The sequence below is a fragment of the Eurosta solidaginis genome, chromosome 5 (assembly GCF_040869045.1).
Source record: "Eurosta solidaginis isolate ZX-2024a chromosome 5, ASM4086904v1, whole genome shotgun sequence".
In the NCBI taxonomy this organism is placed as follows: domain Eukaryota; kingdom Metazoa; phylum Arthropoda; class Insecta; order Diptera; family Tephritidae; genus Eurosta; species Eurosta solidaginis.
The window spans coordinates 270,401,448-270,462,987 of NC_090323.1; the positions used below are offsets into that span (position 1 = coordinate 270,401,448).

Sequence of the window (61,540 nt, forward strand, 5' to 3'; positions counted from 1 at the left end):
CGGGCAGTTTTTGTTAAATTGCCAAAAACCGGGACACCCTAGCAAACAACTGCGTGATTTACCCCGCCCCCCCTCCAAGAGGGTGGAGGGAACAACTTCATAATCACGGTGAAGAGATCCGTATGATGAGATACGGCACCTGCCATCACAGCAGTTTGAGCCAGGGGGTAGATGCACAAAGTAGGGTTCGCACTTACTGAATACAACCCTTTGCTAGGACGCACCCGGTGAACCCTATTATAATTATATAATATCCTGCTCTTTCAGAAGGGGCAAGCACACTGCCAAGGTAGACACGAGTCACCCTGACCCAACTTCGTTCTGGATTCTGTAACAGGGTCTTACTTGTCCAGAATCAACCTCGACATACGTAATGTAATGTGTCCCCACGACACTAGACTTCTGTTAGAGGACTTTGGTGACAATTTGTGAGTGGTCGCACCAATTGAATGGAGCAAAGCACTGTTAACAGAACAACAACAACAACGGCAGGAAGCGCTGTCTTACGCCACTTAGCGCCGGGTAGTTGCAGATGAGGTGCGCCTTTTCCACATCTGCATTCTCCTTGCAACGACTATCAGATGTTCCTAACTTTCTGCATGCCTACTTATTTATTTGTTTATTATTACGGCTTTTTAAGCCAAAAACCTAAAATACTCCAGTGAATAATTCTATTTAAAAGAAATAATATTAATGCTAATATTTGAGCTGTCGTAACGCAGGAGGTTCTGAACAGCACAGAAATCGGCAGCTCCAAAGGATGAGGCTAGGAATGAACTTATTGAGAGGTTGGAACGTGTTTCCAATCCTGCACAACTTCTTGACTTAACCAACATAGTTTTACCACATATGCTGTAGGAAAGCCCATAAATTCGAATAAACATAACGACTGCAATCGCGAAATGCATCATCTAAAGTTTCTGAAGTTCAAAGTTACATTTAGTGTAAAGTTGTGCTATTATTGTTGTCGGAATGGATTTAATTCTGATCAAAATGGCGACTGTCAGTACAAGGCGACTTTTTGAACACTAATCCAAACGGAAGGTGTGAAAGCATTAGTCTCAAATCCTTCATTTTACAATACAGTGTTCATATTTGGCATATAAGGATGTGCCGTGTTAGTACTAGAATCATGGAGATTTTATCCCTGCTTAAGCGCGGTATACAGATCACACGAAAACGCCAAAAAAAATTATTTTCCTCTTGTAAGCCAAACTTGAAAATTTTAATCTGTAAATATATATTTTCCTATTTAAAAAAATACTCTACGTTTTCTAGACCACATATACAACACTCAGAGAATGCACTACTTACACAAGAAATTCCTTCAAAAGTTATATCTATATATATAAAAATGAATTGCTGTTCGTTAGTCTCGCTAAAACTCGAGAACGGCTGAACGGATTTATCTTATCTTGGTCTTGAATTATTCGTGGAGGTCTAGGGAAGGTTTAAAAGGTGAGAAAAATTCGAATACTTGCCGGGAAAATACTCAAAACAGCATATTTCCTCTAGATATAGGCCAAAACGTGGACCCGGGTACCCCTAGAGTGTGTTTATAGAATATGGATATCATATGAAAGCTGTTGATGAGTGCTTTAGTAGAGGGTAATTTTCATACCCCTGGGTGACTAGGGTCTCGAGATATAGGCCAAAACGTGGACCCGGGTACCAATAGGGTGTGTTTATAGAATACGGATATCAAATAAAAGCTGTTGGTGAGTGCTTTAGTAGAGGGTAATTTTCATACCCCTGGGTGACTAGGGTCTCGAGATATAGGCCAAACCGTGGACCCGGGTACCCCAAGGGTGTGTTTATAGAATATGGATATCAAATAAAAGCTGTTGATGAGTGCTTTAGTAGAGGGTAATTTTCATACCCCTGGGTGACTAGGGTCTCGAGATATAGGCCAAAACGTGGACCCGGGTACCAATAGGGTGTTTATAGAATATGGATATCAAATAAAAGCTGTTGGTGAGTGCTTTAGTAGAGGGTAATTTTCATACACCTGGGTGACTAGGGTCCCGAGATATAGGCCAAAACGAGGACCCTGGTACCCCTAGAATATGCATATCAAATGAAAGCTCTTGATGAGTGCTTTAGTAGAGGGTAATTTTCATACCCCTGGGTGACTCGGGTCTCGAGATATAGGCCAAAACGTGGACCTGGGTACCCCTAGAATGTGTGTATAGAATATGGCTATCAGATGAAAGCTGTTGACGAGTGCTTTAGTAGGGGGTAATTTTCATACCCCTGGGTGACTAGGGTCTCGAGCTATAGGCCAAAAAGTGGACCCGGGTACCCCTAGAATCTGTTTATAGAATATTGATATCAGATTAAAGCTGTTAATGAATGCTTTAGTAGAGGGTAATTTTCATACCCCTGGGTAACTAGGGTCTCGATATATAGGCCAAAACGTGGACCCCGGTACCCCTAGAATGTGTTTATAGAATGTGGATATCAAATGAAAGCTGTTGATGAGTGCTTTATTAGAGGGTAATTTTCATATCCCTGGGTGACTAGGGTCTCGAGATATAGGCCAAAAAGTGGACCCGGGTACCCCTAGAATCTGTTTATAGAATATTGATATCAGATTAAAGCTGTTGATGAGTGCTTTAGTAGAGGGTAATTTTCATACCCTTGGGTGACGTCTCGAGCTATATGCCAAAAAGTGGACCCGGGTACACCTAGAATGTGTTTATAGAATATTGATATCGAATGAAAGCTGTTGATGAGAGCTTTAGTAGAGGGTAATTTTCATACCCCTGGGTGACTAGGGTCTCGAGATATAGGCGAAAACGAGGACCCGGGTACCCCTAAAATGTGTTTATAAAATGTGGATATCAAATGTCAGCTGTTGATGAGTGCTTTATTAGAGGGTAATTTTCATACCCCTGGGTGACTATGGTCTCGGGATATAGGCCAAAATGTGGTCAGACGGAAAAAGCTTATTAAAATGTATGCAGATTGGCCAAATTTAGGGCAGGACAACGTCTGCCGGGTCTTCTAGTATAAAATATTTATTTCAGCATTCTAAAGGCTTAGAAAACTGCCACCCACATTCTTATCAAATTTATGAATCTCCTTTTTAGATATACATACAGGGGTTCGAGAATAGAAACTGTAAAAACTGTACAAAATTTTTCACAAATGTATTTTGTTTTTGCGTGTAGAACGTTTGACACTAAAATAGAGAACTTTCTACGTTTCCTATGGTTTCTAGACAGAGCGAGTACCCCTATTTTCTTTATAAAATTGCTTCTGAGATGAGTTCTGTAAACATAAATTTAAGCGTGGAAGTACCTACTTTCAAATAAAACAACTTCAACTGTGGCTTACAAGAGGAAAAAAATTTCTTCAGCATTTTCTTATGATGTGGATACTGCGCTTTAGGGTGTAAACGTTTTGTAAAACGTTATCATTCCCAAATTAAAGGAATTTTGAGTAACAGCGCTTGACATTTGAGAAGTATGTTTTTTCTTACTCGTATATTTCTTGTAGCAGAATCTTCTTCTTCTTTATTCTCAACTTGGGCTCTAAGGTGGCACAAGCCTGAATGTTTATCGGGTTTTTTGCAAATGCCATAACCAGAGATGTGTTCAAGGCTTTTTGTTGTTGTTGTGTTAACAGTGCTTCTGCAAGGCTTCTTCAGCGATTCCGGAAAAGTAGCGAAAACAGAGGAATGAGTTATCCCTGATTGCCCCAGCGGGTTAGGGGGTCAGAATATACCCGCGGTAGGTATGCCTGTCGTAAGAGGCGACTAAAATACCAGATTCAAGGGGCTGTGTAGCGCAACCCTTCAGGTTGCCAGCGCAATATATAGCTTCTCCAAACCCAATTGTCAACCTCACCTATCCGCGGCGAATCCTGTTTCACTAACAGACGAGACTCTGGCGACCCCAAGCTCCTCATGGAACTTGGGATGGGGAGGGAGGGGATGGCCTGAAGGTTTAATGTGGCCACATAAATCGTTCCCGAGATGGTCGGGCTAGCACCTTAATGGTGCTATGGTACCGGAGCGTACCGGATCTGTATCCGGCAAAGGACCATCACATCGATAACACTCCCCAAACCCTTCGGGGAGCAACCTTATCGCTACAACAACAACATCCCTGATTACTCACAGACACTCCCTAATTTTGCCCCGCACTGCTGCTGTAGGGCTTGCAATTTTCCAGCGAATAGATTTACAATATCCTGATCGTTAGACTTAAAAAACCATCTTTGATTTTTAAATCAACTACCTACTCAGCATTTAGGTGATTAAATTTTGAATATCCCTACAAATCAATACAATTTGATTACTTTTATTCTTTACGAATAAAATATCGAGAGAGGTATCAAACGACGCGTCTTGACATCAGTATTAATAATCCGAATAAAAGTTTTAACTCGTTTAAAAGATATTAACGAAAAACCGAAAAAATACCCGCGGGTACCTCCAAATCCGGGGGTGGTATCCATAGTATTTTTGCGCAGGACACCTTTTTGCGTTGGCGGCCTTCGGCCGCGCTTATAATAAATTACCCTGGGTGGGTCCAACACCGGTTTGGAGACCAAAATTATATCCGCACAAAACACTTATGTTCACAATTTTTTTTCTGGGTACACAACATTACAACAACTACATGAAAATCGCCAACTTCAACTGCAAATATCTCCGGACAGAGATAAACATTTTTTTTCCGCCTTCGGATTATTGTTGTCGAGATTAATACGCGTCTCTCAAAATTTTTTGACGCGTATTAGTTGTGTCATGCTGTCGTAAATAATTACCCAAATAACTTTTAAACTATAAGTTTGCGCACTTTAAAATATATATATTTGTGATCGGGAGAACTCCCTCTTTAATTTGATATCAAGTTCAACCCAGAAATCGGGGGGTGCTAAACTAAAGCGCTGCCATCTTGGGGTATGATATTTAAATATTTTTTGATCAAAATTTTCAAAAAATGCTGGCTGGGTAAGCTTTCTATGTCGGTAGCAACACAAATTGAAGATACGTGTGATATAACAAGCAACCTATCTTCCCATCTAAACGAACTATAATTAACAGCTGACAGTTGTCATCTTCAGTTTAACAAAATATTTTTGGACGTGTAAACAAATATAATCCAGAATAAGTATTTCGATTACTTTCGAAAAAAATATAAAACAAAAAACGATGGATCCAGCTCTGTTAAGAGAACGCGAAGCCTTCAAAAAAAGGGCGATGGCCACTCCTACGTATGTATTCCATAAAATTTGTCAATGCTTTCTTACAAAGTAAAATTTTATATCTAGTGTGGAGAAGAAGCCCAAGATTGAAACCACACAAGGCCCACCAAAGGATGAGGCGAAAAGGAAAATGCGCCCACCGAGTGCACCTAAATTGGATGCCAGCACGTATGCTTACATTATAATATGAAATTAATATCTCTTGATAATATTACTTTTCAATTGCTTAGGTATAAGACCATGTCTGGAAGCTCCCAATATCGCTTTGGTGTATTAGCAAAAATTGTAAAGCATATGCGCACACGACACCAAGATGGCGATGATCATCCTTTAACAATTGAGGAAATATTAGACGAAACAAATCAATTGGATATTGGACAATCTGTTAAAAATGTATACATTTTCTTACTAAAGTTATCAAGAGTGTATTTCATAATATTGCGTTTGCTTATCTTTAGTGGCTAGCCTCGGAAGCGCTCATTAATAATCCCAAAATCGAAGCAACTCCAGATGGACAGCGATTTAGCTTTAAACCAGTATACAAAATAAAAGATGGCAAAAGTCTTTTACGACTACTCAAGCAACACGATTTAAAAGGCCTAGGCGGTGTATTGCTTGACGATGTTCAAGAATCATTGCCACATTGTGAAAAAGTACTCAAAAACCGTGCTTCTGAAATAATATTCATAATTCGACCAATTGACAAGAAGAAAATTCTATTTTACAACGATAGAACAGCCAATTTTATGGTAAGAAAGGCGTGTGCAAGTACTGTTTCTCTTAAAACCTTAAGATTGATGGAAATTGCAGGTGGATGAGGAATTTCAAAAATTGTGGCGTTCAGCAACTGTGGATGCAATGGATGATGCTAAAATTGATGAATATCTTGAGAAACAAGGTAATAAACATGTGGCCAACAGACTTTGTAATCAATAACAAATTTCGTTTTTAATACAGGTATACGTTCTATGCAAGATCATGGACTCAAGAAACCAGTTCCAAAACGTAAGAAGACTGCAAGCAAAAAACGACAATTCAAGAAACCCAGAGATAACGAGCATTTGGCTGACGTGTTGGAAACTTACGAGGATAATACTTTAACGCAAAAAGGTGTAAATCCCACATAGTTTTTAAAAATTTATAATAGCTTTGCAATTATCAAAGGCTGATCAGTTAGTTTTACGTGCAACTAAATAATTTTGTAATTAGTTTCACATCTGAATATTTAAGAATGCTCCCGATCAGGATAATAAATTTTATCCCGATTGCATTTCAAATTACTACTAAACACAGAGACCATACATATCATACAGATTACATTCAGATTACCATACATATCTTTCAATTATGTTGCCTCAATTTTTCTATAGGAAGCTTGTAGGACTCATTCCAACGAGCGTATAGATGTGGAATTTTTTTTTTTAAATTTTTACTAAGAACTTATTAAGCCCCTCTACACTTCTTAGGAATTGCAATGCGTGAGTAATCAGTTCTAATTAATGGCACGTCCCGTGAACAAGGTAAAACACGATCTACCGCAGCCAATTGCATGAGCTGTTCTCTGTAATAGCAAAAGTAACCAAATAAAATTCGCGGATAAACAAAACTCTTCTCCCATCGTATAAAGGTCCAATGGCACCACTAGCTAGAAGATATTCTTCTCCATCTTTGGAAGCAGAGGATTGGCGCCCGCCATTACCGCTATCAAGGGATGACTGACGTATTTGATAAGAAGTGATTAAGCTCAAATTAAAATAGTCGTCATGGCGCACCAGTGTTCGACATGTAAATGTTCATCTCTTGATCCCAATGACGTCTGTATATGGTCACTCAAGTCTACGGTCTAGACTTGATATTGGGGGGTATTATTAGTTTATAAATTAACTAGTAGGCAATTAACTTTACTTAGCTTCACATTAATAGGTAGGTAAGTAATCTTCGATCGGAATATTTTTGTGCTGCTTCAGCGATCGTCCGCAAATGTACTTGTATGTGTCAGTGAGCACATACGTATATGTAGGTATGTATGTTTATACCAGATAAGCTGATTAACGCTTGCGCTATAGCTTGCTTTACAGCAAAAAAAAAAGAAAACAATAAACTAACATTGAATATGCGAGAGGTTGGGGCGAATAGCCAACAATGAGCCGAGCAAAACAAATTGCAAATTCCGAGTACGTAACGTATTTAATTTGCTTAGCTTTTCAATTGCGATAGATAATTGTGGGTACCTACTTCATTCCTTGTTATGCACTTGTCAAGTTTGTGTGAATGTTTGACTTTTTTATTGGTAAGTTCTGTTGTATTTTGTTGTATTAAAAACTGGTATATTTGTATTGAAATTAGTTCGCTCATTTGTAGTCATTTCGTAAGTGAAAGTCGTGGTGTTTGGTTATCGAAGCAAACCATTTACATTGAAAATGACGCCGTTCACATTAATATTGGTGTTACTTGGGCTAGGAGCAAGCCAAACCTTCGCTGGAAGCGATGAGTAGGAATAATTATTAACTCTTTTCCACATATGTACGTACATATTTATTTAATTTCAGCCTAATTTACGGTTACGAATGTCAACAGAGCAAATGTGTTAAGGTTGAGTTGAATGCGGAGAACTTTAAAAGGGCTATTAGCCAATCGGTTTGTCGCATCTTTTGTAGCGGCAGTGTTCCCGGCACAGTATGGCCTCGCCCAAGTGGTGTTGTGAATTTCGAGAGCTATATGCAAACAGTCGATCCGGAATACATTAAATTTGCACTACCCACTTTAAGCAAACAAACACATCTTTGGTCCGCTATACAGGAGCGGTTTTTACAACAGCTTTACTCAAACGTACCGAATAGGAACGTACTGCGTAAAGGTGGTGGTCAACTAATGATTACAGTGGAATTAAAGTCAGTGGTGGACAATGTAGTGCCTAGGCTTACTTTTGACACCGATGAAAGCTATAGTCTGCAAATTATCTCTGCTAACAGTAGTTCAGTAGCTGCGACGATTAACGCCAGCAGCTATTTTGGTGCACGCCATGGAATAGAGACGTTATCACAGTTGTTGATTTACGATGATATTAGACGGGAATTGCAGATTTTGGCACGCGTTTTGATAGAAGATGCACCGGCATTCAAGTGGCGCGGCTTACTTTTGGATACATCACGCAATTTCTTTACTGTGAAATCCATTAAGCGAACACTTGGTATGTAGTTTCAATTTATATATTTAATGCGTTGTTTGAGTTGGTTACCCTTTTTCTAGATGCTATGGCCATGGTTAAGTTGAATACATTCCATTGGCATATAACAGATTCGCACAGTTTTCCATTTGAACTGAAATCTCAGCCTGATATGTATAAATTGGGGGCATATTCACAACGCAAGGTTTATAGTCATGAGGATATTGCAGAGATTGTGGAACATGGGCGTGTACGCGGCATACGTGTTATGCCGGAGTTTGATGCACCTGCCCATGTTGGTGAAGGATGGCAACACAAGGATATGGTAGCTTGTTTCAATGCACAACCATGGTCAGATTTTTGTGTAGAGCCACCTTGCGGTCAACTAGATCCCACTGTCCCCGCACTGTATCCTATATTGGAAGATATTTATCGCGAAATGTTTGATCTTTTCGATCCCGATGTTTTTCATATGGGTGGCGATGAAGTTTCTGTTGCATGCTGGAATAGTAGTGCACGCATACAAAACTGGTTGGTCGAAAAGGGTTGGAGTTTAAATGAATCTAGTTTTATGCGTCTTTGGGGTCATTTTCAAAATGAAGCTTTAAATCGTGTTGATGCAATTGCTCAATCCCAACGAATTCCGATTACACTTTGGACCAGTAAACTCACGGATGAGCCTTACCTTGGTGAATATTTAAATAAAGAACGTTATATCATACAAATATGGACAACTGGCAGCGATTCAAAGATAAAAGATATTTTGAAACGTGGTTATCGCATTATCATATCAAATTACGATGCTCTCTACTTTGATTGTGGAGGCCCAGGCTGGGTTCAAGCTGGCAATAATTGGTGTTCACCTTATATTGGTTGGCAAAAGGTTTATGACAATAACTTAAATAACATTGCCGGTGAATATATTTCTCAAGTAATGGGTGCAGAGGCAGCTATTTGGTCAGAACAAATTGATGAGTTCACATTGGATTATCGGTTTTGGCCACGCGCTAGTGCTTTGGCAGAGCGTTTGTGGTCGAATACAAACGAATCGTGGCAAGCAGCAGAGGCTCGTATGTTATACCACCGACAACGGCTGACTGAAAATGGTATCGGCGCTGAATCCCTGCAACCAGAATGGTGCTTACAGAACGAGGGTGAATGTCACGCTATGAAGAATTTTTAGCTGTCAGTATCAAAATCGTAGTAATATTAGTACTTCTTTTCTTACTATATTATATATCTAAAATGTTTACAATGCTCATGCATCAGCAAAGGCTCCTTGTAAATGCGAAAACAGCTACCTATGTACATTAAATATGATTAAAACTTTATTCTTTTAGTTATAAAAAAGAATAGCATTCCGTAAGATATAGTTTATTATTTATTGGACTAACATTTAAATTAATTGGGAGCAGTGGGCGTGTTGCTTGGATAACCATCTGATAATTTACTCATTCCAGTCCTCTTCATTTCGACCAAATTTGAAAACTAGGCTCCCAAGGAGAATCAAAAGATTCTGCATGAGAATTGCCACACCGAACCAGCTACTTTTGTTGTCTACAAAAATGGAAAACGCAGTCAGTAAAATTATACCAAATGAAACTGAAATAAGGTTTTAATTGAAAGCTTCATTTTGGTAATCAGATACTTTTTTAAAAATATTTTTTTTGGCACCGATAGGTATTGAAATTCTGAATTGCAACACCATTACGATATTATTTCCATTTCAATACGCTACTTACTATTGTTGAGAAAGACATCTATCATCACCCAAGCTGCTGCAATTATCGAAGCAAATCCCATTACAAAGCCTATGAGGAGCCAGATTTTTGCCAGATGTGCACCTGATGCAGAAGTATTCTCTTCGGAAATCTTTTAACAAAAAACAGAAAACTTTCACAGTTCATTCACCCCAAAATATTAACACAACTTACGTGAGAATTCTTTACAACGTTTACCATAGCAGCGGCAACAGTGCCAAACACTCCTATGAAAACATGTCCCGTGGTTATCTCATGCAAATTATCGACGGACATAGCATCAATCAAGACCCACCAACCTGCAAAAAACTGCAACGAGACGAATAAAGCTTTTGTAGATACATACATACATACATATGAGTTGCTTTGTTTATGTTGTACATTTATCCGTTAACCAATTGTACGTACCAGGAACCCAGCAACTAATGATGCGTTTTTATTACGTGAGGACTCCGAAGTGAAAAACTCGCGTATGTTTTCCAATATCGACATTTTTGTTCGGCTAAAGTTTATTTTGCTATGATTCAATTTATTTCCTCGACTAAACGTAGGACTGGTTAAGATATATCGACTTTTAGAAAAATCGATTGGTCATGCAAAATCAATATTTCGTAATCGTCGCTAGTGTAAGACCACGTTTCCACGCCTTAATCTACAATAAATCGTCATAAGATAATCGACGCATTTACATATGTTCCATACCGGGGAACTAGTTTATTTTCCGTCGAATTATCACGCTTCCGTTTAATTTTGTGCTTTCAACTAGAGATTAGGGGAATATTCTGAATAAGATGCCAGGATTTTCCAACTTTTTTTTTCGAGGGGTGGCGGGGGTCCTAAAAATTACAAAATTATCATCCGCAATTATAGGAAACTCTTAGTTTATGAAATATAAGCTTTTTAATTTCCAAATTTAGTAAAATTTCAACTTAAGTCCTGCACTTAAAATTCGGGTCGCACATATCGATAGCGGTATCAGACGACGCGTATTTTCGTCAAGATTCAGAATACGAAAGCAGAAGTTATATTTTTTATCTCGTTTAAATTTTATTCGCGGAAAACCCGTCGGTACTATTGTCGCTTTTTTCGTTGTTGCAATTAAACAAACGAAAACATATGAAGGTGGTGAATAGTGTTGCCAGCTCCGCAAAAATATCTTTTTATCTTGGTAGAACATTATAAGGTGGTTGCACGTCGACATAAATTCAAACAAACATACACTATCAATGTATTTTGTTTTTGTAATTCTCTGAATAATTTGAAATTAATGTATTTAATTGGAACAAGTGCAGAATACATACATTTGTCAAAAAAAATAAAAAAAATCGGACTTTATAGAGATTTGTATGCTGATTCCAAAGGTATATTTCTTTTTTGGAGCAAATTAAAGTTTTTGGGGTAATTCCATGTCAAAAGGCGAAATTATGAATTTTTCAAATCAAAATATCTCCGAAACTAGTGGATGGATTTCAAAAAAATAACTTATAAAAATACCTTTGATCTGATGATCTTTAACTTTTCTAGTCTTTATTTACCAAAAATTTTAAAAAGCTCTTTTTTGCATTCGTGAACGAGCTGATATTACCTTATAACTCTTATGTTTATTGTTATGTTAGCCGATCCAACACCGGCTGCGCCATGCACAGTAATTCTGCGTAGAACACCTTTCTGCATAGGCGGCCTTCGGCCGCGCTTATAAAAAATAACCTTAAAAAAAAAATCCCAATTAGCAGACAAAATTATTCCTAGCCGACTAACGGACCACATTCCGGAAAAATAAAACCCCAATTACAAAAAAAACTGAGTGCGTGCAGCACTGCCTCATCGGGTGAATACAAAAATCCGAAGGACTTGACGTAAAGTCCGTGGCTCCTTCGGCCACTGCCCCCGATGACCAGCCCGGACAACCTGATCCGTCCAACCATCCCACCGCAACGTAGATGGCAGCTCCTGTGGCTGCTCACTCGGACTGGTGGGATGGTCAACTTCACAGGTTGACCCGACTGACCCTCGCGGCCAGCGCCTCAGGCGCCCTCAGCAACTGTCATCGATGATCATTCTGGACAACTTCATCCGTCCAACCATCCCACCGCAACGCAGGTGGCTCCTCCTGCGGCTGCACACCTCGGACTGATGGGATGGTCAACTTCACAAGTTGACCAAAATGACCAGCACGACAGCGCCTCGGGCACCAAATCCCGTTGGGCGCCATCTGTTGTGGATTCGCATTTACAGTGGAAGCAGTAAGGAAGGCGGTCGGCATGATGTTGTGGTGCACAGTGGCTAGTCATTGTCGGCTGGGGCGGGTCCTTGCCAACCTTACTGTTCCTGCGCCATAATCAGAAAAAAAGGTCATATCATGCCTTTAAAAAAAACTGACAAAAGCGCAGAACTAATTCAAAACGCTCAAATGGACTAAAAAAAAAACTGACGCAAAAAAAACTACCGAACCGGACATGGCCGGTTACTAACGCTGAAAATCAAATTCAAAAAAAAAACTGCTGAAAAATAAAATTGCAAAAAAAAAGCTGAAAATTAAAATGAAAAAGAAACGGGCCGAATATATAGAGGGGCGCCGCGGGTGTTGCTGCGACGCCCGGTGCTTGTCCCACCCTCAAATCCATGGCCACCGACGCACCTATTTTTCGGTGGCCCCTTACCTGATCACCCTACGTGCCTTCTAAATCAATAATGATGCCAGCATTCCCATATTGTTAACAGATTTATTCAAAATTCATTATTGCTAACATAGCTTTTCTTTTTCTTTTCTTACTGCAAGGTTTCTGAATATATTTAAGCTTATAAATAATTTTATAAAAAAAATATAGCAATCGAAAATGCGAGCCTAATTAAAGAGGAACTCTATTCCTGTTTGTAAGTTTTTAGAAAAATTTATTGTGAGCCGCGTTTTGCGACGGTCCATTGAAAGTAATAATAATTGGTTTGTTTTATAATCTACTATACTATGTGTAATAAAAAAATCTTTTTTTTTGTAGGAATTTGGTTAAATGCCCTTTTCTCTTTTTTTTTGTTTTTACAAACCTATCTTAGGGCTGTACAGTTTGTATACAACTTCTGATAATTGGGGCCCCCTTACAAAATTAATAGGTTGTTGTATTAGATTTACTTTGAGTTTAACAGAACATCGATTTGGTATTACACATAGTATAATGACACTAATATGTACTATGTACTAGAAAATTTATTATAAACGCAACTAGGACTAAACTTGGGGTAAATCCTACCCCTCAAAAAAATATTGTTTCACAAATTCAAGTAAAACGTATGGTTTTAAATCCATGGAAAAATTACGGGAGTCATACACCTGTTCAGGTAGAACGTGAACTTTTAAATTTATTGTGAACTCAACGAAATTGTTTTACAGGTTCAGGTAAAGCATGAACCTTTTAAACTTATAGTACAATTAATGAGATCGTTTTACTTGTTCAAGTGAAACGTAATCTGTTTTACAAGTAACAGTCAGGGTTGGTATTGTTTCGGGCTTAGTTCAACTCAGTCAACAAAAAATGTATACAAAAGAAGTTTTTGTTTTGATAATGCAAGCTAATCCGCATTACTTGTTATTTGCGTCTCTTAATATAGATTTAATGCATTTTAGCTGATAATGCAACTGAACCTGAATTACCAATAAAACTTTATTCCTTACCGAAACAATATCAACACTTTTGCTCATTCCAAAATCGTATTCGCAACGATTGCATCAATTAAAAAAAAATGTAATGGTAAAATTCTACCGTAACGCAAAGCAAATTTTTAATACCTGAAACACTTTTTTTTTGTTTCACAGGCAGTATAAATTGCACACCTATGACCATTAAAATATGCTTTGTTTTTTTGTTGGGTAATTTTTTTTTTGTGTATGCAACAATTTTGAACGTACAACAAGAATTGCTTTTTTTTTCTAAACTTTTCATTTCCTTTGGTCATTGTGCATATTGCATTCGTATTCACATTCGCTTTAATTCTACACTAGGGTGATAGCCTTAAACTTGAGTATGTTGGTATATTGACATTATATAATGTTGCGGAGTCAAAAATATAATTTTAAAAGACAAGGTTAAGGCTACAAATACATAATTTTAGTTCAGTATTGGAACGAACTCACCGCTTAACCGCTGATGTTCGTTATCGCAATTGGAATGGCCGCAGGCCTATATTCGCTGCCCTGTGATTGTCATTGTAGCTGGTTTATTGTAGCCCATCTGGTCGTAGCTGATAAGGGTTGCGCTAGTATTGTTATAGCCGGTATGAACGCAGCTAATAAGGATGCGCTAGTAGTATTGGGGTCGGTGGTACCGCCTGGTGGTTGTTGCGCTCGTGGTTCAAGGTGATCGAGTGAACCTGGTGACAATAAAAACTTCGTGTTGACTTTTACGACCTGGATGACTTCGTGCTAATTGGGTGTTCGTTGTATTACGCTGCAGCGTACTGCTGGCCCTGGAGGCGGAGGTGTTGGTTTAAAAGTCTTCTAGTAATTCGCTTGACCCTGTACTACTAAAAGGTTGTTATTTGGATTCGGACTTGTCGATGCTGTCGTATCAGCAAGATTCGTTAAATGTTCCTTAAATGTCCTTTTTGGTCCGCAGGAAATTGCAAAAAAACGGAAGATTCCAAACTGTTCGATACTGGTTAAAAGCTTCGCCACAATTAAATGGCGTAAAATTATTCACAACACTTATTTTACCAATGTGCTGACCGGGTAGTTGGCCGATAAGAATGTGGGACTCAGTTAAACGGCAAGCAGTGTGCAATTAATAGGTTTTTCACTGCCGTCGGCTTTAAATGTCGCTTCTTTTCTTTATTTGTTTCGGTGAATGTAGCTTTTCTAATATTTCTTCGTTTGCGTTGTCGTGAAGCAAAAAGGAAATATGGATGTCTTCTATATTTCTAGCTTCACAAAAATTTTTCCACCTTTATCGTGTTTAAGCCCCGGAAACGCATGCAATTTTTCGCTAGTGATCGCCGGTCTGTCTTTTTCTTGTTTTTCGATATCTTTTTATCGCAACTTTCGCCACATCGCTAGGTGTGTTCGCGTGAACACGCTCCCAAGTGGATCGTAGCCGTAGACCGTAGCAGCAGACCGTAACACGCCACGGTGATTTCCTTCTGCGTACGTTTGACGTGAAATTACCCCTATAGTCATTATTTGCACCAAAAAAAAATATACGGTTGAACTCACCATAAACACCACTACCGATACTCATATAAATTTTTTAATTTGACAAATGTATGTATTCTGCACTTAGGCCCAAAATACATTGATAGTGTATGTTTGTTTGCATTTATGTCGACGTGCCACCACCTTATAATGTCTACCATGATAAAAAGATATTGTTGCGGAGCTGGCAATACTGTTCACCACTTTCATATGTTTTCGTTTGTTTGTCCTTCTTCATTAGAATACATGCAACCTACTTATCATGCATAAGATTGCGCTAAACACATCTATATAAAAAACTGCTTATGTGACGGGGTTTTAAACAAATATGCAATAGATTGATTGCAAAACTTAAAGCTACAGCTAAGGCCACACTGAGCAGCACTACACTGCGCTGCAAAATATTATTCCCATGTATTCTTATAAACAGTTCACACCTAGCGGCAACAGCACTGCGTGGCGCGGCCATGTTAATCAAATAGGCAAAAAAGTGACGCGGAGTATAGTGCATCTGAGTGTGGCCTTAGCTTAAATCGGCTGAAACATATCTAAATATGAACCCACTATAATTTATACTTCAACCGAAAGCTTGGTAACCCTTGCAATCGTCATCACCTCAGCAGTCGAAAAGAAACGGCAAAAAACGAAAAATTTGCAAAAGTAGATTGGTGTTCGGAATCATTGTTTACTATATAGTTTGGCAGCTTAAGTAGAGGTTATGTTGCGAATAGAGTGGAAGGCAGTGGACTAGGCAGTCGAATGTCATATAATGAAGGAATGGTGTTCGGAGATTTTTCAAAGTTAAAAAAAAAAATGATAAAAGCTTTAATATAAATAAAACTATTGTTTTAATAACAACAAAAACGCCTTATATATTCTATGTACATAAATTGGTAAGGATTATCTCACTTTAAAATTTGAGTTAAATAATCTAAAGTTTTGTTATGAAACTGAGTCGAGAACTGTGCGTGTGAATGTGCGAATTTTCACCGATCAGCTGTTAGTTGCGCTACTTGGTAAAATTTACAATGTTCGGAATTGATCTGGAGCTGTAGGCTGCTGATGGAAAAGAAAAATACCTTGTTCTATCAACATTGCTGAACAATTGGTTCTAAAATATTGCTAAATATTAGTAGGATTCTGAAGAGGCCATAAGCTTTTTATTTAAAATCGAAAATTCAAAGAAAGCTGAAGTGAAAAGCAAACCAAAAAAACAGCAAAAGATTGCAGTGCCGAATTTTTCTGATTAGTCAAAAGGTGAAATTCAGGTGAAGTAATAAACTTTAATGGGTGATAAATTAATAGTTCAAAACTTAATAGTCAAAAAAGTAAAAAAAATTGGGTAAAATATGTTGCTTTATTTGTGACCATGGAATGTGCGGGGCGTGAACTCGATTAGTTGGTTGTGTATGCACTCTTACAATATACTTTGAAAAAGGAAGAAGAGAGGTTAGTTACACTGCATTTTCCAATATGTAAATGAAAATGCAAGACTGACTGAAAAATTTTGCTTAAACAACGATGTAACCATATAAAGATAAATATGCATTACAGCTGATAAAATTTATATATAGGGTAAATATTTGTATTGGTAAATTCCTATAGACATGTTCATACATAAGTACAAGTATTTGGTGAAGGTATGGGCCACCGCGATCGCCGGGGTGCCTTTTTGTCTGCGTTTATACATAGATTCAGGGAATACTAAAGAAACAATAAAGACTGTATGTTTAGTTATGCGATTGTGCAGAAAAGTATATACATGTATATAGTATGAAAGTAATTCAGTTAGTTATGTATATGTAGGTGTATATGTATAATATATGTATAATTTGTTCCTTATACATCAAAGAACAGTGATCGGTTCAATCATTTACTATTGATAGAATTTCACATTCGACTCAACCGTAAGAACAATTGGTAAGATGCAATCTAGGGCGTACTGTTCCACACTGAGCTGTATTAAAACTTATTGCGAAAATATGCATATTTGACTTTGCAATAATAAGAAATTTACGTGCACATAGTTTTGTAAAAGACGAATATTTATACATTGCGGTCGATTATTTAGTTCACATAGAGGGTGGAAAACGACGTAATTTGAGTTCACCCTTAGACATAATTTTATTTTATTTATCTTCAAAATATAAACAATTTTAGATTCTAATACGTTTATTAGTTTTTTAAATAGTTTTGCAGATATGGAAAGCCCCTGTGAATCTGAAAGCTCCTTAGATGGTGGCACTATGCTTCCACCCAGTCCAGTGTCTCGCGAGCAGTTGCAAAAACGCATCGAATCGTTGACACAACAAAACAAGTATGAACATTTATTTAAAAAATTACTGTTATTAATTACAATTACTCTGTAAATGTGATATACTGTGATTTCCAGAGTACTCAAGGCTGAACTAGATACCTTTAAGATTAAATGCAAAGTGGTGCAGGAAGAAAATCGGACGTTAAAACAAGCGTCGGTTATAATTGTATGTAGAAATATTATTAACCCAATTGTGTACATATGATAATAAAAAATATGTATTACCAAACACACTTCACCTTAATGTATAGCAAGCAAAAGCGGAACAAGAGGAGGAGTACATATCGAATACACTTTTGAAGAAAATTCAGGCCTTAAAAAAAGAGAAGGAGACCTTAGCGCACCATTATGAGCGTGAAGAGGAGTGTTTAACAAATGACTTGTCACGTAAACTAGATCAGGTAAAGTAATTTTCAATGAATTTTATGAAATATAATAAATCTAACCTGCATAAAACAGCTAAGACAAGAAAAATGCAAACTCGAGCAAACACTTGAGCAGGAACAGGAATGTCTTGTCAATAAACTCATGCGCAAAATTGAAAAACTACAAGCCGAAACTGATAACAAACAAACTAACTTAGAGCAGTTGCGTAGAGAAATGGTTGAGTTAGAAAATACTTTGGAACAAGAACAAGAAGCTTTAGTTAACAAGCTATGGAAGCGTATGGATAAATTAGAAACTGAAAAGCGTTTATTGCAAATTAAATTGGACCAACCCGTTTCCGATCCAACAACTCCACGTGATATAACCAACGCTAATGGTGACACTGCCTCTAATTTAAGCGCTCATATACAAACACTTCGTTCTGAGGTGCTACGGTTGCGTGCTAATTTAGCAGCTGCACAAAAAGAAGCTACTAAAAAATTACAGCAATTTGCACAAGAAGAAAAAACTATACGCGAAGAAAATGCACGTTTGCAGCGCAAACTAAAACTAGAAGTAGAAAGACGTGAAGCACTCTGTCGTCATTTGTCCGAATCGGAATCATCGCTTGAAATGGACGAGGAAAGATTTTATAATGAAAATTTATTAAACACAACGGGCGGCTTGGGTAACGCTGCAGTGGTAAATACACGCCAACGTACTATTAGTAGTCCCGTATCACATAGCCCATCTAATAGTCGTCCACTTAGCCCTGGGACAGCACAACACAATCGCTGTTATGCTTGTGGACAGATCGTGGTACGTACACACATGCTTACACATTAAATTACATGTTAACTAAAATTCATACTATTAAATTTTATTTTAGAATCGTCGTGCCAGTGAGCGTTTTATTAAACCAGCATTACCAACTCCTATGTTAGGACTCAATACTTCAGCTCCAAATGTTCTTAGTGGTGCTGGGGGTATTGTTTCAAACACTACGTTACCTTTCGGAGGAACCAGTAGCGGACCAAGTGTATTTTTGCAAAATATAAATGCCGAACGTTTAAGTATGGCTGGTAGTGCCAGCGGGGGTACGTCCTTATTTTCCGGTAATAATGGCAGCAACGCTATGGGTTTAGGTATGGGTAATACTACGATGAATAACAGCTCGATTGCGGTTCAGCAGGCTTCCACTCCAATGAATATAATTACCCATAATTCGTCCACTAACAACAGCAGTTCATCGATATCGGCATTTACACCCACAAATACAAATTCAACAACTTCATTTGCACAACCAGCCAGTCCTATGGATACTTCCGTTTACAAGGACTAGACGGGAAATTTTTAAACAGAAGACCCGAATTGACTTTTAGTCATCCTAAGTGCGATGACCAGTGGATTTAAGGTGACTTAAACGTTTTGGATTTTTAAGATTTAGTCGGCTTTTTCTGCATTTTACTAAACTTTTAAAAGTAATTCAAAAACTAAATAATGTTAAGGTTTAATACACATACATACATATGTACCACGGAAAATACATGTAATGGTTAAATATAAAAACAAAAATAACTTGAAAAGAGGAATGGGATAAGAATTATAAGGATTACAAGTTCAAGGTAACCACAACGATTTAAGTAAAGAAAAAACATACCAGTACGTACTACATTATAATCAACGCTCACTCACTAATAAACTGAATTATCCTTGTTGTATGCATTTGCCAAGAATATTAGATTGCTTATAAATGCAGCTTTCAAGAATTAATGGATTAATTTAGATTTGCTCTAATTCCAGCAGCATTGAAAAAATCATTAAAGAATTTAGTTACAATTCCACGAGCCATATATATACACCGGCGAAGCCTATATACATCGATTGAACATTTATGAAAAATTGGCTTGAAATTGATTTTAATATTAAAAAAAATATATATATACCATTTTATTATGTAGATGTATTTTATTAGTGTATTTTTATTTTCGGTTGTTACACTTATGAATGTACGTATTTGAAATTAATGCAAAAAAATTATAAATTACATAAAAAAATTTCGAAACTACTTTTGAATTATACACATATATAAATATTATCCTAAAAGAGGAATGCGGAAAGCTAATATATAAAAAAAGACATTCGCAAAACGTGTTGTAGTAGGTGTATTTTATTACAAAAATAAAACACCTGCGTATTTGAATAACGAGTATATGATCAACTTCTAAGTGATCACGAATGTAAGATTAAACAATATATGTATGAATAACTAGGAACCAATTAAATTTTGATTGCGCTTAAATGCAAAACAAGGAAACTAAAAAAATGCAGGAATGAACTTTTGTCCATTTTATAAAAACTAACTCAAATTGCTATGATAAAATGTAATGAATATGAATATAATAGCAAGCGATGTAATGCCTAGGTATAAGTTGAATTCAAAATCGACTAGATTTAGCGGATCGCTACATACGTGAATTAATTATTAATTAACCTTATCTTACAATAATTTTTTATTTTATGTTTGATAAAATTAGCAGCTGAAGTTAGTTTAAAACAATGAACTTCAGAAATTTATGCTTGTCAACTTATGAAAGAAATAAAATTTACATATATACAAAATAACATTTAATGTTGTTGTATTAACGATAAAGACACTCCCCGAAGGTTTTGGGGAGTGTTATCGATGTTGATGGCTCTTTGCCGGATACAGATCCGGTACGTTCCGGTAACAAAGCACAGTAGAGGTACTAGCCCGACCATCGCGGAACGATTAATATGGTCGCATTAAACCTTCTTTTTGGGGCTTTGAATACTCGTTTTGTGAGTATTGATGATGGCACGGATATTTATGTGTCCGCTATAGCGCCAGGTTGTACTTGGGTAGTGATGTATTTCCTTGGTTGTATGTTGATTGCTTTATTGTGATGTTTCTGCCATATTAGGGTGTAGGTGCAAAAAGTAATATATTTTCATTTCATTTATTTATTACGGCAAAAAAGCCTAATTCATAAATTAAATTATATTACAATTTACTATCTTATTGCTAAGGTTTTACAATATTCATAAAGTTTTGCTTTAAAAGCTACGATTTCATTACAACTTTTTATATCTATAGGCAGTTCATTGAAACTGTTTAGACCTTTATAAAAAATATTTTCCTGATCTATTTCAGTTCTGAATAAAGGCAGTTTGAAATTGTGTTTATTCCTTGTATTAATGTTATGTGTTTGCTTAACTAATACTACGTTTTTACTTAGATATTCAGGTACATTTTCACTTTTAATATTAAATATAAACTTCATAGCGTGAAAAAAAATCTTTTGCTTGACACTTAACCAGTTCAAACTTCTCAGCATATCAGCCGTACGAGTATCTCTAGGTTTTTTAAGAATAAATCTCATACATCTGTTTTGCATCTTTTGAAGTTTATCTATTTCTTTGTCTGACACAATGAATAGAATAGATGGGCAGTTTACAAAGTGCGGTTCTATAATGGACTTATATATAATTATTTTGTACTTTTTTTGAATATATTTGGATGTTCTCTGCATAACCCCAATTTTTTTCGCAACTTTCTGGACTGTGTAGTTTATATGTTCTTCAAACTTGAGTTTGTTATCAATTATAATTCCCAAATATTTTATACTGTCAACTTTTTGTATGCTTTCATCATTTATTTTTAAACCAATTATATCCTCATTAAAGTTCCTCCTTGTTCTTATCATAAATTTCGTTTTATTTATATTAAGTTTCAGTCTATTTCCGCACAACCATTTATACAGGTTATTCAGTTCATGTTGTATTTTAGATAATTACAAAACGATATTGTATTTTACAACTTGATAGTTACAATTAAATGAGATTTTTATGGATTTTTTGTTTTGACAATGATATTGATTAAATGTGATGAATCATGAAAGATTAAGTGATGACTAGATAACTAGTGACTTACGTATCTAAAATTACATGAAGGTGTGAAATCTTTTGTTAATGTTTAATATATACATAGGTATATAACCTTTAGTGTTTTTAGTTTAATTTGTTACTACCTGGTAGTATCAGTCTTGTATTGAGATAATGATATGTTAGATCCCATTATTTGTACTTTAGTATATAAGGAACTTGTATAAAATTTTTTTTTTCGAAACCCTTTCTTATTTAGGGTTTCCAGAGCCTCGCCCGCTAAATATGTGTATAATGCATTTATATATGTAACAGGGCCCGTATTACGTGTTACGATCCGTGATCGAATCTCATTTTTTAAATCACAATAACTCTGAAATGGTGTATAAGATTAATGGCATATGCGAGCTAGCGACAAATAGTACTCGTTAGATTGATAACCTATTATAATTTTTAGAAATTGTTTCACAGTTGCATAGTTATCGCTTGAGTGAAAATGGGTTTCAGTCACTGATCGCAACACGGGTAATTCTTTAAGACAGCATGACACGTAATACGGGCCCAGGATTCCCTTCGCGTAGGTGAGGTTGAAAATTGGGTTACGAAAGCTTTGAAGCTTTAAAGCTTCGTATGCGCTTACCAACCCCTTGAAACCCATAGCACAATTAATAAGTATTTGGTGAGCCTCGCAAGTGGAGGTCTGGTTTCGTTGAAACGCAACTAATGCTTCTTTGAAACTTGCCATATCACAACGAAATAAACTTCAATTGCCAAGTCTGAAGTTAGTTTATTGCGCTTGAAACATCTTGGTTTATTGTGGCATGTTACTGGAATGCATAAGATTGCGTTGAACGTATCTATATGAAGAACAGTATTGTGTCTCGGCCATTATGCTTTCCTTGCAACAAAAGCTAGGAGTTTTCATATCAGGTGGCGCCACTGTCGATCATCTACCGTTCTCCTTAAAAATACGTACAATTTACTGATAATGAGTAAAGCCGTGGTTACTCACGAACGTACGTAGAAAAAACGTGTCAGCTGACACGACCTATCTTATGAGTGTGCAATGTAAACGAAAACTCACCGACGTGCAACGCCCGTACGTACGTAGCCCGGAACGTAGAAATCAAAACAAGTTTGATTTTTTCCGTAAGAACGTGTTATGCGGCAGTTACCCACCGACGTGTGCCGTACGTACGGACGTTTGTCGTACGAAGCACGTTTGACCGAATTCTCAAGCCCGTAGGAATCAATGTGTGCGTCTGTGTACATGTACATAACATATTTGTGTGTGTATTGTTTACAACAAAGCACTGTTGCCATTGGCCAGTTTGCATGCATGCTTATGGAAACATCAACTTTTTCCAATTTAATTTTTGATATTGTAAAAGGCCGGAATAAATATTAAATAAGTATAAATAGATTACATTATTATAATCTTCACTTTTACATAATTATTTCGAATTATTTTCACAATTTTTCAAACTTTAATTAGGTGTTTTTGCATAAAAGTGCAAACGGTCAAAAATTAGCGCACAAAAGTTTACTAGGCAACTCTGTCTAGTGAGAGAGCGATCAGCTGACACGTTCTTACGGAAAAAATCAAAATTGTTTTGATTTCTACGTTCCGGGCTACGTACGTACGGGCGTTGCACGTCGGTGAGTTTTCGTTTACATTGCACACTCATAAGATAGGTCGTGTCAGCTGACACGTTTTTGGTACGTACGTTCGTGAGTAACTGCCGCATTAGCTGATCGCTCTCTCACTAGACAGAGTTGCCTAGTAAACTTTTGTGCGCTAATTTTTGACCGTTTGCAATTTTATGCAAAAACGCCTAATTAAAGTTTGAAAAATTGTGAAAATAATTCGAAATAATTATGTAAAAGTGCTGATTATAAATATTTAATCTATTTATACTTATTTAATAGTATTCCGGCCTTTTACAATATCAAAAATTAAATTGGAAAAAGTTGATGTTTCCATAAGCATACATGCAAAATGGTCAATGGCAACAGTGCTTATCTGTAAACAATACACACACAAATATCTTATGTACATGTACACAGACGCACACATTCATTCCTACGGGCTTGAGAGTTCGGTCAAACGTGCTTCGTACGACAAACGTCCTTACGTACGGCACACGTCGGTGGGTAACTGCCGCATAAGCTGCAGACAATGTTGCGTTATCCGTAACCGTATCGGTAACCTTATAACAGCTGATTCGACCAACCTTATGGGAATCAATGCAATCGATTATTGGTGCCGCTAAGGTTGTAACGGTATCGTAGCCAACCACAAATCACCCACAGAAGATTGCGCATTCAAGAGTTCAAAATTGCTTCGTTCTGCGCATCTACGTCACACTTGACTGCTTGAACGAAGGAAAGAAAGAGAAAACACAAGAGCTAAAGGAAAATGACGTAAAAATTGCCCATAAAAAACAGCTGATCTTTTGTTTACATGCGCAATGTGCATTTTTTTTTACTCGCTCAAGCAGTCAAGTGTGACGTAGATGCGCAGAACGAAGCAATTTTGAACTCGTGAATGCTCAATCTTCTCTGTGTGATTTGTGGTAGCCAGCCAATTGGTTTTTGGTTTTCCGCCGTAACGATAAACAGCTGATTACGTTAGGGATACGACTACAGCGATACGACAAACGACACCAACCAATGACATCGCTTTTAAGATTGAGTAAACAACAAATTTTAACAAGTAGAGCAACTAACAGCTGATCGTTCGAAGTTGGCACACACACATGAACATTACTAAAAGCCCCGTCACATAAGCAGTTTTTCATATAGATGTGCTTCACTCAATCTTACGTATTGTTAGCAGATTGCACGTATATTTTATGGAGAACAGCAGATTGAGCGACACTGGCGCCATCTGGCATGAAAAAGTAGCCAGCTCCCAACTTTTGTTGCAAGCAAAGCATAATGGCCGAGACACATGCTTATTTTCCTATAGATGCGTTCAACGCAATCTTATGCATTCCAGTAACATGCCACAATCAACGAAGATGTTACAAGCGCAATAAACTAACTTCAGACTTGGCAATTGAAGTTTATTTTGTTGTGATATGGCAAGTTTCAAACGAGCATTTGTTATGGGCCACTTGTGAGGATTCACATTTCGAACGTACAGGTGGCTAGTGATAGGTGAAAAGGTCAGGATTCACCGTCACTCATGTCTGCCCGGGGTGGTCAAACAAAATTTTCTTTAATTTCGCGTGGGTGGCATCGCCTAAGATTCCAATGGTGTGGGAAAATTCCCATTAAGCTGGAGTCATTGGTGCCGTATGTCGTATCGCTGTATCCGTATCCCTAACGTAATCAGCTGTTTATCGTTACGACGGTAAACCAAACCCCGATTGGTTGGCTACGATACGGTAACGACCTTAGCGGCACCAATAATCGATTGCATTGATTCTCATAAGGTTGGTCGAATCAGCTGTTATAAGGTTACCGATACGGTTACCGATAAAGCACCAATGTCTCCAGCTTTAAGGGCGAATTAATGGTGACTTATAACCATAAAGCCATAACCAGATAAATCAGCTGATCGAACCTACCTTATGGAAAGGAATATAATCGATTAATGGTGCCATACCATAACGCTAACGCCATAGCCAATCAATTGGTTTTTGGTTTCTCGCCATATCCATAACCTAAAAATATTTTAGTTGATGAATTTAATAACTTTTTTTATATTTTCTTCATTGTTTTGGATACGTTATGACTAAGAGACTTATTTTTTGTGGAATATGTTTGTAATTTTTTGTGTTTTCATCATTTTTATGAAATTTTCACGATTTTTAGGTTAAGGCACCATTAATCGATCACATTGAGATTGTTATGGATATGGGTATGGTTACGACTATGGCGTTAGGGTTAAGGAGGTTTAATTTGGCCTTTAACGTCAACCACCATGGCGTAACTATACAAGGTGACAGCGGACTCGCAAGTTTTTATAAGATTTGACACATCAACTTTTGGCGCGGTACGATTTTGACATTAGTCCATCGGTTCACAAAAACAAGGTACATGGAGCCTTTAATGATGGCGTAGGCATGTCACCGTGGCCACCACCTTGTATGGTTCCACCATGGCAACCACAGTTAAATCCATGGCGGAACGATACAAGGTGGCAGCATGGGACAGCTGATTATAAGCTTTTTTATTTCATTTGATACATCAACTTCCAGCGGAGTACGATTTTGACATTTGTCCATCGAATTTACAGAAACAAAGTACATGGAATTTCTATTTATGTTTGTGGGTATGTCACCATGCTGACACCTTGTATCGTTCCGCCATGGTTAAATAATGCCATTTAACACGGTTCTCCATAGCGCAGTCGCAGTAAAGGCCGCGGTACAATGACATTTTTCATATAGATGCGTTTAACACAAGCTTATGCATTCTAATAATATCGCCACAATCAACCAAGATGTTGCGTTTGTAAATATGAAGGAACTTCAGATTTGGCAATTAAAGTTTATTACACCTTGTCCATTCACATACAAAATTTCGCGAAGCGCTGTTGTAAACATTCTCCGTATACAACAAAAATACTTCCTAACATATTTTGTGTCGTATTCGATTGTTAAATTGCAGTCACTGTAATACTGTTTTCACACAGAAACTTAATGATCTCATTTCACCTTTTTTTTCGAGATTTGATTGCATGGAGGAGGACCTTCTTATCTTTGAAAGTCCCAGTTCCAGGTTATTGTCCAATGCATAAAATGATTAATTTCTGGATTAATTTTCCAAAGTATGTAAGTAATTTTGGCTCCACTAGTACACAATAGTAATACCAACTGGCCAGAACCATGTGTAGCAGCTTGCTATTTGTACATAATTATCCGTGCTTTGTAAACTGGTATTTAAAATGGCACAGGTTATTTTCAATTTGGTTCGGTTTTTTCATGGCACCACGCCAGGTTATATTCAATTTGTCCTTAATACTAGGTTCAAACACACACCAAATTGGCAATTTATACTGTTTGGGCAATTTATTACGCAATTTGTCATATAATAAATTGTAATAATAAATTGCCAATTTAAAAAAAGTTGCGTAATAAATTTTTTCAACCTGCAAATTCAACATTGTAAAGTGTGTTTATTGAGTATATTTAAACGTCACTTACGCATTGCTGAACTATATGGTTGGCTCATTTCATCAGCTGATTTTATGTCTTTCATTTCACTGGAGTAGGGACTATCAAAAGAAGATGGCAAAATCAAAATGAAACCAAAACATTGAACACATTTTCTTACAACACACAAAAATTTCAAAGTTTTATGTTTTCATTCCATTCCATTCACCTAATACCAACACGCACATTTTGACAGTCTCAACAGAGATATGTTGTTACTGTAGAGATGAGCCAACCAGCTATCAAATTACTATTGTGTAAGCTAAATAGAGTTGTATGAACACCACTCAATTTAAATCGAAATAGCCTCAATTTATTTTTCTGTTTGAACATTGTATAAGTTGTTAATTATCCATTAAATTATTGTAATTATTTTTGTACATGACTGTACATTAACATATGAGGATATTTTCTATTCCGTTATATGTCCTCGGTGCAGTTATATGTATGTTTGTTATTTATTAAATTTACGTTTATGTCCAATTTAATTTGGTAAAGGTCTTTAATTTGTTGATATTTTTTCAAATCTTCAAATCACAATAGTTTCAATTTTTTTTGTTTTCAATTTAAGTTGGTATTTTTTTCCACTTTCTTTTGTTTAAATTTTCCAATCTCCAATATCACTTTATGGTTGTATGATTCAGTATTACATATATATATATATTTATGTAGAAGTCCCGTTTTTTGTTCCGTTAATCCACAGTGGCGTTATGTATAATCCGGTAATTTGTATTTGTGTATTGAGTTAACTGTATATGTTCCGTTTGTCTTCGGAGACATTATGTATTATGTATTCTATTCCCACAAGGGTATGTATGTATATACATAAAACGATAGCTTTATGTATGTTTAATTTTACACATTTTGTAAATTTATTCTTTCTGTTAAACATTATAGTAATGTTAGAAATTAATTTTTTCGGATATTTGCCCGATAGCACTTGTATGTTTTTTGTAACTGAGATGGTATAAAACGAAAGTTTTATACATGTATGGTAACGCATCTTTGGTGGAAGCAGTAAGGAAGGCGTTCGGCATGATGTGGTGGTGCGCAATGGCTAGTCATTGTCGGCTGGGGCGGGTCCTTGCCAACCCTACTGTTCCTGCGCCATAATCAGAAAAAAGTTCCTATCATGCCTATCAAAACCAAGATCTGTCAAATTCAAAAAAAAAAAACCCACAGAAGCGCAGAGACCGACTCAAAACACTTATAAATTCAAACTAAAACAACATCCGATCGAACCGGATGTCACGGACAGACCGTTAAACATTCAAAAATTGAAATTCAAATTCAAAAAAAAAAAACTAAACGCAAAAAAAATTACCGAAGCGGACATGTCCGGTTACTAACGCTGAAAATTTAAAATAAGAAAAACAAAAAGGCCGAATATAACTAGGGGCGCCGCGGGTGGTGTTGCGACGCCCGGTGCTTTGTCCCACCCTCAAAAACCATGGCCACGGACGCAACTAAATTTCGGTGGCCCCTTACCTGTAGACCCTACGTGCCTTCTAAATAAATGGCGACGTCAGCATTCCCATTATAAATTACACAATTTATTCACAATTCATATTAACGTATGTATGCAACACAATTTACACTATGAAAGAGTGTGTAGTGTATAAAGTGAGAGAAAAAAAAATGATCCAACAGTTCACACTTTATTGGGCCGAAGTCGAAACGAAATCTAATATGAATACTTAAGTCTGGCTGAGCTTGTTCGGTCGGTCCTTTCTCTTACTTTTGCTCGTAATATTTCAAATTATACAATTATTTATGTTTCCTTTTTTTTCGATAATCGTTATAAACGCTGTGTGTGAGAAAACTATGTAATTAAATGTACTTATGTACAGTAAATATACTACTTACAAAGTAAGAATTTGGTTGAATTTTTTGTTTATCCATTCACAAAACATATTTTAAGACTATACAGTTTGGATACAAATTTCGATAATTGGGCTCTCTTACAAAATTATTATGTGGTTGTAGTAGAACTTAATTTTGAGTATAACAAAATGTCAATTTGGTATAATGGATACTAATATGTAATATGTACTAAGAAAATTGGTTACAAAAGAAATAAAAATGAAATTGCGATAGCAATATGTATTACGTGCACGTATATTACTTTCGTCTTGTTGTTCGAAAGATATTGCCCGCAATAGGGATTCATATATATATATATATATATATATATATATATATATATTGTATCTGCATGATATAGGAAAAAAATTTGAAATCCTTTTAGCCAATTTGTGCATAATGGACGAATGGCTGCTGTCGCAAAAAATTTTTTCTTTAAAATTATGGTTGAGCTCCAAAAATGGAACGCTAAAACTTTTCAAATGATACAGACCGCTTTTCTTATGACTAAAAACTTATCGAGCTAATTTCAATCATTTTGAAGCAAGAAAAAATATCATTAAAATGAAAAAAAGGAAATGTATGCTCCTTGTTGTATAGCTAACAATTTCGATTATTCAATAATACAATTTGACAAAAAGGTCGACCCTTGTTAAATAGTTCAACCGGACTGTATAAAACTCTCTAAGTACCACTTGGAAGTTTCTTTAACTACCCTGCAAAAACGCTCTCGTCATTCCACGTCATTTGACTACCTATTATACAGTCATAGGTTATATTCCTAGTCACATTTGCATGGGCGTGGGTAAGTTTTATGACCAAATTTTTTTGTAGGGTAATTATTTTTAAGTTGATACATGGCTGGTACTTACATGGCCGCCAGAGTATGTACTGTGGGCCTCTGCCGGCGTGGTTACTGGTGATGTTGTTGTTGCTGGTGAAGTTGTCGCTGTTGTTGGTTATGGCGCGCGGTCTTGGGCGCGCTATGTTGGTGGTTTTTGCGCTCTGGTCCGAGGTGATCAAGTGAACCTGGTGGCAATAAAACTTCGTGTTGACCTTTACGATCTGGATGACTTGGTGCTAACTTTGGCGTTCGTTGTATTACGCTGCAGTGGACTGCTGGCCCTGGAGGCGGAGGTGGTGTTGGACGCTTATCCAAAGGTGGTGGTGTACGTCGTAAACGTAGAGAAAGGAATTTATCTTCGGATACCAAGGGTTTCTCATCAACAATTTGTTTAGAGCCGTCCGAATCCGAATCGGAATCACTAGAACTTTCCTCACTCGGTGTGACTGTGAAACGCCGACCTACTACTTCAACTGGATATTCTTTACGTTGAGCTTGTGTCCACACAACACAACCGTTGTAAGGTTTATTACCACCCAAAATAGACGAGTAAAAACGAGGTTTGTCGGAATGAACTGGTCGGTACTTTGCGCTATCGACTCTTTCCTAGTTTCTGGGCATTTTCCCGTTTGTTATTTTGGTAGTTGGGTGAAGGAATCGGTTTGCAATTCCTCGTTGCGGTCTTGTGGTTCTTCACAATACTCTATTGAATATGTGCACAGCACGGCGAGGGTGTTTTGCGATGAGTTGATTATAGTCGGGGAAGTGCAGTTGATGTAAGCAATAGTGTTAATGAAGCAGGAGCTGTTCTTGACGTCTTTGCTTCTTTGGTTTATAAAATTTTCCGATTAACTGCGCAAAAGAAAAGCCAACTCTTGCTTTTTCCCGGCCGGAAAAACGTGCTTTCTTTTTGATTTTCTTTTTCTAAATTTTTCCACGTCTTCGTTTTTCTTGCGGCCGGAAACTCATGCTTTTTTTCGCTAGTGATCGCCGGTCTGTTTTTTTCTTCTTTTCCCATAATTTTTATCGCAACTTTCGCCCCATTACTAGGTGTGTTCGCGCGAACACGCTCTCAAGTGGACCGTAACCGTAGACCGTAGCAGCAGACCCTAACAATTATAACACTTCCCGTGAGTGGTTTATTTAATATTTGTTGAAAATGTAGCTTTTTTATTTTTATTTAATATATTTGACCCGAAACACGTTTTACTTACGCGTTAAGCTGTGAAATTCCTTGCGGTTTGGATTTGTGCTCAACCATATGTTATAAAGCCCAAATATTCATATGGTTGAGCTGAAAGGAATTTCAGCGAACCGTTCACGACGAGATTGAAAACGCGAATGAGTCATTTCACCTTCTAATGAAATCGTAAATTTTTTGCTTTCACACAGAAGTAACTGCTCGATTAGTATGAAGGATGAAATGTCAAGCGAATAAAATGACAGTGCTATATGACAGACAATCATGGCGGAACGATACAAGGTGGCAGCATGGTGAAATACCTACAAACAAAAAAAATTCCATGTACTTGTAAATTCAATGGGCAAATGTCAAAATCGTACTGCGCCGATAGTTGATGTATCAAATGAAATAAAAAAGGTTATAATCAGCTGTTCGATGCGGCCACCTTGTATCGTTCCGCCATGCAGACAATGCCCAGTTAGAACGCTACTTGTTATATAATGCATTAAATTATCCGTAGTACTACAAAAACTATGCGTGAGAAATTCAAAAAGTTTACATCAGTTTGTTAAGACAGAGTGACAAATCCTCACGTATATTTTTCTATACATGTGAGCAGCCTTCTCTTTTACGTTCACTAAATTCTGGTATTAAGCTTTCATATATTTTTCACTTTTCAATATGCTATTCATATGCCAGCAACGAATGTCATAAAGCTATGCATTAGCGTTATGGCATAAATAACATATTAGGGGGACTCATGATAGCATATAAACTTATAAGGTGTAAAATTATATCCATTTACACATGCGGTTATATGAACGCACCTAGTAATACTCTTGATAAACTTGATTGTTTTTCAGCTGTATTATTTCCAAAAAAATTTTTTTGATTGTTATACAAATTAAAAAATACCAAGATTAAGTGTAAAATCAAAACTAAAACGCCTTTACTTGCTGATGTTGGAGATTTTTGATGAAAATGCCGTCTATAATGTCTGCAAGGTTGCATTCCTTTGAGTTTACCGCGTTTACACAATGAAATGTGCGCGTAAATTTATACAAATCGTGTAAATGATTTTTCATACAAAATTTGACAGCTCCTGCGTAAACTAGATAAATTTATACGTTTACACACTTTATAAGGCATTTATACGGTTACATGAGTCCCCTATTATCTAGCTGTTGTATTTATCTGATATTCCTAATGCATATATAATGAAGTAAATAACAAATTATCTAGCTCTTATACTTATCCCATAGTCCTAACGCATCTATAACGAAAAAAATAACACTTAATTTTTTTTTTACAAAATTTGTATTAAAATGAATATTTAAAAATTTGGAATACATTATTGGAATACAATTGTGACACAACTAGACCTTTTTGTACAAGCGAACGATTTGATGATATAGCATCAATTTCATCATTAAATAAAACGCTAGGTGCATAAATTGGCGCTTGCTCGAATACATCGCATATACGTTCTTCAGATTCATCCGAGACGCCACCTATTAATTCTGTAGCAGCAACATCTATTAATGGCAAATTTAATTGCTGTTAAGAAAAATGTATTGATTCAAGGTTCGATTCGAGCTCAAGGCCAGAACAATAATTTTTTTCTAATTATTGTTATTTTTTTTTTTTAATTTTTCTAAATTTGAAAAATTGTATTTTGTTTTTGGAATAGTAAGTAGAAAATTTTTCAGACAACCTGCCATAGCTGCGCAGATAGATCCATTTCGAAGGGTGCTAAGCCTTCATCATCAGTACGCTTTAGGCATGCTGCGCTAACCATTTAGCTATACAGCGGTGGTTTGTTTGACTGGCAAATTTGCTACTTCTATTCCTTTTTACTAACTATTTTTATTCAGTGTTGCGCCATCTGGTGCAAATCACTGATCATTCTGGATTTTTGTTTATTGTCAATTACTTTGTTTGACATTCCCAAGTGCTCATGGTTTATTAACAATTGTTTTTGTTTTTATCGGCCTATTGATAAATGATTCAAGGTTCGATTCGAGCTCAAGGCCAGAACAATAATTTTTTTCTAATTATTGTTATTTTTTTAATTTTTCTAAATTTGAAAAATTGTATTTTGTTTTTGGAATAGTAAGTAGAAAATGTTTCAGACAACCTGCCATAGCTGCGCAGATAGATCCATTTCGAAGGGTGCTAAGCCTTCATCATCAGTACGCTTTAGGCATGCTGCGCTAACCATTTAGCTATACAGCGGTGGTTTGTTTGACTGGCAAATTTGCTACTTCTATTCCTTTTTACCAAATAACAATAATTAGAAAAAAATTATTGTTCTGGTCTTGAGCTCGAATCGAACCTTGAATCATTTATCAATAGGCCGATAAAAACAAAAACAATTGAAAAATGTATTGTATTGTCACGGATATTACCACCCCTAAGTTATCCCATCACTAAGGAGATGCTAAGGCCATGCCAAGCAGTATTTACGTTAATAATCAAACCAAGTATACACATATATAAGGCAGCCCAGAGAGATGTCACACACAGATGCATTTACTTATACGGCTATGTGCGCGCGAGAAACTGTAAACTACAAACATTAACATCAATAATTCAATCTTTATGTGTTTACATAACCGAATAAATAATTGCGTCTACACATATGTACGTATACGAGCAGCGGAGCGACAATGCACAAACACATGCATATATCTTATCTCAGTGGTCACAAGAGAGGGCAATAATTTGTGCACGTAGTTGTGGCTGGCGATTTTGTAGCCGAAACAACTAGTAACTTCTGGAAATCGAAGAGCCTAGAAGTATGCAGCGTAAACTATAAAAGCGGTGCAGGCGAGTAAGAAGTAATTCAGTTTGATTTGAGTTGATCAGCAGTTACGACTAATACTAGGTTCAAACACACACCAAATTGGCAATTTATACTATTTGGACAATTTATTACGCAATTTGTCATATAATAAATTGTAATAATAAATTGCCAATTTAAAAAAAATTGCGTAATAAATTGTTTCAAACTGCAAATGCAACTTTGTAAAGTGTGTTTATTGAGTATATTTAAACGTCAGCTACGCACGGCTGAACTATATGGTTGGCTCATCTCATCAGCTGATTTTATGTCTTTCATTTTCACTGGAGTAGGGATTGTCAAAAGAAGATGGCAAACTCAAAATGAAACCAAAACATTGAACACAATTTCTTACAACACACAAAAATTTCAAAGTTTTATGTTTTCATTCCATTTCATTCGCCTAATACCAACACGCACATTTTGACAGTCTGAACAAAGGTATGTTCTTGCTGCAGAGATGAGCCAACCAGCTATCAAATTACTATTGTGTAAGCTAAATCGAGTTGTATGAACAGCACTCAATTCAAATCGAAATTTCCTCAATTTATTTTTCTGTTTGAACATAGTATAAGAAGATATCTAGCGAGCAATACCATATCAGTTTGGTTATTAAGCTATTCGTTGCACAGTTTGAGTGTTATTGTGAAGCATTTTAATAAAGGCCATTTTTCCATTATTCAATATTGGAGTTATTTATTCAACAGTTTAGCGATACGAACCTAGCAAAAGGGGCAAATAAGAGGATTTGCAGCAAATTCGTTACAATTGGTGTCAGAAGAGGAATTGTTGGATAAATTCTAGAGGACAACAAGGACATGGCAAAGTTCAGTGAATTGAGGATCCAGCAGCTGAAGAAGGAGTTGGAGAGCCGTGGATTGAATACAAGCGGCGTTAAACTTGAACTTCAGGCACGGCTACGAGAGGCAATGGAAGCAGAAGGAATTGATGTGGAAGAGTATGTCTTTCATCTTGATGGCGAGGAGACAACGAAAATTGAAGAGAAAAACGAAACATCGCAGACGGTTAGCAGCACAGACTTGAACATGATATTGGCTGCAATATCTGCACAAACATCGACAGTAGCATCAATGTCGTCGCAACTGGCATCTCAACTGGAAGCACAAGAGGCACGTATAACAGAAATGTCATCACAAATATCCACCAACATGTCATCACAACTGGAAGAACAGAAAACGTATATGTCATCACAGATGGAATCCCAGGAGACACGTATCTCAGAAATGTCGTCGCAAATGTCATCTCAACTGGAAGAACAGAAGACATATATGGCATCGCAACTGGAAGAACAGAAGACATATATGATATCTCAGTTGGCTCAGCAGTTGAAAGCGCAAGAGGATCGCATATCATCGCAGTTGGAGGGTTTTAGTGAACGACAAGATAAAATGGAAGCTGAGATGGATGCTTTGAAAGATCGGATTCAGCAGTTACAATTAAATCGTCCAGCAGTTTCAGCGAGTAATCCAAAGGTAAAAACACCATCCTTTGACGGTTCTGTTCCTTTCCAGGTCTTTAAGCTACAGTTTGAGAAGACCGCAGCAGTGAACAACTGGAATGTGGAAGATAAAGTTGCCGCACTCTTCGTAGCATTGAAAGAACCAGCTGCCGAAATCTTACAGACTATTCCAGAGTACGAACGGAACAGTTATGACGCATTGATGGCTGCTGTAGAACGGCGATACGGAAGTGAACACAGGAAACAGATATTTCAAATAGAATTGCAAAACCGCTACCAAAAAGCTAACGAGACTTTGCAGGAGTTTGCTTCGGACATTGAAAGATTGGCTCATCTTGCAAATGCGGATGCACCCGTGGAATACACGGAAAGAGTGAAGATTCAGAGCTTTATAAATGGCATACGGGACGTCGAAACGAAGCGAGCCACATACGCGAACCCAAAGCAAACATTTTCTGAAACGGTATCCCATGCATTGACTCAGGAAATGGCGTCATTATTGAGTAAACCAGCATACAAAGCTCATCGTGTGGAAGTAGAAAGGCCGGAGTGGGTAGATACAATTTTGGAAGCTCTGAAGGGATCACAACAGAAAAATGCCGGAGTTATGAAATGTTTCAAGTGCGGTAACCCAGGTCACATTGCACGTCATTGCAGTAGCAATTCCAATAGTTCCAACAATGTGGGTGGCTGTAAACGCAGAGCTGAAGGAAACGATCAAATCTCCAAATCCACTCAATCGTTAAACTAAAGCGAGTCAGCCGCAAGGGGCGACAGCTGGCTCCCTCAATTGAATGCCCCATAATCTCTATCTCGCAAATTGGAAGAAGGTCAAGCAATCTTACTGTCGGAGGACATGTGGATGGAAAAGAACGTTTACTAACTGTAGATACGGGTGCATCCCATTCCATTATTCGATCAGATTTAGTCAACAAGAAGATAAGACCATTGCTTGGAGCAAGATTACGTACAGCCACGGGAGAGGACACCCAGGTAATTGGAGAAGTAGAATGTGAAGTAGCAATTGGGAACGTCACGGTACTTCACAATTTTATAGTGGCAGGTATTGTTGATGAAATCATAATTGGAGTGGACTTCTTAATCAACCAAGGCATCAAGATCGATATGCAAAGCAAGACGATGCGATATAAGAACATGGATGTGCCACTTAATTTCGGCTACGAGAGAGGCTACAGCAGTAAACGAGTGCTGGTGGAAGAGAGTCAGCAAATACCACCAAAATCAGAAGCAGTCATCTGGGCAAAGGTAGATGGAGATTGTGGGACAAACAAATTGTGGGTTGTCGAAGCAGCAAATAAATCAGCACTGAACATACTTGTAGGAAAAACCCTGGCTATGACAAAACAAGATGGACGTATTCCGGTAAGAGTACTCAATGAGTTCAAGTCACCATTCAATTTGACCAAAGGAGCTATTTTGGGAAGATGCCAAGAGGCCGAAGTAGTTATTAACTGTGAACAGCTCCAGGAATACGTTTCATCTAGTAATACTGATCTTTCAAATGATATCACGGCATGGACGCTTGGGCTAGAGGAAGCCTATCAGAGTAAGGCAAAACAACTGCTCCTAAAGTACGCGAACATATTTGACCAGGATGATTCTAAACCAGGCCGCACCAACGTTGTGAAACACCAAATTGACACTGGAGATGCGAGGCCGATCCGTCAAGCTCCACGTAGTGTTCCACTGGCGAAGCGGGAAGTTGTGAGTCAAATCATTCAAGAAATGAGCGACAGCGGCGTCATCGAACCATCAGCTAGTCCATGGAGCTCACCGGTAGTACTTGTAAAAAAGAAGGATGGAAAAATGAGGTTTTGCGTGGACTACCGGAAGTTGAATGACGTAACGAAAAAGGATAGCTACCCATTGCCAAGAATTGACGACACTCTGGACTCGCTATCTGGTACGAAATGGTTTTCCACGCTGGACTTGAAAAGCGGCTACTGGCAAGTGGAGGTGAAGGAGGAAGATAAAGAGAAAACAGCCTTCAGTGTCGGTGATGGTCTTTGGCAATTTACAGTGATGCCTTTTGGGCTTTGTAATGCACCAGCTACTTTTGAGAGACTCATGGACCAGGTACTGAAAGGACTTCATTGGAAAACATGCTTGGTGTACCTGGACGACATCGTCGTATTGGGCAAGAACTTTGATGAACATCTTAAGAACTTGGAGGAAGTTTTCCAGAGAATAGCTGGCGCTGGTCTGAAGTTAAGTCCCAAAAAGTGTGCGCTGTTTAAAAAGAAGTCTATTATTTGGGTCACAAGGTAACGACAGAGGGCATCTGCACTGCGAACGAAAAAATTGAGGCTGTAAAGACTTGGCCAAGACCACAGAACCTACATGAATTGAGAAGTTTTCTTGGGCTGTGCACATATTACCGCCGATTTGTACCAAATTTTTCCAGCATAGCCCATAGCCTCCATGAGCTTACAAGAAAAAACAAAGCTTTTGAATGGAAGAAGGAGCAAGAAGTGGCTTTCCAAACATTGAAGGAGCGTTTGTGCACTGCCCCAATGTTAGCATATCCGATTCCAGGAGCAACATTTATTCTGGATACAGATGCGAGTGGATATGCTATAGGAGGCGTTTTATCACAACTGGTCGATGGACAGGAGAAGGTAGTTGCATATTACAGCCGTTCGATTGGAAAACCAGAGAGGAACTACTGTGTTACGCGGAGAGAGCTGTTGGCATTGGTAGACTGCGTTAAACATTTTCACAAATACCTCTACGGCCAGCGATTCCGTGTCACGACAGATCACGCAGCGTTGAAATGGCTTCTGCAGTTCCGTAATCCGGAAGGACAATTGGCACGGTGGATCGAGCGACTACAAAGCTACGACTTTTCCATTGAGCATCGAAAAGGTAGTACCCATGGAAATGCTGATGCAATGTCACGAAGACCATGTAGTTTGGAATGCAAGCACTGTTCAAAAGACGAGGCTAAAGAAGACATTATAGATGTCCGGCTAATGAATATAACATGTACAGATGAATGGGACAAGGAACAGCTAAGAAAGTGCCAGCTAGAAGATGCAGATCTGTCACGTGTTATGCAAGGGCTCGAACGAAATGAAAGACCAAACAGAGAAGAGATGTCAGCAGAGAGTCCCATTGCGAAGTCATATTGGGCACAGTGGAACAGTTTAGGATTGATATCCGGTTGCCTTCATCGAGTATGGGAGAGTGAGGATGGTAAATACAAGAATAAACTGATAGTTGTTCCCAGAAAGAGGATTCCTGACGTGCTCAGCGAGCTGCATAATGGTCCAAGCGGAGGTCATCTTGGAATCACGAAGACGCTCGAGAAGATTAAACAGAGATTCTATTGGGTTGGTTGCCGTCAGTCGGTCACTGAGTGGATTGCGAACTGCGAGGTTTGCAGCAGAGCGAAAGGGCCCAGAACACGAAGTCATGGCCAGATGAAGCAATATAACTCAGGTGCGCCGTTTGAAAGGATCGCCATGGATGTCGCAGGTCCATTTCCTACTAGTAACCGCGAAAACAAATACGTACTGGTGGTTATGGATTATTTCAGTAAATGGCCAGAGGTATACCCAATCCCAAACCAAGAAGCAGAAACAGTAGCAGAAGTGGTTAAAAACGAATGGGTTGCAAGGTATGGTGTACCAATGGAGTTACATTCTGACCAAGGCAGGAATTTCGAATCAGCTGTGTTCCAGGAAATGTGTAAGTCATTGGGCATTCGAAAAACACGGACAACTGCATTGCATCCTCAATCCGATGGTATGGTAGAACGATTCAATAGAACATTGGAGGAGCACTTAAGGAAAGTAGTAGACAAATACCATAAAGAATGGGATACCCGCATACCATTATTCTTGATGGCTTACCGATCAGCAGTGCATGAGACAACGGGCCAAACCCCTGCAAAAGTAATTTTTGGCAATGACCGTAGACTGCCAGCTGATTTGAAGTTTGGGATAGATGCCAATGCGGAGAGAAATGTCAGGAAATCCACTAGTGATTTGGAAGAAGAGCTAAGAGAAATACATGATCTGATAAGGCAACGAACAAAGATTATGAGTGACAAGATGAAAGCCAGATACGATAAAGCAATTAATTCATAAGGTTTTCAGGAAGGAGATTTGGTGCTGTTATACAATCCACAACGTAAAAAAGGTTTGTCGCCGAAATTGCAGTGTAATTGGGAAGGCCCATACAAAGTTGTAAAACGGATCAACGATGTAGTGTACCGCATACAAACCATCGGTAAACCACGAACCAAAATGAAAGTGGTCCATTTGGAAAGGCTGGCAACGTTTAGATCGAGAGATTTGTCTGATCGGGACGATCAGACTTAGGTGGAGGGCAGTGTCACGGATATTACCACCCCTAAGTTATCCCATCACTAAGGAGATGCTAAGGCCATGCCAAGCAGTATTTACGTTAATAATCAAATAAAGTATACACATATATAAGGCAGCCCAGAGAGATGTCACACACAGATGCATTTACTTATACGGCTATGTGCGCGCGAGAGACTGTAAACTACAAACATTCACATCAATAATTCAATCTTTATGTGTTTACATAAACGAATAAATAATTGCGTCTACACATATGTACGTATACGAGCAGCGGAGAGGCAATGCACAAACACATGCATATATCTTATCTCAGTGGTCACAAGAGAGGGCAATAATTTGTGCACGTAGTTGTGGCTGGCGATTTTGTAGCCGAAACAACTAGTAACTTCTGGAAATCGAAGAGCCTAGAAGTATGCAGCGTAAACTATAAAAGCGGTGCAGGCGAGTAAGAAGTAATTCAGTTTGATTTGAGTTGATCAGCAGTTACGACTAAGAAGATATCTAGCGAGCAATACCATATCAGTTTGGTTATTAAGCTATTCGTTGCACAGTTTGAGTGTTATTGTGAAGCATTTTAATAAAGGCCATTTTTCCATTATTCAATATTGGAGTTATTTATTCAACAGTTTAGCGATACGAACCTAGCAAAAGGGGCAAATAAGAGGATTTGCAGCAAATTCGTTACAGTATATATAAAATAAAGGTTTACCTTTATAAATTGCACGTATATATACCCCAGCAATTGCATGCGCAAGAAACGTTTTTCCAGATCCAGGCGGTCCGTGCAATAATAAACCACGAGGTGGCATTAAACCCAAAGCAAAATATATATCCGGTGCTTTTATATGTATTAATAATTCGCAAAGTTCTTTTGAAGTTTTCTCCATACCACCAATATCTTGAAAAGTTTCACGCGATTTACGTAGTACTACCTCTTTTTTGAATTTACGTTGCCGATGTTGATTAATTTGATTGGAAGCAACACTTGAAAATGGTCCGGCATCGTTATTTTGTTGTTGTTGCTGATAATTAGATAAACGATTCCAACGTTCATTTTGTTGATGTTGCTGTTGTTGTTGACGGTATTGCTGTGCATGTTGATCATTTCTATCATATGGTTTAGACGAAGCCCTATCGTTCTTTTCTCATGATATTAAGCGTGCATTAAAATTTTCGTTCGTATATTGTGGAGATATACTAATACATACCTCCGTTCAACAGCAACTTATGCTTTTTATTCGGTTATTGTTGGTTTTCTTGATCAGAAGGTTCTGGGAATTCGTGGCGTTTGTGGGCTCCAGTTGCTGCTACAGACCTAGCACTGCCAATTGCATTTGCACTTTACTAGACGATCCCTTGGTAGAGTCAGCATTAATTTTATTTAGTATAACTCCAGAAAGGGATTTTCTACTATTAGAAGCGGTGGCATCTATTTTTTTTTTAATTCAATTGAAGTTTCAGCATTAAATTAATTAAATTTACATACTAGGGGGACTCATGCAACCTTATAAATGCCTTATAAAGTGTGTAAACGTATAAATTTATCTAGTGCGTAAACGAGCTGTCAAATTTTGTATGAAAAATCATTTACACAATTTGTATAAATTTACGCGCACATTTCATTGTGTAAACGCGGTAAACTCAAAGGAATGCAACCTTGAGAACATTACAGCAGGCATTTTCATCAAAAATCTCCAACATCAGCAAGTAAAGACGTTTTAGTTTTGATTTTTCACTTAATCTTGGCATTTTTTAATTTGTATAACAATCAAAAAAATTTTGTTTGGCAATAATACAGCTGATAAACAATCGAGTTTATCAAGAGTATTACTAGGTGCGTTCATATAACAGCGTGTGTAAATGGATATAATTTTACACCTTATAAGTTTATATGCTTTCATGAGTCCCCCTACAATTAATATTTTTGACGCGTGCAATCTGTCAAGAAAGCAAAACAAATGAGTGGGAATGCATACAATAGACAATAATGCAAAAATGATATATCCTCTTCCCTCTCTGACATTCAGCCAGAATCATGGCGATACAAGGTGATAGCATGGTGACATAGCTACAAACATACATAAAAGTTCCACGTAGTTTGTTTTTGTAAATCGATGGACTAATGTCAAAATCGTAATGCGCCGGATGTTGATGTAGCAAATCACATTAAAACAAGTAAGGAAGGTTAAGTTCGGGTGTAACCGAACATTACATACTCAGTTGAGAGCTATGGTGACAACATAAGGGAAAATAACCATGTAGGAAAATGAACCGAGGGAAACCCTGGAATGTGTTTGTATGATATGTGTATCAAATGATAGGCATTTTCTATAGGTGGACGCCATTTAGGGATATAGCCATAAAGGTGGATCAGGGTTGACTCTAGAATGCGTTTGTACGATATGGGTATCAAATGAAAGGTATTAATGAGTATTTTAAAAGGGCGTGGACCTAAGTTCTATAGATGGACGCCTTTTCGAGATATCGCCGTAAAGATGGACCAGGGGTGACTCTAGAATGCGTTTGTACAATATGGGCATCAAACGAAAGGTGTTAATGAGTATTTTAAAAGGGAGTGGGCCTTAGTTCTATAGGTGGACGCCGTTTCGAGATATCGTCATAAAGGTGGACCAGGGGTGACTCTAGAATGCGTTTGTACGATATGGGTATCAAATGAAAGGTGTTAATGGGTATTTTAAAAGGGAGTAATCCTTAGTTCCATAGGTGGACGCCGTTTCGAGATATCGCCATAAAGGTGGACCAGGGGTGACCCTAGAATTTGTTTGTACAATATGGGCATCAAACGAATGGTGCTAATGAGTATTTTAAAAGGGAGTGGGCCTTAGTTCTATAGGTGGTCGCCTTTTCGAAATATCGCCATAAATGTGGACCAGGGGTGACTCTAGAATGCGTTTGTACGATATGGATATCAAATTAAAGGTATTAATGAGTATTTTAAAAGGCAGTAATCCTTAGTTCCATAGGTGGACGCCGTTTCGAGATATCGCCATAAAGGTGGACCAGGGGTGACCCTAGAATTTGTTTGTACAATATGGGTATCAAAAGAAAGGTGTTAATGAGTATTTTAAAAGGGAGTAATCCTTAGTTCCATAGGTGGACGCCGTTTCGAGATATCGCCATAAAGGTGGACCAGGGGTGACCCTAGAATTTGTTTGTACAATATGGGTATCAAAAGAAAGGTGTTAATGAGTATTTTAAAAGGGTGTGGGACTTAGTTCTATAGGTGGACACCTTTTCGGAATATAGCCACAAAGGTGGACCAGGGGTGACTCTAGAATGTGTTTGTACGATATGGGTATCAAATTAAAGGTATTAATGAGGGTTTTAAAAGGAAGTGGTGGTTGTTGTATAGGTGGTCGCATTTTCGAGATATCGCCATAAAGGTGGACCAGGGGTGACTCTAGAATAAGTTTGTACGATATGGGTATCAAATTATAGGTATTAATGAGAGTTTTAAAAGGGAGTGGTGGTAGTTGTATATGTGAAGGCGTTTTCCAGATATCGACCAAAATGTGGACTAGGGTGACCCAAAACATTATCGGTTGGATACCGCTAATTTATTTATATATGTAATACCTGGCAAGATTTTAAGGGTGTTTTATTTCGCCCTGCAGAACTTTTTCATTTTCTTCTACTTAATATGGTAGGTGTCACAACCATTTTATAAAGTTTTTTCTAAAGTTATATTTCGCGTCAATAAAACAATCCGATTACCTTACCATGTTTCATCCCTTTTTTCGTATTTGGTATAGAATTATGGCATTTTTTTCATTTTGCGCAATTTTCGATATCGAAAAAGTGGGCGTGGTCATAGTCGGATTTCGTTCATTTTTCATACCAAGGTAAAGTGGGTTCAGATAAGTACGTGAACTGAGTTTAGTAAAGGTATATCGATTTTTGCTCAAGTTATCGTGTTAACGGCCATGCGGAAGGACAGACGGACGACTGTGTATAAAAACTGGGCGTGGCATCAACCGATTTCGCCCATTTTCACAGAAAACAATTAACCCCATAAAATCTATGCCCCTACCAAATTTCAAAAGGATTGGTTAATTTTTGTTCGATTTATGGCATTAAAAGTATCCTAGACAAATTAAATGAAAAAGGGCGGAGCCACGCCCATTTTTAAATTTTCTTTTATTTTTGTATTTTGTTGCACCATATCATTACTGGAGTTGAATCTTGACATAATTTACTTATATACTGTAAAGATATTAAATTTTTTGTTAAAATTTTACTTTAAAAAAAATTTTTTTTTTAAAATGGGCGTGGTCCTTCTCCGATTTTGCTAATTTTTATTAAGCGTACATACAGTAATAAGAGTAACGTTCCTGCCAAATTTCATCATGATATCTTCAACGACTGCCAAATTACAGCTTGCAAAAGTTTTAAATTACCTTCTTTAAAAAGTGGGCGGTGCCACGCCCATTGTCCAAAATTTTACTAGTTTTATATTTTGCGTCATAAGTTCAACTCATCTACCAAGTTTCGTCGCTTTATCGGTCTTTTGTAATGAATTATCGCACTTTTTCGGTTTTTCAAAATTTTCGATATCGAAAAAGTGGGCGTGGTTATAGTCCGATATCGTTCATTTTAAATAGCGATCTGAGATGAGTGCTCAGGAACCTACATACCAAATTTCATCAAGATACCTCAAAATTTACTCCAGTTATCGTGTTAACGGACGGACGGACGGACGGACGGACGGACGGACGGACGGACATGGCTCAATCAAATTTTTTTTCGATCCTGATTATTTTGATATATGGAAGTCTATATCTATCTCGATTCCTTTATATATGTACAACCAACCGTTATCCAATCAAACTTAATATACTCTGTGAGCTCTGCTCAACTGAGTATAAAAAAGGCAAATCAGTGGTCACCGTGGTACCACCTGGTATAGTTCCGCCATAGCCAGAACAAACTTGTTTTTGTTGTAGAGGAGATGACAGCTGAAGATTTTGCATTTGTATACGTGAATGCGTTAGGCAGTTTTTGCTGGGGCCCTGCAAAAATCGTGTGACCAAAAACGCACACAGCCACACGAATTTTTGACAGGGGTGACGATTTGGAATGAAAAATTCTCCAAATGAAATAGCATGTTGACAAATTTAGCTTTGCCACAATGTATCGTGCTCTCTCGCACATACTATATTCATAGGTATTGTGAAATATGTCATTTTTGTGTGGAAAAAAGTTTTCAGCGAGCCCGCCATTTTTCGCGAATTGAGCTGCAGGCCTGTGCTAATTTTGGATCATTAAATTAAATTAAAGCAACAACAACAACCGAACAATATCTTTATAGCTGGTCAATATGGTGAAACAGCTAAGCCGCCGTCCCAAGCCAATGCGCCAACTTCCATGGATTCGTAATCGCCTCCAGCAACAACACCGCCAGGGAAAGCTGTACCTGGTGGTCCCAATCAGATGACTATAAGTAGGGCAAATATACCTGGCATGCCTCATACTTTGTGTTTAATAAATTTTTTTATTTTTCTAGACTGGTCAACCATCAGTTTCAGCTACACCACCAACATCAAGTGCAGGCGGTGTTGCAGCTCCATACCAGCACACAGGTGAATAGCAAATGCCACCGCAATCGTGTCCAATGCCACGACAGTCTAGTCTAATGCAGTCACAATCCGGTCAAATGCCACCTCAACACCATATGCACCAGCCATTTGGTGGCCATGAGAAACATGGTCCTCCAGGTATGCCGCCCGCATCAACTGGACCAGGTGGGGCAATGACACCACATCCAGTTATACCAAGGTATATACCACAACAGCAACCGGGTTATGCAATGCCACGATAGCAGCAGCAACAACTTCCCCAGGCTGGCTATCTGCCAATGCCACAAAATCCGGGCTATCCACCACAACCTCAACATTCAGGTTATCCTCTACAACAATGATGCCACCAACACAACCTGAACAGACGCCAATGCTCAGTTAACCACCCCAGCCGGGTCAACCCCCAATACCCGGACACGTCCGGACGTCCTGGTTATAATATATGCTAATTTACAAATTTTCTGATGATTATTTTTGTGTTATTTTCTTTAGCAACCACCTGCACCTGTTACTGGTAAATATCAACAGCCGCAACAGTATGATCAAGCCCAACGCCGTTTAGATCCCGATCGGATGCCAAATCCGATAAGCATTATCATTGAAAATCAAAATAGCGCCGGTGGTGCTTTTAATACTAATGAACAGGGTTTATTACCACCATTGGTGACCACAAAATATGTGGTAGAAGATCAGGGTAACTCCTCGCCACGTTACGTTAGGTATCGATAATCGAAATTAATGTTTTGTTTGGCAATTACATTGATCTTTCTTCTTTGCAGGTCATCTTTGTATTGCATACCTGCAACAGCTGATTTATTAAAAACAACAGCTTTGTCCATTACACTTACCGTCTCACCAATGGCACGCACGGTTGAGGGTGAATATGAGCCACCCATTGTAAATTTTGGTGAATTGGGTGCAATTAGATGTAATCGTTGCAAGGCTCATATGCAACTGGTCGCCGTTTCCAATGTCTAATGTGTAAAGTAACAAGCGATGGTAAAAAAAATCTTTCACTTTTACTTGTGTTCATTAATCCATATTTTTTCTCAACAGTGCCAACTGCATATTTCCAACATTTGGGCAACACCGGACAGCGTGTCGATAAATATGAACGTCCTGAACTTGTATTTGGTACAAAAGTATTTGTGTAAAAAATGTTTGGGTACCGAAAGCTCTCAAGGTAAACCTCAACTCATATCCAACATCAATGCCTCGCATTCAATTGTGGACGCTGTACACACTACATTGGGTTCACGTAGTAAGGACAAGCATATTGTTGATTCCAGTGGTAAGGCCACAATTTCAAATGATGGGGCAACCATTATGAAACTATTGGATATTGTGAATCCAGCCGTAAAACTCTAGTAGACATCGCCAAATCTCAAAATGCTGAGGTAAGTTTTTTGTTATATTAGAATGTGTAGAATAAAAATGTTTCTCTTATCAGGTCGGCGATGGCACCACTTCAGTAGTATTTTAAGCATGTGAAATCTTAAAACAAGTTAAGCCATATGTTGAGGAAGGCGTGCATGCACGTATCATCATTAAAGCTATACGTAAAGCATTACAATTATGCATGATAAAATATGACATGGCTGTACATGTCGAAGCGCCAATCAAAGGAACAACAAAGTGCTTTATTGGGGGTAGCATTTTGGCAGGCCTGTATTTTCTTCCAGTGGGTAACCTTTACGCTTGGCGACCATATCGGAGACGCGTACCATGCAAACGTCTATTTATATTTACCCCAAGTACTGCCGATTTCTCGAATTATATTAAATATTTGTTACAGCTCTGGATTTTCATTACAATTGCTAGTGCATGCTCTCCAAAATGTAGATCCTGATCGAAAGTCACATCCAAGATTTTAGGGTGTAAGACAGTCGGTAGGGTAATGTCATATGGTCGACATTTGGCGCGGCCATGTTTTAAATAACGTCACCGATGATTTGGTTGGTGACAATATCTGGTTTCGCGAGGCGACAAAACTGGAGAGATAGCTGTTTATTTTATTACAAAGCTCATCGATGTAGTAAACAATAGCATAGGCGTAGAAGCAATAGTGACTCCTGGTGGTAAAGGTAGCTATTGATAAGTAAAAGTTTGAATATGAGTTTTTTTTAAGTTATTGCAAAAAAGTGTTGAGGATTTTTAACATCTTAAGAGGTACCTTCGTACATGTTTCTAAGAATGAAGAATGAGACTTATTCAAACTCAATTTTCACCACGACAAAGCCGCTGAGACTTCGCTATACTTTAACATACAATACTTTACCCCATTTTAGCACAACTATCATTTATTGATTTCATTATCGAACGCCCAATTGTCTGCCTAACGGATAGTATACATATTCATCAAATCGAAAATATTGCACCAAACGAACTGGCTCTGAATACTGAAACAGTACACATATTCAAAATCGATGAGGCTGTGATGATGGTATAGGGTGAGTTGTTGAATAACATACGAAAAGCACTTTAGCCCATGTATATATTTGCATTACAGCTAAAGCTTTACAAACAGCAAAAATTGCTGGCGCCAAGCACTTCTAAAAGGCAGTGAAGCATTCATCACACTGTACGGATAGTGCAAAGTTAGAAACTGCTGTTGTAACTACTGCCACCGACACAACGGTCATCTCTACTTCGCCGAGTAGCGGCTCGTCCGACTATCTATCGAAGACAGTATAATCATATCTTTTGCCAACACAGGTTAGCGATGTACTTGCACAGGAAAATATTTCATTTGGAAAACAAAAACCAATTAAGAGAGTTTATTTATTATTAAAGTACTTACTTTTCTTTATATCAACTGTATTAATTTAAGTTGCAATTTCATGTGCATATATAATAAGGGATGTGATTTGAAACCAATCAATGCTCCTGCTAAGGGTTGCAGAATTATTGCTTGAATGATTAGATTTAGAACAATAATAAGTCCGACTCAATTACTAGTTGTACATTTTAAAGTTCATCAACTACGACAGCAATCGGATTCCACGACACCTTTGAATATTCTTGATCTGAAAAAAGAGTAAACCTAATTTGAATTTCTACTAAGCTTTAAGTTGTAGATTATTCAAATAATTGGAGTTTTTTCTAAAGCTTAAAATTATTTTCTGCTCGCTTAGAAAAGATTTCAATTGGAAAACAAAAACCAATTAAGCGAGTTTATTTATTATTAAAGTACTTAATACTTTTTGATATGAACTGTATTAATTTATGTTGCAATTTCATGTACATATATAATAAGGGATGTCGTGATACGATTGCTGTCGGAATTATATTTGAAACCAATCAATACTCCTGCTAAGGGTTGCAGAATTATTGCTTGAATGATTAGTGATGGTAGCGTGCTCCGCCTGCCACACCGTATGCCCTGGGTTCGCACCCCGGGCAAAGCAACATCAAAATTTTAGAAATAAGTTTTTTCAATTAGAAGAACTTTTTCTATGCGGGGTCGCCCCTCGGCAGTGTTTGGCAAGCGCTCCGGGTGTATTTCTGCCACGATAAGCTCTCAGTGAAAAGTCATCTGCCTTGCAGATGCCGTTCGGTGTCGGCATAAAACATGTAGGTCCCGTCCGGCCAATTTGTAGGGAAAATCAAGAGGAGCACGACGCAAATTGGAAGAGAAGCTCGGCCTTAGATCTCTTCGGAGGTTATCGCGCCTTACATTTATTTTTTTTTATGATTAGATTTAGAACAATAATAAGTCTGACTCAATTACTAGTACACTTTTAAGTTCATCAATTACGACAGCAATCGGATTCCACGACACCTTTGAATATTCCTGATCTGAAAAAAGAGTAAACCTTATCTGAATTTCTTCTAAGCTTTAAGTTGTAGATTATTCAAATAATTGGAGTTTTTTCTAAAGCTTAAAATTATTTTCTGCTCGCTTAGAAAAGATTTCAATTGGAAAATAAAAACCAATTAAGCGAGTTTATTTTAAAATAACATTTTAACATAACATTTATTTAATTAATTTCATTGTACAACTAAGACTAGTCAGTCTTTTATATGTACATCAGCAATGGGATACATTCTATTATTTAGTATTTATATTTAAAAAAACATTACTTAAAAGATAAAATAAAATATTTGATTCAAGCTTAATACTAATGCAATGGCACTTAACAATTTAAAAGGCAGTAAGTGATATAGATATTAAGTGAAATTTAGAAAATAGAGAGAGACAGAAAATAGAGATTAAGATACTAGCAGCTTATTTGTATTTACGAGGCCAGCGTTATATCAAGGTCACTAAAATATTTGTATATTAGCTTTCTGAAGTTGCTTCTATTTAGTTCTGATTTTAAATTTTCTGGAATCCTGTTCCACATTTTAATTGCACTAATGAAAAACAGCCGGCTAGATGTTAGTGTACTATATTTCGGGATTATTAAGCTGTTTAGTCTTTGAGATCTGGTTAATTGAATCTTGTCATACAGATATTTAGGGGTTTTCCATTCTAGCAACTTAAACATGAAAATACAATTCCTGGCGGCCAAATATTGCATAATACTACAACCCAAAATTTTGTCGTGCCATGGTGATATGTGAGCATAACGACTTATGCCATAAACATACCGTGTAACATTGTTGAAGGCTACATTTACCTTATTTGCTGATAGCGAGTCAAGTTTACTATATACTAATTCCGCGTACGTAAAATGGGGCACAATCAATTGTATCGCGAGTTTTTTACGTGTCTCTTGTGGCGTAAAAGCTGCAGACATTCTCAACCTACGCAGAATAAAATAAACATTGCTTACCAATTTGTTAACATGATCACCACAGCTAAGTTTATTATTTATTAAAAACCCAAGGTTCTTTATTTTGTGAGTGATCTCAAGGGTGGATGTACCGATTACTAAAGGCGGTATATCATCAGGGTCTATTTCAGTTTTACATATGGGTACAACATATGATTTACTTGCATTTAAACACAAAACATTTTTTTGCGCCCAGCACAATATAGCAGACAGATCGTTATTTACTTTGTAACATAAATCTTCTACAAGACCGATACGATTTGAAAGATATAACTGAATATCATCAGCATACGCATGCGCACTAACATGTTTACACACTGAAAATACGTCGTTAATAAACATACTAAACAAGAGCGGGCCAAGTATTGAGCCTTGCGGGACACCTGTTTTGATAGCTTTGAACTGAGATGAGGCATTACCACATATAACACGTTGAACCCTTCCCGTTAAATAACTTAACAACAGTTTCGAAGAGCTATCAGAGAACCCGAAAAAATGCCTTAGCTTCCAGCATAACAGAGAATGGTTGACTGAGTCAAATGCCTTAGAGAAATCTAAGAGGCAAAGTATAGTTATATCTCCTTTATCAAAAGGCGTTCTTATGTCATCTACAATTTTAAGCAGAGCAGTAGCACAACTGTGCCCAGGCCTAAACCCAGACTGCAATGGAGAAAGCAAATTATTCTTTTGAATATGCACCGCAATTTGGTCAGCCATCAAATTTTCACACACTTTGGAAAATGATGGCAGGATACTAATTGGTCTATAGTCACTCGTGTTGGACGCAAGAGGTTTTTTAGGAGTCGGAAAAATAATTGCCTTTTTCCAAGCATCCGGAAAATAGCCACTTGTGAAGATATGGTTAATAATGTGAGTGAGAGCACCTACTATATACGGAAGTAAAATTTTAACAAATTTCAAGTATATACCATCATTTCCAACTGCGTAAGACTTGATCTCCATTACAGCTTTGTACACTTCATTTTCGCTGACGCAGATGAATTCAAAGGGGTTTTGGATTCAAAGTTGTGAGGGCAACTCTGTGTCGTCACTAATACTGACGGAGCTTACATTCTCAGTGAAATAATCGTTTATAACATCAGGGTCAATTTCACATTCCACATTATTCTTTCCATGGATGTGCAGACTTTTCAGATTGCTCCACAGCTTCTTAGATGGGAGAGACGGATTCAATTTTAGTTGACAGTACCATCTTTTTGCTTGCCTAGTAACAACTGTCGCCGAGTTGCGGGCAACTTTATACTCACACCATGATGCATTCGTCTTTAGTCTTCTCCAATTTGCATGCAACTTATTTCGTTTTTGGATTGCAGCACTAACTCTCTTGTTAAACCATGGGCAAGATTTATTTATGACTTTAGCATTACGTAGGGGCACATGTCGATCAAAAAGGAAAGTCAATTGATTATTAAAAAACTCGAGCTTTGAGTCTACCGACTCGTAGTTCCAACACTGATTCCAATAAATGGCGTTACAATCAGAGAACAAAGCACTGGCATCTATAGAACGGAAATCACGGTACGAGAAAGTAACACCAGCAGCAGGACGTTCTAACACTACATCAACAGTACAGAAAAGCAAATCATGGTCCGATATGAAAAATAGTTGGTCAAATTTAAGAACTAAGGCCAGATCAGTGGTAATAAAAAAATCTAGAAGGCTTGGCCTAGCGTTATTAGCGTTTCTTGTAGGTATTTTCTCATTAACAATAGTTAGTCCAGCTGCCGATATTTGATCACGCAGTTTGATACTAATCGAATCTTTGACAAGTAAGTTTATATTAAAATCACCACATATTTGATCACGCAGTTTGATACTAATCGAATCTTTGACAAGTAAGTTTATATTAAAATCACCACATATAACATAACACTCATACTCAATAACATGAACAGATAAATCAGAAAAGTAGCCATCTAATAATAAAAATTTATTCGGGTTGTATACGCATGAAACAAGTATTTTGGTGAAACCATCTGTAACTTCTGAAATAATATATTCAGTACCACAACCTTGAGATTTAACCAGAGTTTTGATTTTAAGCGATTTTCTGCAATATATAGCTACCCCACCCCCTTTTTTGTGCTTTCGATCATTTCGCACAACATTATAGTTGCTAATGCAGCAATGAAGGTCAGTGACATGTTCACCGAACCAGGTCTCAGATATACAAATAATATCTACCAACGAATTATTAAAAATATATCTAACATAGTCCATCTTATCAGAGCACAGGCTCCGTGCCATTGTAAATTTTAGCAAGTAGCGCAACTAACAGCTGATCGGTGAAAATTCGCACATTCACACGCACAGTTCTCGACTCAGTTTCAAAAAAAAACTTTAGATTATTTAATTCAAATTTTAAAGTGAGATAATCCTTACAAATTTATGTATACAGAATATATATGGCGTTTTTGTTGTTATTAAAACAATAGTTTTATTTATATTAAAGCTTTTATCATTTTTTTTTTTAACTTTGAAAAATCTCCGAACACCATTCCTTCATTATATGACATTCGACTGCCTAGTCCACTGCCTTCCACTCTATTCGCAACATAACCTCTGTTTAAGCTGCCAAACTATATAGTAAACAATGCTCCGTGCATTAAAGTGAACTACGTTAAGACCATTCGATTGTTTACACAGTATATCCAACATCACCTTGTGTTTATCATTAGAGCCGAATATTTGTTGAACAGTCACGTTAAATGATACACAACTTCAATGAAAACATTTCTAATCAGCAGTAAAACAAATATGCAAATTTGCCTAGTAATACAAGTAAGGTAAAGATACGCCAACAGAGGGCAAGTGAATAGTACAGGAAAAACAAGTGTAAGAAGAATTGAAGAAGTAAACAGGAAAAAGAGGAAGTGTAAGCAAAAATTAGAGCAAATAAGAATACAGAAAAAAGCAACACCAGAGATTGAAAAAGCAATAAGAGATGTGAGAGAAAAATGCTTAGTGAAACTTAAATTAAACATAACAAATAAATCACTGCATGAGAGAATCATTCTTCCTAATCTATGATGTGCCGACAATTTCATCAATTTCTTGTTTACTATTTACACAAGTCGCCTTCTCCCCGTCTCTTTTACGTACAAACACTTGCCCGCGTATCGAGAAAGCAGCTGCCAGATGTTTTTGGCGTTTGAGCTGGGCTGCATAATGCATTAGCTCACGTTTTGCTCTCGACAAACTTTCGTGCAGGTGAATGTTCGCTGCACCTTCAACAGCAATATCATATAAAGTAAGAGCTCTCTTATTGGCTTTGCAGTAGCTAGCTACCGACATGAAGAGTCTACTGCGAGCGTAAGACGAGTGAGGTTTCACAATTTATTATTCAATAAGCCGTCTGTGTGAAAACAGTATAAAGTGTGCCTGCATCATTAGCCAAAGCAAATGTCAAATTCTTTTTATGATTTGCTTGGAACAAAACTGGGGAGTTGGCTACTTTATTATTAAAGTACTTTTTTATATGAACTGTATTAATATGACCTTTTTCGTATAGATGAGTATAACACAAGCTTATGCATTCCAATAACATCGCCACAATCAACCAAGATGTAGCGTTTGTAAATATGAAGGAACTTCAGAAGTGGAAATGGAAGTTTATCACGCCTTGCCCATTCACATACAAAATTTCGCGAAACTCTGTTAAAAACATTCTCCCTATACAACAAAAGTACTAGCTAACATATTTTGTGTCGTAATCGATTGTTATATTGCAGTTTTTAATTGCGAAAAATGTTAGAAAATTTACCAGCCACCCTACAAGAATACTGACTATCATATGACTATCATCTGATTATCAGCAATGTCAACCTAACGATCAGCGCCTCATACAAACTCTCTTTCACAAACTTAAGGGGACTTGCGCAAATGTGATGTAAACAACTGTATACGTGAGTTTTTGTCTCCTTCTTATACACCAACATGGCCTACTGATTAAGTATATAGCCGTACTGCTCACTCTCATTCCTTTCCTGGATCTGTGCTGACACTCTAACTATCAAAAAGTGTCATAAATGATAGTTTACTGTAGATATCAGGTTTGACTGTTATACTATCATAAATGACCATTGTTATATTCCGCCAAAAATTAAACAATGCTTTTTGCTTTTTATTTACTTTATTTCATTACGTTTTTAATTTTGTATGTGATAAAAGCATACGTGTTTCTTATTTGTTTAAAATAAATAGTTTTATAAGAATTCGAGTTCAGAATGTTCAATTTAAATTCAGTGTTAGCAATAACTGTACCGCGGAATTAAGCATAGATAACTGAACAGATTGAACCGTTTATTAAGAATGATGAAATATGAAAATTACAAGCGCAAAATGATGACACAAAATTGAAAGAAAAATACTGGTACATATATGTATGTGACAGTGCTGCCATACAGTCAAGATAAAATTTCCTTCAGTTGACGGGACGTAACGTTTCATTTGTTTGATGACGTTTGGTAAAACATTCCAAGGAGTAATCCTAAACATCCTGCCCGGTCGAGTCGGCGGACTCGAAATCTTCTTGATCGAAGAGGCGGCACAGTTTCTGGACAGCTCGCTTCATAATTCCACTGGCGGTCTTCAAGGTGACATTGCGTATGGCACCATCGTCGCCAGGATGGACTCCTGTCACACGACCCATGCGCCACTGAGTTGGCGGTAGGTTCTCGCTCTTAACCACCACAATATCACCGATCTTTATATCTGGTTTGCGCCTTTGCCACTTATTGCGCCGTTGCAGTGTGGTCAGGTACTCCTCACTCCATCGCCGCCAGAATTCTTGGTGCACTTGTCTGACCCATTGCCATTGCTTCAAGCGGTTGGTTGGAATATGGCGTACGTCTGGTTCTGGAACACCCAGAAGCGGAGCGCCGATAAGGAAATCGCCGGGTGTTAACGCAAGTTTGTCGTGAGGATCATCGTAGAGCGGAGTTATCGGACGAGAATTCAGACACGCCTCAATGCGTGCGGCTAAAGTCTGTAATTGACCATACCACAAAGTTTGCGAACCAACACAGCGGACCAAGTGATGTTTAGCGCTCTTGACAGCAGCCTCCTAAAGACCACCTTGATGAGGAGCACTCGGTGTGATGAAATGGCAATTCGTCCCTGTGCCCGCTAAGGAGTGTTGAGTATAAGCGCTTTGCCATGCCGAAAAGTCTTCTTGGAGAAGTCGATTAGCGCCTACGAAGGCAGTGCCGTTGTCGCTGTATAAATCACAACACGGACCACGACGGCTGATGAAGCGGGTGAATACGTCGATGAAGGCTTGTGCGGACAGGTCGTCAACCACTTCTATGTGAACGGCCTTAGTAGCCATGCATACAAATATTGCCAAATACGTTTTAACGAGAGTACGAGAGCGTTTCGCACCGATACGCAGAGTGAACGGTCCACAGTAATCTACGCCAGATGAAACGAATGGTCTTCCAGGCTTAACTCTCTGCCCGGCTAACGAAGCCATTTGCTGTTGGAACACTTGACCTCGATGACGACGACACACCACACATCTGTGTATACAAGTTTTGACGGCCTGTCTAGCATTCAATATCCAATACCTGCGTCGTAAAGTATGCAGCATCAGCTGGGTTCCATCATGGAGCGTGGTCTCGTGGACTTGTCGTATTAGAAGCTGAACTAATGGAGTAGATTTCGGAAGTATTATAGGAAAACGTTGATCATCCTCTACATCTGCCTTAGCGAGCCGACCTCCGACACGTAACATCTGATGCTCATCTATAAATGGATTCAATGAAATTAATTTATTGGAAGATGACAAACCTGAAGCAGTCGTCAACTGATTCATTTCGACTTTGAAGTGTCTCTGTTGCTCAATGCGAATCAAAACATCCAATGCGTCGTATCTTTCTCTGGCACTTATGACAGGTTGGCGAAGGTGTCGATATCTACCCAACCAACGCAGTATGATGGCCACCGTACCCAATAATCGCTGCATGGAACTGAATCGTTCGTCCAATGGTATGGCCTGACCATCTAGGGCGTCGAGTTGCTAGTGGATAGCCAGAAGGAAGACTAGCCACTCCTGAAACGATGCGCATTTCACTACGATGTACTTCTGATTCGTCTTGACTAAGTAGAATTTCTTGCTCGGCTGACTGAAGTTCTATGAAACCTGGCCCACGCCACCAAAGCCGATGATTCAGCAATTCCTTTGGAGTGATGCCCCTACTCGCGCAATCGGCAGGGTTCTGTGCTGAGCGAACGTGGTACCAGCAATCGGGAGATGTTAGCTCTTGAATCCTGCGAACTCTATTTGATACGAATGGTTTTAGTGTTGTTGGGTGCTTCTTCAGCCAGCACAATACGATCGCCGAATCGGACCATAAAATGTACGGAGATGCGTCCAAACGCAAAGCACCTCTCACATTATGCAAAGTCTCAGCCAGAAGAAGCGCAGCCGAAAGTTCAAGGCGGGGTATCGTCGCACCTTTCAATGGTGCTACCTTTGTTCGTGCAGTTAGTAATGATAAGCGCACCCCATCCGCGTCATTTATTTGGATGTATATAACAGCAGCATATGCTTGTGAACTGGCGTCACAAAACCCGTGTAACGTGGGTTGATTATTCCGAACCATGCCCAACCAGCGATTGATACGGATTTCGCTAAGGGCCTCCAAAGTAGAACGATACTTGAGCCATTCGTCACGGAGTTCTTCGGGTAAAGGCGAGTCCCAAGATAGACCCGCAGACCACATTCTCTGAATGAATAGCTTTCCTGTTATGATTACTGGTGCTATTAGTCCAACAGGATCGAAAAGACGTGCCACCTCGCTGAGCACATGTCGTTTTGTAGGTATCTGACTTGCCTGATTAAGATCGACATGGTAGAATAACTGATCGGATACCGAATCCCACCTCAGTCCCAATACCATTGCCACAGATGCCGTGAACGTGTAACTAGAAAGAGACGGGTTATTAGATAAATACAACAAAACCTTACTATCAATGGAATTCCACTTCCTTAGCTTAAATCCACCGTTGGATAAAATGGTGTCCACGTTCAACGCCAGGTCAACGGCTTGGGAGACATTGTCGCAACTTGTTAAAAAATTATCAACGTAGAACGAATGGAGTATCTTTTCACGCGCGACAATCGCTTTCGTAGTATCAGGAACGGTCGAGTAGTTATCATGTGCGCATTGTTGTAAAGCACGAACAGCGTTGTATGGACTGCACGCCATGCCATATGTGACTGTTTTCAAACGATATATGCCCAGTTCGTCGGTAGGAGACTCTCGCCATATGATTCTCTGATAGTCTCGATGCTCCGACGCCACCAAAACCTGGCGGAACATCTTCTCAATGTCACCAGTAATTGCTACTTGATAACGCCGGAAACGCAACAGGATGTTGATTAGCGAGTCCTGGATTGTTGGACCCACCAGCTGAATGTCGTTGAGCGATAAACCAGTAGTGGTCGGCGCCGAAGCATTAAATACAACTCGAAACTTCGCGGCGACCGCATGATGTGGGATATAATAACAGCCCGTATGGTCGTACGGTGATTCTACCTTCTCCATATGGCCCAAAGTAGCATACTCTCTCATGAATTTTACGTAGTTTTCTCTCAGTGTAGGGTCTGAAACTAAGCGTCGTCCAACCGCTCGAACTGGCGCATGGCCAACGAGAAAGACTCTCCAAGCTGTGGAGCGTCGCGCCGCAAGGGCAGGTGTACGACATAACGTCCGTCTTGTGTACGGGAGTGTGTGGTATCAAATATTTTACCACACTCATCTTCGTCAGATTCATCCGCCGTTGGAACCTCTTCAATATTCCAGAACCTGTGCACCAGTTCTTCTAGGCGAACGTCATCTTCGCCAACGACGGTCTTAAACGAAAGCGATGAAACATTGGAAACTGAAGATACTGTTGCAGGGCCAAATACCACCCAACCAAAGTGTGTACGCTGGGCGCAAGGTTCGTTTGGTCGTGCACCGATGACCTCACCCTGTACGATTTGTCCCCATACATCTGCACCGATGAGAACGTCGATTGCTCCTGGCGTACCAAACCAAATATCAGCCAGATCGAGTCCTTTCAAATGTGACCACTGGCTTACGTTAACCCTCACTGCGGGAATCTCAGACGTAATGGACGGTAACACCAGTGCTTCAAGTTGTATGCTGAAATCCTTCGTTGTCGACTTAAGTGTGAGCGTTGCGCTGCCATTTGCTCGGGTGTTTACTGTAGCCCCGACGCCTTCCACATTTACATTACATTTACGACGATGAAGCTGCAAAGAGTTTGCCAAGCGATCCGTTATGAAGCTTACCTGCGATCCCGGATCACATAAAATACGAGCCACGCGTTGAATTAAGCTTTCTCCAAAGGCATATGCACGCGCTGTTGCCAAAAGAGTGATTGCCTGGGATTGCGCAACGCAGGCTTTCGCAGGTACGGTTAGTCATGATGTTGGTTTTAGCTTCGCTTGATCACTAGCCTCGTCTGGCACTGCAGGCAAAGCCGTCTTGTTGGGTTTGTCACGACATAAAAGCGTGTTGTGCTTACGGCCACAGCTTCTACAACCACCAGAGGGGCACTGACGTGAAGAATGACCACTACGTAGACAATTGTAGCATAACTTTAAAGTTTTGACTGCTTCAAAGCGCGCATCTATCCCCATTGCTGTGATAGCGGGGCACCTTGTGATTCGATGAGCACCTTGGCAATGTGCACATTGTCCAACCTCAGTGGATGCCATGTGAGATTTCACTTGTCGTTGTTGTCGCGCAGATTGCCCACTGGATGGTTCTGGAACAATGCTATGAGCGCGTCTCTCCAAAAATTTAAGTAAATCGTCTAGAGTTGGTATTTCATGCGTCGAGCACTTCATGGACCAATCTCTCTTCGTTAGCGCTGGTAATTTCGATACCACAATTGGCACTGCCAAAGCATCCCAATGTTGAGCAGGGATTTCCATTACGCGTAGGGCACGAAGAGTCTCGTGCACCGTATCAACAATGGCAAGTAATGCCTTAGCCGATTCCTCTGTAGCAACTTTGAGGTTAAGGAAACGTGACACGTGTATTTCCGCAAGTTGCTTCTTATTGTCGTAGCGCTCCTTAAGAGCTTTCCACACCTCTTCGTAGCCGCCTGAGTAGATTCCTCCGATTAATGGCACTGCGCTGGCACTAACAGCTTGCCGAAGTTTGCCCAACTTGAATGCTTCTGGGAAGGAAGCCCGATGCACTAATGTTTCGAAGGCATCTTTAAACGCCAACCACTTGCACATGTCACCATCGAATTGTGGAATAGCTAATGGAACAAGTTTTAGATCCAACGAACAACCTTCTAAGCTTGCAGTCGGGCTGTTGCGTGTAAGCGCATTCGATGTGGGCAGTGATTTTTCTTTGCATGCGGCAATAAGGCGATTAAGTTTGCTGCACGCTTCTACATACACCTGCTCGATGTCTTCCCACAGGGCTTCATGTGCCGCAACTTCCGCGGTTTCAGCTAATCCAATTAGGTGGTCGTGATTCTCCGTAAATCGCGTAAAATGTGATTCTAGCATTTTCAGCTCCTGTTCCAGCTGAAATACATCCAACTCGTTGACTGTCTCCCTATTTACGCGCTCAAGAATGCGCCTTATTGATTTGACTGCCGTTGAACGCAATTTCAATTCTGCCATTTTGTACTTAACCAAAAAAAATAGTCCTCACAGGAGGCACCAAAATGTTAGCAATAACTGTACCGCGGAATTAAGCATAGATAACTGAACAGATTGAACCGTTTATTAAGAATGATGAAATATGAAAATTACAAGCGCAAAATGATGACACAAAATTGAAAGAAAAATACTGGTACATATATGTATGTGACAGTGCTGCCATACAGTCAAGATAAAATTTCCTTCAGTTGACGGGACGTAACGTTTCATTTGTTTGATGACGTTTGGTAAAACATTCCAAGGAGTAATCCTAAACATTCAGAAAATAACAAAACAACAGAAGAGCGCTTTCCTCATGCGGAAACACATTTAAAAATGAATCACCACTATTATTTTTCGCGTATCAATTTTTGAGTGCGCCCCACACATTCCGACAGCCTTTGGTATTTTTTAATATTATTTTCGAATTTTTTTTCTTTTAGCATGGAGCATTGAAATGCTCTCCTTTTCATTTTTTAAACTTATTTTTTATATGGTTTTCGTCGGTTGAAAATGGCGGATTTTAAAAAATAACAAAACAACCGTGATAATCATTTGACTGTCATATGACAGTCAGTAGTGAGAACATGATTAAATCAGATAAACTGTTCTCGCATACATAAAATTCCGTTGAGAATTATGTATCTGTCTCACATGCATAATGGTACCTGCTATATGTTCCTTTGTTCTGTACCAGGTGTCCGAAGCTTTCCCAGTTTGAGTCCTTTTTCATGATTATGGGCTGTCGTTGGGTACATGCGGACATGCGTGTGCGAACAAAGGAACATACATAAATTTAGCATTTGCGTGAATAAAGAAACTAATATTTCTCTATACTATAGTATGTATACATAAAACCAGTGCGCTGTTGCATTTTATCAGAGTTGCCATAGTAAAATTTTATCATCAGTTATTTGTATGCAATATTTTACTTTTGGCAACTCTGTTCGATCGTCATCGTGTCGTGATCACTGTCGTTAAAAACGAGCTATGATCGGCTGAAGGTGCCTCGCAAACGCATTGCAAAGGGGTATTGTTAGAGTACTCCAACATGAAGAAAATGGAACACGTAATCCAACAATTTTTGCAGGGGATGGCTACTTTTTAAGGCCGTGACACAATGACATTGTTCATATAGATGCGTTTAACACAAGCTTATGCATTGCAATTACATCGCCACAATAAACCAAGATGTTGCGTTTGTAAATATGAAGGAACTTCAGACGTGGCAATTGAAGTTTATTACGCCTTGCCCATTCACATACAAAATTTCGCGAAGCACTGGTATAAACATTATCCCCTTACAACAAAGATACTTGCTAACATATTTTGTGTCGTATTCATTTGTTATATTACAGTTTTTACCTGCGAAAAATGTTAGAAAATTTACCAACCAGTGGGAAAAATAATTTCACTTGCAAAGTGTGTCAACGCCCTTAACCAAAACAAATGTCACATTCTTCTTCTTATGCTTTGCTTGTAACAAAATTTGGGAGATGGCTACTTTTCAATATCAGATGGCGCCAGTGTCGCTCATTCTACCGTTCTCCATAAAAATGCGTGCAATCTACTCATAATGCATAAGCTTGTGTTAAACTCATCTATATGAAAAAAGTGCTTAGGTGTCGGGGCTTTTAACCAAAACAAATGTCACATTCTTCTTCTTATGCTTTGCTTGTAACAAAATTTGGGAGATGGCTACTTTTCATTATCAGATGGCGCCAGTGTCGGTCATTCTACCGTTCTTCATAAAAATGCGTGCAATCTACTCATAATGCATAACCCTTCAAAAAACGCGAGTACTCTATAAATAATGTAAGGAATACTC

At 38.3% G+C, this 61,540-nt stretch overlaps 6 protein-coding genes across 23 annotated transcripts; 4 read left to right on the forward strand and 2 right to left on the reverse strand.

The window, feature by feature from the left end:
• Positions 1-5,070: 5,070 nt before the first annotated feature.
• TfIIEbeta (transcription factor IIEbeta) lies at positions 5,071-7,237 on the forward strand. The gene is made up of 6 exons (XM_067790511.1): positions 5,071-5,226; positions 5,284-5,385; positions 5,448-5,610; positions 5,676-5,966; positions 6,028-6,115; positions 6,175-7,237. Exons 1-6 carry the CDS (start codon positions 5,165-5,167, stop codon positions 6,342-6,344), a joined length of 876 nt encoding a protein of 291 aa, XP_067646612.1. The 5' UTR covers positions 5,071-5,164; the 3' UTR covers positions 6,345-7,237.
• A 121-nt stretch (positions 7,238-7,358) lies between these two features.
• Hexo1 (Hexosaminidase 1) lies at positions 7,359-9,749 on the forward strand. Of its 2 annotated transcripts, none has more exons than XM_067790493.1 (4): positions 7,359-7,507; positions 7,564-7,708; positions 7,767-8,407; positions 8,467-9,749. In XM_067790493.1, the coding sequence occupies exons 2-4, from the start codon at positions 7,638-7,640 to the stop codon at positions 9,564-9,566; spliced, it is 1,812 nt and encodes a 603-aa protein (XP_067646594.1). In that variant the 5' UTR covers positions 7,359-7,507; positions 7,564-7,637; the 3' UTR covers positions 9,567-9,749. The 2 variants fall into 2 exon arrangements, with proteins under 2 accessions (XP_067646594.1, XP_067646595.1); XM_067790494.1 differs by having other exon boundaries at positions 7,579-7,708.
• Positions 9,690-10,710, reverse strand: LOC137253499 (transmembrane protein 50A). The gene is made up of 4 exons (XM_067790512.1): positions 10,552-10,710; positions 10,318-10,452; positions 10,126-10,255; positions 9,690-9,940 (listed from the first exon to the last, which is right to left on the reverse strand). Exons 1-4 carry the CDS (start codon positions 10,633-10,635, stop codon positions 9,831-9,833), a joined length of 459 nt encoding a protein of 152 aa, XP_067646613.1. The 5' UTR covers positions 10,636-10,710; the 3' UTR covers positions 9,690-9,830.
• A 5,647-nt stretch (positions 10,711-16,357) lies between these two features.
• LOC137253500 (coiled-coil domain-containing protein 6) lies at positions 16,358-20,632 on the forward strand. Of its 6 annotated transcripts, none has more exons than XM_067790515.1 (6): positions 16,358-16,590; positions 17,502-17,639; positions 17,715-17,805; positions 17,891-18,040; positions 18,099-18,824; positions 18,895-20,632. In XM_067790515.1, the coding sequence occupies exons 2-6, from the start codon at positions 17,524-17,526 to the stop codon at positions 19,345-19,347; spliced, it is 1,536 nt and encodes a 511-aa protein (XP_067646616.1). In that variant the 5' UTR covers positions 16,358-16,590; positions 17,502-17,523; the 3' UTR covers positions 19,348-20,632. The 6 variants fall into 6 exon arrangements, with proteins under 6 accessions (XP_067646616.1, XP_067646617.1, XP_067646615.1 ...); XM_067790516.1 differs by having other exon boundaries at positions 17,514-17,639; XM_067790514.1 differs by having other exon boundaries at positions 16,358-16,579.
• Positions 20,633-32,050: 11,418 nt separating this feature from the next.
• Positions 32,051-58,906, reverse strand: LOC137253501 (nuclear valosin-containing protein-like). Of its 9 annotated transcripts, none has more exons than XR_010953816.1 (6): positions 54,181-58,906; positions 48,202-48,263; positions 48,038-48,126; positions 40,849-40,961; positions 40,350-40,779; positions 32,051-32,501 (listed from the first exon to the last, which is right to left on the reverse strand). XR_010953816.1 is itself a non-coding variant. In XM_067790523.1 (6 exons), the coding sequence occupies exons 5-6, from the start codon at positions 40,525-40,527 to the stop codon at positions 32,287-32,289; spliced, it is 393 nt and encodes a 130-aa protein (XP_067646624.1). In that variant the 5' UTR covers positions 40,528-40,779; positions 40,849-40,961; positions 48,038-48,263; positions 49,860-49,986; positions 52,698-53,373; the 3' UTR covers positions 32,059-32,286. The 9 variants fall into 9 exon arrangements, 4 of the variants coding, with proteins under 4 accessions (XP_067646624.1, XP_067646623.1, XP_067646621.1 ...); XM_067790523.1 differs by lacking the exon at positions 54,181-58,906 and adding exons at positions 49,860-49,986; positions 52,698-53,373 and having other exon boundaries at positions 32,059-32,501; positions 48,038-48,263; XR_010953815.1 differs by lacking the exon at positions 32,051-32,501 and adding an exon at positions 39,758-40,281.
• Positions 44,680-50,002, forward strand: LOC137253502 (protein transport protein Sec24D-like). 4 transcript variants are annotated; one of them, XM_067790526.1, is made up of 8 exons: positions 44,680-45,101; positions 45,165-45,669; positions 45,730-45,956; positions 46,017-46,236; positions 46,294-46,634; positions 46,688-47,321; positions 47,526-47,687; positions 47,747-50,001. In XM_067790526.1, exons 3-4 carry the CDS (start codon positions 45,811-45,813, stop codon positions 46,213-46,215), a joined length of 345 nt encoding a protein of 114 aa, XP_067646627.1. In that variant the 5' UTR covers positions 44,680-45,101; positions 45,165-45,669; positions 45,730-45,810; the 3' UTR covers positions 46,216-46,236; positions 46,294-46,634; positions 46,688-47,321; positions 47,526-47,687; positions 47,747-50,001. The 4 variants fall into 4 exon arrangements, with proteins under 4 accessions (XP_067646627.1, XP_067646628.1, XP_067646629.1 ...); XM_067790527.1 differs by having other exon boundaries at positions 46,713-47,687; positions 47,747-50,002; XM_067790528.1 differs by having other exon boundaries at positions 46,722-47,687; positions 47,747-50,002.
• Positions 58,907-61,540: the final 2,634 nt, after the last annotated feature.

Coding starts and splice junctions, on each gene's coding strand:
- LOC137253501 (XM_067790522.1), bottom strand. CDS start 40,527: ATGGAGAAAACTTCAAAAGAACTTTGCGAATTATTAATACATATAAAA. Junction 32,502..40,349: donor TATACGTGCAATTTATAAAG/GTAAACCTTTAT, acceptor TGCCATTAATAG/ATGTTGCTGCTACAGAATTA.
- LOC137253502 (XM_067790527.1), top strand. CDS start 45,811: ATGCCAAATCCGATAAGCATTATCATTGAAAATCAAAATAGCGCCGGT. Junction 45,957..46,016: donor TCCTCGCCACGTTACGTTAG/GTATCGATAATC, acceptor TCTTCTTTGCAG/GTCATCTTTGTATTGCATAC.
- Hexo1 (XM_067790493.1), top strand. CDS start 7,638: ATGACGCCGTTCACATTAATATTGGTGTTACTTGGGCTAGGAGCAAGC. Junction 7,709..7,766: donor ACCTTCGCTGGAAGCGATGA/GTAGGAATAATT, acceptor ATTTAATTTCAG/CCTAATTTACGGTTACGAAT. Junction 8,408..8,466: donor ATCCATTAAGCGAACACTTG/GTATGTAGTTTC, acceptor CCCTTTTTCTAG/ATGCTATGGCCATGGTTAAG.
- TfIIEbeta (XM_067790511.1), top strand. CDS start 5,165: ATGGATCCAGCTCTGTTAAGAGAACGCGAAGCCTTCAAAAAAAGGGCG. Junction 5,611..5,675: donor TTGGACAATCTGTTAAAAAT/GTATACATTTTC, acceptor GCTTATCTTTAG/TGGCTAGCCTCGGAAGCGCT. Junction 5,967..6,027: donor ATAGAACAGCCAATTTTATG/GTAAGAAAGGCG, acceptor TGGAAATTGCAG/GTGGATGAGGAATTTCAAAA.
- LOC137253500 (XM_067790515.1), top strand. CDS start 17,524: ATGGAAAGCCCCTGTGAATCTGAAAGCTCCTTAGATGGTGGCACTATG. Junction 17,640..17,714: donor TCGTTGACACAACAAAACAA/GTATGAACATTT, acceptor TGTGATTTCCAG/AGTACTCAAGGCTGAACTAG. Junction 17,806..17,890: donor AACAAGCGTCGGTTATAATT/GTATGTAGAAAT, acceptor CTTAATGTATAG/CAAGCAAAAGCGGAACAAGA.
- LOC137253499 (XM_067790512.1), bottom strand. CDS start 10,635: ATGTCGATATTGGAAAACATACGCGAGTTTTTCACTTCGGAGTCCTCA. Junction 10,453..10,551: donor CATTAGTTGCTGGGTTCCTG/GTACGTACAATT, acceptor GTCTCGTTGCAG/TTTTTTGCAGGTTGGTGGGT. Junction 10,256..10,317: donor ACGTTGTAAAGAATTCTCAC/GTAAGTTGTGTT, acceptor TTTTGTTAAAAG/ATTTCCGAAGAGAATACTTC.